This window comes from Anomaloglossus baeobatrachus, chromosome 1, assembly GCF_048569485.1.
Source record: "Anomaloglossus baeobatrachus isolate aAnoBae1 chromosome 1, aAnoBae1.hap1, whole genome shotgun sequence".
Taxonomy (NCBI): Eukaryota; Metazoa; Chordata; class Amphibia; order Anura; family Aromobatidae; genus Anomaloglossus; species Anomaloglossus baeobatrachus.
In genome coordinates, this window is record NC_134353.1 from 240,087,225 (window position 1) to 240,159,313 (window position 72,089).

A 72,089-nucleotide genomic window follows, 5' to 3' on the forward strand; every position below is an offset into this window, starting at 1 on the left:
GGAAACCGAATGCTACCAATAGTCTTCTTGATTGGGAGAGCTACCACCCTAGGAGTCTTAGAGCTGGGATTCCCAAGGGACAGTTATTGAGACTACGTAGAAACTGTTCAACAACTACTGAATTTGATAGACAGGCAGGGAGTTTGAAAGGAAGGTTCAGAGAGCGTGGATATCCGGTGGCTGTAATTGACCGAGCATATCAAAATGCTCTGTATAAAAGTAGAAATGATCTTCTTGTTACAGCCCCAAAACTGAACGAGAGTAACGTCACAAGACTCATAGGGATGTTTAATGATCAAAACGGAAAAATAATGACAATTTTGAGGAGACATTGGGGTATTCTAAAAAGTGATCCTGATATTGGTAATGCCATCTGCGGCCATCCCTCTATTACATATAAAAGAGGCAGAACTTTGAAGGATCAACTTGTCCATAGTTTCTACTCACCCCCTAGTAGGAGTGAAACTTGGCTGGACCGCAGAGAGGTTGGCACCTTTAGATGTGGCTCCTGCACGTATTGCAAATATGTTTTTCCCACTAAGGACTTCAGGAGTTCATGTACTGGACGTGTGTACAAAAATCACAATTTTGCCAGTTGTAAAACTGAGGGTGTGATCTACCTCTGCACATGTAAATGTCCAAAAGACTATGTGGAGAAAACAAAAAGACAACTTAAGATTAGAATAGGTGAACATCTTGGCGATATTAGAAATAAACGCGACACCCCCATAGCCCGCCATGTGAATATATTTCATGATGGAGATTTTAACTCCATCTCGTTTAGGGTCATTGAGGTCATCCCGTTGCCCATTCGTCTGGGTGACTGGGATAGGAATCTGTTGCAGAGGGAGACTCGGTGGATATTTTGGATGGAATCTGTCAGTCCAGGTGGTCTTAATGAGCAGTTGGTTTTTTCTAGTTTCATCTAACCATTTTTTCTTTTCCCTTTCCCTCCCCCCCCTCTCACCTCCCCCCCTGTTTTCCTTGCCCTGGTCCGGGGCTCCCCATTGTGGGTATTGAGCCTTTCATATTTTAGTGAGTAATTCTTCTTGAGTTTAGCCAGCCTTTGCTTGTTACTGGTGTCTACCACGAGCTTTTTTGTTTTGTGATAAAAAATTATCACAAACAATCTTTCTATAGGCAAACACATTGTTTATCTTTGTATTCATGTTTTCAGACAAATCCCCTTTATAGTAATCCTTGTTGGGTTAATAGGACTTTCTGGGTATAAAATCATATATAGATGGGTGATCATTGTTATTGGTGATTTGTTGCGATAGCTCCTTGAGATACACTGGCCTTATATTCTATCAGTTTACTTGCATGCCCAGTTAGAGGTCCCTTTGGATCAAATGTACAAGCGGAACTGATGTTTATTGTCCGCGGTTGTATGGGGTGCCATTTCCAGTCCAGTGCACTACATTTCCCCCTAGTTGCGCACGTTCTGACTGGGGGGGAGTAGTTTCCGGATGTCATGTGATGATCCTTGGAACGCATATTGTGCTCCATAGTGCATGGGACACAGACGTCACGTCAGTGGTGAGCAATCGCATCTAAGCCAGCGATGGTGACGTCAGTTTAGTAACGTCACTTCCGGGAACGCCGTGAATGGGCAGCGTTCGGCGCCATCTTTTGAAATACTAGTCATTTCCCGTAAGTCCAGTTATTATGGTGACTGCAATTTAGTGATCACCTGGCAGATTGCGGCCGGTGGTTTTTTTCCCTATTAGGGTGCCCCTGATGAACCCCGGTGGGACTCTCGATCGGGGGGAAACGCGTCGGGCCTTGTTGTGGGACGTTAATCAGGACGATGGGTCACTGGACCCCTGTTTAGACTTCTAATGGAAGCTAAGTATCACTATGATAATTATGAGTATTTGATAATAACTTAATGTGGTTACGTGGACCATGCCTTTTTGATCCTCATTGGTCGCCCCAATTTCTATTTGCCTTCTGTGAAGTGGATGCATTATATCTTCTGTGAAGCAATTCTTACTACTCTTTTGATACTATATGGGCACATCTCGATGTTAGTCCTTATGATTGTGTGGGGTAACTTATTTACTGCCCACTGCTATGAGTGTCATTGAGAACTGTGGACAATTGGTGATTTATCCCCTATAGTCCCTTATGGGAGGATCCTGTTATTCTGATTGAGGTGTTTTTTGGTGGGATAACGATCCTCTGATTCTTTGTATTAATGAATTGTTAATGCACTTCGTGGATGAAATTGGGAGTACTGTGTGGTATTGAATTCTATACCATATATATCGAATGACACTGTCCTTTGAGGTTTATTGTATAACTACATGGTCCATTCAGAACACCATTTTTTAACTTAATTGTTTTGCCTTAAATTCTGAGTGTCTGTTTGTGTTTGATTATTTTTTCAGTGCAACCCCCCCACACTCTTCCCCCCTCTCCCAGTCCAGCTGCACCTGAGAACAGCGGAGGGAAAGAAGGGTGAGTCTTCGCTGAGCGGGGGCGCTACCGCGGCCAGGTAATGCCAGACTAGGCAACTAATTGACCATACCCTTGTTGCACTGCCAATATTAGTATACACATATATACCTTATCAGACATGTATGAAGGGCTGTGTTAATTGATTATTGGACGATTTTCTGCCTTATTTAGGCCACCGAGACGTTCCTGTTCCCTCCCATTGTTATTTCATTTTGTGGAGGTAGAGGAATCTCTCCCTTAGTGGCCGAGTGATAACTATTGGCGATTATTGTCCTGTTGTGTGTTTTGTTACTGGTGGGGATCCTGTTTTAATAAGTAAATAATAAAATTATGTTTTAGGGGTTTTGCTTTAAGGTTTTTGATTACCTTATGTATGTACCAAATTATATTTGTTGTGTTCAAAAAATTATTGAAAAAAATTAAAAAACTAAGCTTATTAATTTTGTCTAAAAAACAATGTAAATGGCCAAATTATCTTTAGTTTAATTGGTATTGAAACTGCAAAGACTTTTAGATTTTTTTTTATCTGAAACTCTGTGTGCATGTTTGTTGTGTATCTTTGTAAACTGTTATTTAATAAAGAAACATTTATTTATTTTTTGGTTAATTTAAATGTATCACGATTTGTGAAAAAATAAAATAAAAAAACAAAACCCCTGTGCGTAACAAATTTAACGCAACCATGCTAGTTTCTCAGGAATGCATTGAATGATACAAACGTGAACACTCATAGGCCCACGTTAACTATATCAGACTAGAGGTGTGGATTGTCGATTCAATAGATTCCGCAAGATGGCTGACAGAACCAGAGCATCGGTGTGGGGCGAAGGGGAAATCATTTATTTAGTATCTCATTTGGATGCTTATGATTATGAATCTGACAGGGCATATGAGCGCCCAATATCACACAAAAGGGCTGTGCTGAGGCGGATCCGCAGAGGGCTGGCACGGAAATTTGGAGTTTATAGATCCATCTGTCCAATAAGAAAATAATGGGCAGATCTACGCTACAGATCAGAGTAGTAAACATCAGATCGAGGTTCCAAAGAAGAAATGGTAAGTGCATGTTGACAATGAAATCATTCCATTTGTTTAGCAAAAATCATGTCCTTAATTAATATGGTTTATTTTCATCACACTTGTTATGATTGTGAAATGGTTTAGTATGATAGTTTGCAAAAGTTATCTTTAAAAATATCTATAAAATATTTAAAATCCAAAAATAAAAAACTGTAAAAACTATATTAAAAAAAAATAAATAAATAAAAAAAAATATATTACTCTAGTCCACTTTAATTAGTTATAGACAAAGTAAAGGTTTGATAAATTGCTAGAAAAGCAACACAAACAAATGTGTTCTTATAAATGTGGGCTTAAAATTTTGCATTTTTTAAAATCAATAGGACAAGAAGACTGACAAGTGCCAGCAAATCCTCCATCAATACAAGAACCAATGTCACCACAAAATACACCACCTGCATCATTGTCCAGTCCTTCGGCATCAACCACCCCCACAGCCCCTGTATCCCCTCAAGCCTCCCTAACACCATCCAGTGCCCAATCCCCTACACCTGCAACCACACCTCCATTTAATTATTCATCTTCACCGTCTTCTATGATCAGTTGTGCATTTGAGAGGTCGCCATCTTCCTCATGCTCCAGCATACAGCATATTGGTGTTGGCTCACCACATGGTATGTATTTTATTATGGTTATTTTATATCTTTATTTATTAGGAATGAATATACACAACCTTTTTTGTTTTGTTTTTTTTTAAACTTTTTTTTTTTAAGAAACCAAAATTATTTAAATAATTAAAAATTAAAAAAAAATAACAACAAATGTGTTTTTCCATAGCCTTTGGTGCTGCTTCTGGTGGATGGATTGTGAGCTCTTCCTCCAATGATGAAAAAGATCAGGTTCAAGTAATAAATTGTAAGTTGTTTTTTTTTGTTTTTTTTGAATGTTGATATCTTTGAATTGAAATTAACCAAAACAATTGTTTTTCTGTTTTAAATTCTACAGCATACCCAACTATGCAAGATGTCTTGGCCTCTGCAAGTCGGTTGATTGCAGCTGCCAAAGAACATGAAACATTGCTGAAAAATTATCTAGCTAGTGTAAATGAGGCTTAACTTTTTGCAAAAGTTAAAAAAAACATTGTATTTCCATTCTTAAATTTTCATGTTAAAAAATGGTTTATGGTCTAAAGTTCAAAAATCCTGTGCCTTTGTTTGCAAGCACTTTTGTGTTGTTACATTGTATTTGTAATCTATGTAAATTTTAAAAACAGTGTGAATGTTATTTTAGAAAACTCAAACAAATTTTTAACACCAAAATTTTAAATAAAAAAAACAAAAAAGAAAAAAAAATTAATATTCTAATAAATAAGATATGTTTCAAAAAAAATAAAAACAGTATTATGTGTTTATTTGTATGTGTTCCTTCATGTATAGTTGAAAACTTTGACTATAAACCATACATTAATCAACATTGCACAAATCACATGTAATGTGTAATGATACTTAAAGCAACATAAACTGAAAATTGTATGTTTAAGGAGTCCATACAAAAATTGAACCAACATTACCCTAGAAGGTGAACGTTAGTTTATAATTCAGTATACAATATTTGTAGAGATTATTGCAGTAAAGACATACAATTTTTTTCTGTAAAAAAAAAACATGTTTATTTCACAATAATACAATGATAAATTCAAAATATCTTGATTTTTCATCTCTTGATGTTTTTTTCCAAAAATTTAATTTTTCATTTCAAAAAAATTTCATAACAATTATAGACAAAAAATATCATTCCACAAATGAAGTTTGGGAACTTGAACAATGTGGTCTACTTGACCGACGTGCAGGCTTACGTAAAGGCCGGTCATTAGGTTTTTTTTTATTGACTGGCTCTTTAGAAGACTGAGCAACAGCTGGAGACTCAGGTGTGGCCTGTTCCAAAACATCCACATGTTGTGTTGCCCCAAAAAGATAAGCAGGTTTTTTCATTTAATTTTCCGGTATTTGCACCCCTCATCACATCAAGCATTATGCGCTCAGCATGGTACACTTGGTATAGTGTCATAGTTTGTAAATTTTCATGCACCAAAATAATTTTTTGCATGCTTCAAAATATTTTTAGAAATGGCTACCAGCTGAGCCCCTCTTGAGACAGCTGAAGTGTGTCGTCTTCTAGAAAGGTTTAATCGCCGTGTTGTTGTAGAAGGGCCTGCAACCTCATGATCCACCTCTGACTGTGTTGAGATTAATGGAGGGTTTTCTTCATCTATACAGGTTTGTCCTGGGTGTCTTCCAAATCAGTGTTCATTGATGTAGGCTGTTTATAAATATAAAAAGCAAATATGTTTTAAAGTTTTTTACAAACTACAAAAAATTATTATTTTAAAAAACAAATTAATTAATTAAGAAAAAAGGTGTCTCAGGTGATGCTTGGTTAATGACAACAATTGGTTGGCTTAATATTTTTAAAAAAAAAATATTTTTTTTTACAATATATGTTATTGTAAACAAGGTAAATTTTACAATGATGTTACAGTATCATCTAAATTAAATCATCCTTAAAAAAATAACATAGATTAAATTTAATTAAATAACCCCCCCAAAAATGTTACAAAATCAAAAGAAGCAAACATTGGTACATTCCTATTAAATTTTTAAATTTTTGATAAGCCCCCCAAAAAAAACAAAAAAAAAAACAACCTACGTCCTCTATCATGGGCTCGGTGGGAGTGTCAGCATGTTGCTCTGTGAGGGGGGTATCAGGCTGGTTGAGGCACGAGGAAGCTCCTGGTCTCGGGTGAACAATAGCAGATCGTAGTACCACAGCCTTGGAACATACTCCTCCTCTGTGCCGGACCCTGACCTTTTACTCTCCTCTCCTTTGTTCAGTTCTTCTTTGAATACAGCCGCATGGCCTGAAATTTTTTTGTAACCATTTTTTTAGTGACTGATTCATCAGGGTGGTGCCAGGCATATACAGTGATTAATTTGGCATAGGCTTCTTTTTAAAGGGCCTTGTTACTGTAGAATGGTGATTTCACACACCACAGACATGGTTGATTTCTATACTCCTGAATGAACTCTCTTAAGAAATCCTCGATTGATGCAGCCATCTGTGTATTCAAAGGTATGCATGGAAAATAACATTTTTTAAATTAAATTTTAAAAATGAAAACACAAAAAAATAACACAGATTACAAAAAAAATCTTAAAATAAAAACCAAAAGCAAAAAAAAACACAAACCAAAAAAAACATTACATTCTTGAGCAATAAGCCACCACAATATGCAGCCACTAAAAAGAAGTAACTAGAACATCAGATCGATACGATGATTACATGCCATTAATGTTTAAAGCACAAAAACAACATGAGTATCCCAACAAATGTAGCAGAATAATATACACTTGAAAATAAAAAAAAAAAAATCACACATGCGAACAACCAACCTTGACAGAAGCCAAAAGAAGCACACCACAGACACGCATCTGCACAGATTTATGTGTTGGTTGACCAATCATGCAAGTAGCGTGTTGTAAATGATTTTTCAGGAAGCACGAAGGGGCATTGTGGGGGCGTGACAAAAACACGGCAGGAAGTAGGCTAAGCACGGATAATACGCCTCTGTCGATGGTGCGATAGTTCAAATACATGCTGTGTGATGCCAAACACACGACCAACAGTGATATAAAAGAAATCGCTTAACGATGAGACGACATTAGTGTGATCGTTTAGTGTGACCGCTCCGTCACGACCAAGGAGCGATACAAAGATATCGCTAAAGCGATTAGGGTGTGTATTATCGTTAACGATAGCTAACGAGATTGCTAGCAATGTCAAGCGTGTAAAGTACCCCTTAGAGATTCCATGTTTATTACTCCCTCTCAACCCTCCACGATCCTGGTCTTCTGTCTTCTTTCTCCTTCAACCCATGCAGCTCTGCTACATCAGAGAGCACTGCATGGGAGGAAGATGCTGCTCCTCCCCCGTGCAGTCTAATCACTCAGTGAGTGAGCAGAGGCTGCGGGTTGTAAGCGGTGACGTTACCGCTGCAACCATTACTATAGTAACCGGCTGTGGCATCCAGTCCTTGCATGTGGGATGACACTGTAAAGAGCGCTGACATGCAGGGACGGGGAGTTGACCATGTGCCCAAGCATCTCGCCGGTACACGGAGATGCTCAAAGGAGCACTGCGTGCCAGAGAGATCCACTGACAGGACCTAGCATGACGTTTAGCCATGTGGCCAGTCTATAGCCAATGAAATAATAGACACGTGACTGGTCACATGCTATGACGACATCACGGAAGGTCCTATCATCAGTGCTGGTTACCGGGAGGGTGCAGCAATGATCAGAAGGAAAAGCGTTGGGAGACAGAGTGCAGGACGCGTCACGGGGACCTGTAAGTGTAATGGCAATATTTATTAACTGTATGTGTACATGTATAATGTGTTTGTATGTGTTTTTGTTTGCCTGCCATTGTTTTCAATGGGGTACGAAGGTGTTCATCAAATGTTCGTCGAACGTTCGCCAAACTGAGCCGCCGTTCGACGAACCGAACCGAACTCGAACACTAGGGGGGTGGCTCAACACTAGTGAGGATCTGAGGTTACGTGTCGGTAGTTATAGGGAGACTAGGTCACAGATGTAAGGAGGAGACTGGTTGGGATGGCTTTGTAGGTCATGGTTAATGTTTTGGATTGGCAGAGTGGTGAGGCTGGGGAATAGCAAGGGGAGAGGTGGATTTAGCGGGCTGCAGAGTTCAGGATAGATTGGAGGGGTGCAAGAGTGTTGGAAGGGAGGTCAGAGAGTAAGAGGTTGCAGTAGTCAAGGCGAGAGATGAGGAGGGGATGTAGTAATGTTTTTGCTGATTCTTGGATAAGGAAGGCATGACTCCGGGAAATATTTTTGAGATGTTGTCGGCATGAGGTGAAGTGGGCTTGGATGTGCGGCTTGAAGGATAGAGCAAAGTCGCAGGTTACTCCAAGGCAATGAGCCTGTGAGACTGGGGAGAGTGAGCAGCCATCAACTTTGATGGTTAGGCTTGGAGGAGAAGTTGAATGAGGAGGAGGAAAGACAATGAATTCTGTTTTGTCCATGTTAAGCTTTATAAATTTATAAAACAATAAAAGAGGGCGAGCCAGCACTGTTTGAGAATGGCATGACACAAATAAAAAGTGTAAATTCACAAATTATTCCAACTGTACTATAATGCAAAATGAGATTTTTAGCAAACAATTGATCAATTTTTTTAGCCACCCCTGCCACGTCAGGACAAATCTCAATAGGGAGGTCCTACTCTCTATTTTATATTTTCATTGTGCATGCAGCCTCCTAATTACATTTAAAGCAGAACCATATTGAACACATAAACCGGTAACATTTCAGAACCGATTTCATTTTGCAAAAACAGGCTGCTGCAAATAAAGGCAGCCCAGCTCCCAGCATGTGCAGCAGATGCCACACACACCAGGACAATGTCAGAACTGGCCCTCACAGTGCCTGACCAGCATCCATGAATGAAGGCGGAGCAGGCCCAAGTAAATGATGCTTAACCCCATTATGACCGCGTTACGTTTTTAAACGGCACCAAAAAAGGGTACTTATTCCTTTCTGCCGTTTTAAAACGGAGGGCAGAAATGAGTGTATAGCGCCCCCCAGCGTCAGAAAATCTCCGGGGTTTCAGCTACCGGGGGTAGCTGAGACCCTGGAGATCATCATTCGGGCCGGTTTTTCCGGTCCCCAGTCACGTGATGACCGGTATACACCGTATACCGATCATCAAGTTATAGTAAATGACATTGACGGTAAAAAATGATTTATCTCCCATCTGGCATGATCAAACATGTCAGATGGGAGATAAATCTCCTTCCTGGTTCCTTCCAGTCCTCCACTGTCGCCAAAGTGTCCCCCCCGACCCCCAACCCCCTCCCGAAAATCCAAGATAGCCGCGCGCATCGGCGAGCAAAGCAGCGCGCCGGCCGCATTCACCTTTTTCCTCTGGTTTCTGTCATATGTGCCATAACACATGTGACAGAAACCTGCTCCCTAGGCCCTGCCAGGTCACCCCCTATCCCCCCACCGGTGTTCCGCGGTGTCCCCCGTACCTTTTCCAGCCTTCATCCATCGCGATCCCTCCTCCTTCACAGCAGACGTCGGTCAGTGTGGTCACATGTGCAGAGCAGCTGAGCTCAGCTTCCTGTGTTCAGAGAGCTGCGCTAGCTGCTGCTGCTGCTCGCTCACTGCAGCTGTGACCCGGGGAGAGTGGGTGCAGATTATTTTCACCCACTCTCCTCAAATGGAGGGTCTGCACTCCTAGAAAATGGGGGATATGTTCCCTGAACGTGCCCCTCATATTCTAGAAGGTCCAGAGTCGACGTGGGACGTCCAAATGGACTACAGCAGACCAGATTTTTTTTTTCTTTTCAATAAATTGGTGAAAGAGGGAATGTTTTGGGGAGTGGTTTTTTCAAATAAATGTTTTTTTTGTTATCAAATTTTTTTTATTACTGTCAATTAGTTATGTCAGGTATCTGATAGACGCCGTGACATAACTAATTGCTGGGCTTGATGCCAGGTGACATTACACATCTGGTATCAACCCCATATATTACCCCATTTGCCACCGCACCAGGGCAACGGGATGAGTTGGGGCGAAGCGCCAGGATTGGCGTATCTAATGGATGCGCCACTTCTGGGGTGGCTGCAGCCTGCTATTTTTAGGCTGGGAAGAGTCCAATAACCATGGCTCTTCCCACCCTGAGAATACCAGACCCCAGCGCAAAGAACAGCAGCGTGGGTGAAGGCCCGGATAGAGGAGATGTGTCGCCGCCTCCAGCACCAGGTAAGCTTCCTGGTGGAGCACTGGACAGCGGAGATGGGGGAGATAGTGCCTGCCGTGTGGGCCCGTGAAAGGATGACGATGTTGGCAGGGTGGGAAGGCGACCCACGTCCCTATGCCCTTGAGGGGTCGGCCATCGCGGCTGAGGGGCTCGGTCTGCTGTTGCCCACCATACCGCCTCATCCATTGCCCGCAGTGATTGTCGCTGCTCCTCCACCCGTATCTCCACCCCCAACACCGGTGGCGGAGCCTGTCCTGGGCGCTTATGGGAAGCTGCTTGGGGAGGCTGGCCCGGACCTGCTGTGGAACCCGGCTGCGCTGTGCCCGTTGCCCAAGGGGACCCGTTACCGGCCAGTACCCGACCACGAGGCGATGTCAGATGTCCCAAGATTGCCCAGGCCCCAGAAGTTTGCCTGGCCAAGAAGGCTCAGAAGGCAAGGCAAGCCACACCAGGGTTGCGGGCCTCGGCTGAGGTTCTGCGGGGAGACAGCTGCAAGGTAGCAGAGTCGGCCGCGATACAGCGGTGTTCCCCTTGGAGAGTGCCGATCGTGATCGCGCCTGCTGGGCCAGACCCCCACCGCAGTAGACGCCGAGCATGCGAGTGCCCCGTACTGGGAGCGGCAGCCTAGCCAACGGAGCCAGGAGATAGTGGACAGGGAGAAGAGGAGAGAGGAGGTACTTGCCCATACCATTGAGGGGAAGGAGCACCTAAGGAGCGCTGGATATTGGGTGTGGGGCCCTACCTACCAGGGCCAGGTCAGGAGGTGCAACAAGGACAAAGGCTAGGGGTTTCTGTACAACCCTGAATTGGATGGAGAGGTTTTCTTTTCCTGGCGGGATGTGAATGCCCATCTCCCGTTTGGGCACCCAGACCGTGACCTCCTGCCCGGCGAACTGGCGCACTACACCCGACATCGAAGGGAGAGGGGCTGGTTTGCCCTTGATGTCCAGAGCGACAGACAGCCCCCTCCTCCACCGTACAGCCTCGAAGTGGGGGTGGAAGGAGAGTTTCCCGTTGATGAATAAAGAGTAAGCTGGTAGCCCGTTGGCTATAAAAAGGACCCGTCCCCATTGGAACTTGTGTGCAACCCCGTTTTACACCCTGTTGCGTGAGGGACTGCTCAAGGACAAGGCCGTGGACTTGCCAGCCACCCAAAAACTTTTGGGCTTGTAAATATTGCCCTATCTGCCCCCTTTTAACATGCCTTCCCGTTCCGTTAGCCTCCGGAGAGGCAGATTAGAGGAAGGACCCGCAGCAGAGCAGGCTGGGGTCCGGTCACCACCAGGACCAGTGACCATCCTCCGGGGAACCCTTTGACAACAGCCGGGTGCGCTGCACCGTACCCGTTCCTGCCTGGGTGATCTGGCCATGTTCCTGTTTCCGGACTGGGGAAAAGGGGTGCTGCCCATTTTGTTAGGGCAAGTTGGGCTGTAGTGTGTACATCGCCCAGGCCAAAAGCTAATGCTCTACCAGGATACAGCTAAACCCCCACTAATGTGGAAGCGTCACAGGTGCAGGAGAAGCAGATCACACACACACCTCCATGGAATGGAGGGGAGGCGAATGCTAGATAATAAAACTGCACACAAGTGGCTTGCATAGAGCGCTGTTCACATGCAGATGGCACAGTCACAAGCTGTATCCTGGTAGAGCATTAGGCGCCTGCGGTCAACCGAGGGCTCTTCCGGCAGTTCAACGTCAGGGAGTGGGCTACCACTGTCCAGGCAGGGGAGCCGAAAAACCACACAAGAGGTGCAAGGAAAAAGGGGCCACCATCAACCTCTCAGAGGACACAAGCAGCCAGCTGCGGGACCCGACCATACCCGAACTTTGGTTTACCAATGACTCTGAGTGTGAATTTATCGTGAGTACACCAGTGCCATCCAGGCACGACACTGCACCGCAGCACGGCACCCTGCAACTTGACAACAACATCGTCGCCAGCGCTCCCTCACCACCGGGCCCCGGGACACACCGCCCCTACCCATGGAGGGGCTAACATCTAGGCTGCGGCCGCAACAATGATCCTGGACGAGCCCGCCTTCACCCCAGCCGCAGCGCTGGTGCATCGCATCACCACGCCCCGTGGGTGGCATTACGACCCATAGGACGACAGCGCGGCCCACCTGGCTGCACGCCTCGTCCCGCACCACCACCACCCTACTGCCTCCCCCTTAACAGAGCGACGTAGCCCCCGGTCCAGAGGCGCTCGTGCCACCGACAACCCGAGCCCTGACCTCGAGCGGCTCGGCCCGAGCAGCGGAGAAGCGGCCGGGCCCCTCTCAGGGTGGTACACATGCCATTCTCAGGCAGTGCTGGCTCCCCCTCTCTTTGTTGTACCTTGATTTGGTGGCTGACCACCACAATTTTGCACACACTTGGCTTTGGTTTGCATATTCCTTCTGTTTCTATCAAAATTAATTTTGATGGCTATTCACACTCAGCCACCTCACCCTTTTCCACAGGCATTGCTAATTAGGCACCATTTACTTGGGCCTGCTCCGCCATCATTCATGGCTGCTGGTCAGGCACTGTGAAGGCCAGTTCTGACATTGTCCTAGCGTGTGTGACATCAGCTACACATGCTGGGACCTGGGCTGCCTTTTTTCGCAGCTGCCTGTTTTTGCAACATGGAAGCGGTTCTGACAAGTTACAGGTATATGGGTTGCTTCAATATGGTTCTGCTTTTAATGTAATTAGCAGACCGCATAGCACAATGAAAATATAAAATATAGAGTAGGACCTCCCTATTGAGATTTGCCGTGACTTGGCAGGATTGGTTCAAAAAAATTGATCAATTGTTTGCTAAAAATCTCATTTTGCATTATAGTACAGTTGGAATAATTTGTGAATTTACACTTTTTATTTGTGTCATGCCATTCTCATGCAATGCTGGCTCGCCCTCATTTATTGAGATATATATATATATATATATATATATATATATATATATATATATATATATATACACATATATATATATATATATATATATATATATAAATATATATTTTTTTTTTTCTTTCTGTGATTTTTTTTGTAACTAGCATAGTCATAGCAATGGAGGCTGGATCTGTGGGAGGGACCGAGAGGAGTGATCTACAATCAAACTTTTATTTTAAGCATTGCTTGTTATGTTGTAGTTATGTACACCTTTTAATGGCTTGATAAAGGCCCTGTGTTGGCCGAAACATTATGTATTTTCTTTTTTTTTCAGTGTATGCTGGGACTAATAAAGATTTTTTGATAAACAAGAGAAGGAGTGTTACCTTGGATTCTTTGATTTCTACTTGTCCTTACAGTGAGTTAAGCTCGTGTCACACTAAGCGACAGCGACAACGACGTCGCTGTTACGTCACCATTTTCGGTGACGTAACAGCGACCTTGTAAGTCGCTGTTATGATCGCTGCTTAGCTGTCAAACACAGCAGAAGCAGCGATCATAACGTCGCTGTGCTACATGTGCAGAGAGCAGGGAGCCGCGCTTAGCGCTGGCTCCTTGCTCTCCTTGCTACAGTATACATCGGGTTAATTACCCGATGCATACTGCAGCCACATGTCACAGTGCAGGAGCCGGCACTGGCAGCAAGAGCGGAGGCTGGTAACCAGCGTAAACATCGGGTAACCAGGGAAAGGTCTTCCCTTGGTTACCCGATGTTTACGCTGGTTACAGCTTACCGCAGCTGCCAATGCCGGCTCCTGATCGCTTTATTTCGTCGCTCTCTCGCTGTCACACACAGCGATGTGTGTGTCACAGCGGGAGAGTGACGACCAAAAAATGAAGCTGGACATTCAGCAACGACCGGCGACCTCACAGCAGGGGCCAGGTCGTTGCTGGATGTCACACACAGCGACAGCGACGGGACATCGCTGCAACGTCACAGAAAATGGTGACGTAGCAGCGACGTCGTTGTCGTCGTCGTTATGTGTGACACCAGCTTTACCTTGGCTTTCTTATCTTAGATGAAGACAAGAAGATCAAGTGTTTCTATTAACTCTTAAAATAAGTAGCCTCAATCTTTTCCTAGGGGATTGTGTATGTTAAAAAAGTTGAAACAGGATGTGATGTTTTGAGTCTGTGTGAGATCTAAAGGCTGCTTTACACGTATCAATTTCTCGTGTGATCGCATGTGCAATCGCACCCGCCCCCATCATTTGTGCGATACGGGCTATTTGTTACCAGTGTCGCACAAACTCTGTAACCCCCGTCACACTTACTTACCTCCCAAATGACTTCGCTGTGGGCGGCGAACATCCACTTCCTGAAGGGGGAGGGACAATCAGCGTCACAGCGACGTCACACAGCGGCTGGCCAATAGAAGCGGAGGGGCGGAGATGAGCGGGACGTAAACATCCCGCCCACCTCCTTCCTTCCGCATTGCCGGCGGGACGCAGGTAAGCTGCAGTTCATCGTTTCCAGGGTGTCACACAGAGCGATGTGTGCTGCCTCGGGAACAATGAACAACCGGATCACAGAAGGACGTTAGATTTTTTGAAAATGAGCGATGTGTCAACGAGCAACGATAAGGTGAGTATTTTTGCTCGTTCACAGTCTCTCATTTGTGTTACATGCTACGATATGTCAAACGAGGCCAAATGTGCGTCACTAACAACATGACCCCGACGACATATTGTTAGATATATCGCACCGTGTAAAGCAGCCTTTAGTCATGGATAGTTAAGGATCAGTGTAGGGGGTAGCAAGATTTGCACATGTGATCTAGTGGGTCAGATAGCTATGTGAACCTTCTTACTATACATATAGCTCGTCCTTCTCATCCAGTTACCGGGGCATGAGATGTAAATGAGCACTTAAAATTTAGTAAATGTACCCCAAGCATATAACTGTTGCTATACACCGCAATACACCATTACATACGTAAAATACATATTTTAGAAAAATGCATACAATTTCAGATACACAGACATGCATGCATAAGTCATGGATAGCAGACATGCACACATACGCAGATATGCAAATATACAGTACACAGACATGCACAAACATTCAACGTAGATGTGCACAATTATTCAAATACAATTCCCAGACATGCACACACGCAGACATGCTCACATCCACAATCATGCAAATTCTTTATGCAGACATGCACACTTGCATGCACACACATGCACACACATGCACACTTTACATACAATACACAGACATGCTCATACAAGCATACTTGTTCACATACAATATGCAGGCATGCATAGATGCCATGTAGACATGAACACATGCACACTTGTTAATATATAATACACAGACATGTACACACATGCTACATATAAATATATACTTGTTCACCTGCAATACACAGACATGCACACACATGGAACACTGACATGCAGACAAGCTATGCAAATATTCATACCTGTTTACATACAATACATAGACACACAGACATGCCCACACATAGAATGCAGGTGTGATGCCCTGGACTATCAGGTCGTCACAGGGTATTGTGCAATCTGCCCTTCTGTGCAATATCCACCTCCTCCTTGGTTATGAGTCCTCAACTACATGGTGTTGCCGACAACAGCAAGTAAAATTCTAGGTACACTCTGCACCACACCCACTAGACACACCAGTGGACGGCCTGAGTGGAATAGGGTCGCCCACTTGGGGGGTTGGTTAAGGGGAGGTCAGGAGTGTCAGGAGTAGGACAGTAAAGTGTTGGAAGTTAAGGAGAGAGGAGGTCAGGAGCCAGGCTTCTTGGAAGCAACTAGGTAGCAGATGGTGGTCTGGGCCTAGTAGGAGCTGGACCCTGGTCGCCGGGGATCGTGACAAGGGGCACGGAACTGTCGATGAGGACAGCAGGCGGCCTTGTACCATCACCAGGATGGGACCAGGGCACGACGGGGTTCGTGGACGCTGGGTCAGGGAGTAGCTTCAGGTAACCTGACAATTTACCTGATGAGAATGGAGCCTTCAAGATCCACTCTTCACCCGCTCCAGAATCGGGGTACTAGCGCAATGAGCGGGATAGCACTTTTCCACTAAAACAGTCCAAAAAATCCCAAGCGTGAACCCTAAGAGCAAGCTCCCACAGTTAGCCACACTGGGGAGCGGGACCCGATTAGTTCTATACTACCGGGGCCAACAAGCAAGTGAACTTAGTGCCAGGAGGAAGGTCACAGATCACCAGGCAGCATCATCGGGGACGGGACCCAAACTAGCTCCCCTCAGCAGCAGCGGTGTCCAGAACTTTGGTTTACCCAGTTGTCAGTGTCAGCTTTATGAACTGAGTGAGTACGCAAGTGACCCCTTCGCACCCAACGGCACTCGCAAAACACCATCATTGAGTCCCGGGGCATTCCCCCTACCCGTGGAGGGTCCCAACACCTGGCTGCCCTACTCCATCACCCCCGGGTACTCCCAACTGCAGGGGTGGCACTCCACCTTACCACACACCACGGGTGGCGTCACAAACTCTAAACACAATCCCCTGTAAATACCCCCCTTCATTTGAGTGGCCACACAACCCCCGGGGTCCAGACTCCCCTCAAGCCACCGCAGATCCGGATCCGAGCAGCCCGGCTGCTGACACGGGGGTGGCACTCCTCAACTTCCTGGTGTCACGAACAGGATACGAGCAGGGCCCACTTACCTGGGTGGTGTGCACCTTAGAAGTCGAAACCACGAGTCAAGATTCCCATTTCTTGCCAATCCCGCCATCTTTTGGCGCTAAAACGCCGTCTTCTCCACAAAAGTGCATGAAGCCGAAGCCCTGCCCTTTGTCCTGAGAGTGAGCCAGAACTGGAAGTTCCCGGAGGGCCACAGCATCGGAGAGAGTGCGGAGTGAAAACTGAGGGGGCGTGACGGCATGTAGCAGCAGCAGAAGAGAAGCAGGGATGCCAGGACTTTGCCATAACGTTCCTGGACAGTACAGAGGAAAGATGGCAGAGCAGAGTTGGTCACCGGAACGTGCTGTTCCCGGGACCGCGACCTGGATTAAGGAAGAGATGGAGCAGCTTTGCAGGAGCATGCGGACGCAGTTCCTGTTTATACTGGATCACTGGAGGGAAGAGATGAGGAGTCTGGCGATGGCGGTGCGAGCCCGTGAGACTGAGATCCCATGTGAAGAGAAGGTAAGCGGTTACCCAGTCCTTAATGATTACCTTACTTCAACCGATGTGGCAGAGAGATCCAGACTGCCCCCGCTCCTGGTGAGCACTCCACTGCCACCAACCCCGACCTCAGCGAATGCTGAGCTGCCTGCTCTCACCACGGCAGCGGAAGCGTCAGCCCGTGTGTATGACGATACAGCTGCAGAACTCCCGGTTCCGTCCCTCGACTCAGTCACGACAGCGGTCATCCCGACTTCGGCCACACCAGTCCCGGCCGCATCACCGGGACCATCCTTAGAGGCAGAGCACCCGGACTCTGCCACCCCGGCTGCGGAGCCGTCGGTACATCTACCAGATGTGGAGGAGGTGGAGCATGGATAGCTGCCTTTTCCACCACTGCGCGGCATCCCAACAGCTGTTGGGGCCGCAACAGCGTACTTAAAGCCAGAGCCAGCCGGGCAAAGAAGCAGCCAGGCAAAGAGACAGCCGGGAAAGAGACAGCCCTGGAAAGAGACAGCTGGGCAAAAAGACAGACGGCAAAGAGACAGACGGGCAAAGAGACAGAAGGGCAAATAGACAGACGGGCAAAGAGACAGACCTAGGAAGAAACAGACCTAGAAAGAGACAGATGGGCAAAGAGACCGACGGTCAAAGAGACAGTCCTGGGAAGAGACAGACCTGGAAAGAGACAGATGGGGAAAGAGACAGATGGGGAAAGAGACAGATGGGGAAAGAGACAGACGGGAAAGAGACAGCCCTGGAAAGAGACAGCCCTGGAAAGAGACAGCCCTGGAAAGAGACAGATGGGTAAAGAGACAGACAGAGAAAGAGACAAACGGGGAATGAGACAGACGGGGAAAGAGACAGATGGGGAAAGAGACAGCCCTGGAAAGAGACTGACGGGCAAAGAGACAGATGGGCAAAGAGACAGATGGGCAAAGAAACAGACCTGGAAAGAGACAGATGGGCAAAGAGACAGCCTTGGAAAGAGACAGATGGTCAAAGAGACAGACGGGGTAAGAGACAGACGGGGAAAGAGACAGCCCTGGAAAGAGACAGCCCTGGAAAGAGACAGCCAGGCAAAGAGAAAGAAAGGCAAAGAGACAGCCCTGGAAAGAGACAGACGGGCAAAGAGACAGATGGGGAAAGAGAGAGACAGTCAGATACACACATAGAGACAGACACAGAGATGGAGACAGATAGACTGATACAAATACAGAGAGATTGAAACAGACAGACAGAGACATACACACAGACAGACAAGGAAAGAGACAGACAGAGAGACAGACAGACAGCAACACACATAGAGAGACTGGGAGAGAGACAGTTACAATCCCGGGCAACGCCCGGGTACTACAGCTAGTTATAAGATAAGAACATCCTTTCTATTTATCTCTTTATATTCACCAAACAAACACCCTATCAGGTATTTAAAATTATTATACGTTACTAATATCAATTTTTATACTGTCCCTTATTTTCATATGGTTATTTCATGTGATTATATAATTTTCATTCATACTCTTTTAATATCTTATACCATTTTTACCAAGTGATACTCAAATCTTTATCTTATCTAGTTGCTGAAACCAGCACTACATATTATATCTAGGGATTATCGAATACCCTGTTATACGTTTCGCCAAATATCCGGCGAATACCTCGTCGCTATTCGAGTATTCGCGAATATTCGATCCCCAATGTAAGTCTATGGGAAACCAGAATAATTTTACGTCAGACCTGTCGGTGACCTGTGGTGACTGAGGAAAAGGCTGAAATGGATGGGAAAAGGCTGAAACAGTATGGGCACAGCCTGTAGAAGGTGCCTCACTGCATTTCTGGTGTTTTTGAACAACGTGTTCAGAGTAGCACGCGGCGTTTATGTCACCAGAACAGCTCTCAAACCAAAGTAAAAGGGGAAATTGAGAAGAAATAATTTCTAGTGCCTAATCACTGTATTAACATATCAAATCAAGCCCCGACCTGCAAAAAAAACCCACTTTAGCATATGTTCACATATTTCGCATTTTACATTTATTAAACCAAGGAGTTTAATAAATTCAGTCTCCCCAGGGAGAATGGTTCAAACACCATGTAGCACAGCATCACAAGGTACTCCCAAAAGCTCTCAACAGCTTTTTTTTAAAAAAATTGGTAGGATAAGCAACAAGGCATAACATGCCAAGGAGTTTAATAAATTCAGTCTCCCCAGGGAATAATGTTTCAGACACCATGGAGCACAGCCTCAGAAGGTACTCCCAATAGCTCTCAACAGCTTTTTTTTAAAAAAATTGGTAGCATTTGCAACAGAACATAACATGCCAAGGAGCTAAAAAAAAATGCTGATTCCGCAGGGGGCCATGTGTAACACACAGTGGAGAACAGCATAAATAAAGAACACAAATAGAGACTGCCTGACCAATTGTTCTAGACAGTGCAGCCTCGACAGTGGTTGTGCCAGTGCATAATATACAAAGGCTTGAAAAATATTGCCCTGGGTGATTGGGCCAAACAATTACATCACAGCAGCATAACAAGTTAGATTAGTCATGCGGTGTCATTAGGTGATAGAAGACAAAATAATCTTGAATGAGAAACAATGGAACTTATTTGAACTTACCAAATACAAATTTTGGGGCTACACTTTTTTTTGGGTCTTCTTAACAGGCGGCCTGAGATACTCTAGGGCAATCCATCTATGGTTCATTTTGATCATCGTGAAACTGTCTGCAATCTCCGTGGATAGTCGTGTGCGAGTATCTGTTATTATTGACCCCACTTAGCTGAAAACATGCTCAGACAACACACTTGCAGCAGGGCAAGCTAGCACTTTCAAAGCATATTAGGCGAGATCTGGCCAAATGTTGAGCCTGGAAACTCAAAAGTTAAAGTGAACAGTGGACTCTAAAAGCACGCTGATACGGTCACCTACATAGTCCCTCACCATCTTACTTAAGTGTTCCCTCCTTGTCATAGTTCCCACAACCGATATCTGATTCGCAGTTGACGGTTTGTGGAAAATGGACCAGTTTGGCACATTAGTCCACAGTCTGGGAAGACGGCTGCAAAGAGGATTCCATTACCCACTGCTACATTCTTATCCTAAAGCTTACAGATGCAAATAAGCCCCCTAGGCTTCTAGACAAATGTGCATTGCACGTGACCTTATTCACTTATTGTAAACCTAAGGGACCACGAGTCATTATACTCTCCCAATGTAATAGGACAAATTCCAATAATAATTAATTTGCTAGTACGAGCAAGGGCTTGCATTTTGCAACTACCACAACCATTTTATCTTGGGTGGATTTCCTCACTATTTCTATATCAAAAAAACCCCTAAAAAGGAGAGAGAAAAAAATTCCCTCTGTGATATTAGTTCATCTATGATTGGAGTGTGACTTGGTATGAAGAAGGCCCAGCTTGGGCCGAAACGTCCCTTAGTCCCTCCCACCTACTCTGTTCATAAATAAAGACACTTATTTTGCACGATAAAAACGAATCTGTTGACTTTCTTTTACTATTACCTCATGCTGATGAGAGTGCAGTGTTTTGAATTTGTATCACAGACTAATCTACTTACTTTGTTTTACAGGTTCCTACATAAAGGTGAAACACCAAAAGTTGTTCTCTTCTCCTCTTGTCATTTTTACAAATTCTACATTTTTATCCTCAATGTGTTCATAATCACAAGGTAATTAGTATTCAACCCAGATCCTCAATATTCCTAATAACAGTTTACCTGCATTCATTTCTGCCATTTTGTATTCCTAACAGGTCCCAAGTCTCCTCTTCTGCCCCTTAAGCCTGCTTTACACGTTTCAATATGTCGTGCGATCGCACCCGCCCCCATCGCTTGTGCGGCACGGGAAATTTGTTGCCCGTGTCGCACAATGCTGTAACCCCCATCACACGTACTTACCTTCCAAACGACCTCGCTGTGGGCGGCGATCATCCACTTCCTGAAGGGGGAGGGACGTTTGGCGTCACAGCGACGTCGCACAGCAGCCGGCCCATAGATGCGGAGGGGCGGAGAGGGGTGGGACGTAAACATCCCACCCACCAACTTCCTTCAGCATTGCCGGCTGGATGCAGGTACGCTGTGTTCATCATTCCCGGGGTGTCACATGGAGCGATGTGTGCTACCTCGGAACATTGAACAACAGGACGTTCAATTTTTAGAAAATGAGCAACGTGTCAGCGATGAACGAGAAGGTGAGTATTTCTGCTCGTTCATAGCTGTCACACGCTACGATATCACTAACGATGCCGGATGTGTGTCACTTACGACGTGACCCCGCCGACATCTCGTTAGATATATCGTAGCGTGTAAAGCCCGCTTAAGTTCCTCACCAGGACCTTCTCAACAATACCTCCACGCAGAGGTTTTTTGTTTTCCTTTTATCTATAATTTTAAACCTTGTTTTTTATCCTAAATTATGCTACAATAAATCAGTTTACATTTTACTAATTACCTGCTGTGTCTCCATATTTGTAGACCTAAATTTAGGACTACCCATTCACTCCCTTTTCCCACTCATCCAGTTAGAGAGATAGTTTTTCAATTAATTATAAGATGTATTATTATCACAAAAACGAGGCCTTCAGTAGGTTAATGGTTATGATGACAATACATAAGCATTCCACGATTGCATCGGAGGCAATGGGCATCAGAAATTACTATTAACTTCATTCATAATCTACTAAGTGCCACTGTCAAATTTAATCAGAGCTAACATTATTCACAGCCTTTATACAAAAGTGCCCAGCTATATGACACAACCAGAAACCATGTTGTACGATGCAGGCTCAGTTTCTGAGCCAGCTGTATAGTAAGTATGCACATTCGCTGTAAAGCTTCGTAGATATTGTTAAAAGGGTTAAACTTACACATTCAGGAATGTTCTAGTTTATCAATTACTTCTATGCAGAATTTAAATGTTTTTGTGCCTTTTCTAATAGTTGAAGATTTGAATAATTGTATCCTGCTTCTTCGAAAGAACTTGTAATTAGCATGTAATTACAGAAATACTTGTGATCTGCTATGTTAAACATTAAGAGAAGGAATAGTTTCTTTTATTTAGCACTTTTAAATATACACAAATTAGTCATAACATTAAAGTCAAACTGTCTAATATTGTATATGCCCCATCTTTCTATCAGTCCATGGTCAAATTCTTATGCTTATGTGCCCATTAGAGTTACTTTTAGCAATGGCCAGATCACAATCCCACTGGTCTGCAGTCCCACAACCACATTCGTAACAATCTGCAATTCACTGTATGCTGTGCTACCTTTCAATCACTACATTAATTTATAATATAATAGTGTTGATCTATCCTGAGGATTGATAACCTATACCTAGGAACAAATTGGGTCAACCCACAGAACTCCCACTGATCAGCTGTTACACTCTCCAGGAGAATGTAGATGTAAACAGAGTACAGTGGGGAACACCACCGCACCGTAACTGTTCAGTTGCTGCTGCCAGGTTTTGCAGATAAACTCCTATTTAGATAAGCTTTGTGCATCCAGTACCCTATCACCAGTTGTCTTTCTTTGCTTAGGCTTCTTTTGCTCCTTATATATAATAAATTACAAGATCTCATGCGCTTGCTTGTCAAAGTAACTCAGCACTATACAATTGACCATTTTCCTTCTTATAAGACATTGACTTCACACAGAAGCTTACCTATGCGGGAGGGCCCCTCACTCAGAGAGTCCCACCAAGACCATTTGTAGGTTAGTGTAGGGCAGTAGTCGTGGGCGAGGGATTGACTCCAAACACCCTGGCACGCTACATGAAATTACTGGTCCTGGCTTAGTGTGTGGACTTGTGTCATGTGAGGTCTAAACCCATGTAGGCTGCATATTGTCGCTGACATCAGCTGGCCAGAACCAGATTACGACTCGTAGTCACAAGGAGACCAACATTTTTTTTTCAAACACTTGACTCAACGGTTCATTCTCTGCAGCTACATTACACTCCAGATAGTGGTCACATATCTTTCAGCATTTTACTGGCTTGTTCAACATTATCAGACGCAGTTCAAGTTTCCACTGAGTTGGTTGGGATCTAACTGGTCCTGTGAGTTCCAGCACAAGCCAGTCCAGCGTTACCTTACCTTCTAACAGTTCCAAGTCCAGTCTCCTTAAAATTCCCATCATGACCAGCAAGGCTATGTGCTCCCAGACATTTAGAGGGAAACGGCTCTGGTATTGGGCAACATTCACACACCAGTTAAGGTTAACTTAGTATTTTAAAGGTGAAGGGGCCTGGCCACTTGAGTCTCTCTTTTTAATGCTGGACAATGTGCTATCTCGTCTCAATACTGTTCACACTCCTTGTCTCTGTAAACACTCTGGGTTCATGCTACTTCGTCTTGCTTCTCTTCTTCTCTTCCTTTGCTGCCAGAAACCACCCACTTTGTGATCAATATGACAGACCTACTAAACATCCGTCACTTTCACTCATTAGGTCTTCACAGATTCCTCTGAAATAAGCTGTCCCATGACATTTCACTTAACCCCTATCATGATGGGCTAGTCCCAACGTTTAACCACTGTTGACCCTACAGTCTGACAACTTCCTACACAAGTGCTATGCAATACATTACCACATACCATACTTACTATACATTATGCCTTTTATGATTAGTGTCTTCAGTGGTATGAATGTGACAACCATAGTCTACCATTTTTACAAATCCACCACTATTACCTATATGGACATGCACAGCTTGTTAATACGGTTAAACTCTACAGTAGAGCAGGGGGGGAAATGTTCTGTAATTTTGTATTCAGTTCTATAGAAAGTGAAGATGTAAACATGATCTTCTGAGGCTCACTCGGATAATTTACTCCTAACTTCCCCTCAACTTACCTGAAATCCAAGTAAGGGCTTTCAGAATTTATAGTAAATCATCTTCTCGTCAGCAGTTGTAACCCCTTCACCCAAGCCTATTTTCACTTTCATAACTGGTCCCAGTAATTCTGAGATTGTTTTTTCATAATAGTGGTAATTTTAGTTCAATGTTGTTTGCGCTTATTTGTGATAATATCTTAAATTTGTTGAAAATTTTTCAATTTTCAAACTTTAAATTGTTTGTGCCCTTAAACAAGAGAGTTATGTCACCAAAAATAATTAATATATAACATTTCACACATGTTTAATTTACATCAGCACAATTTTGAAAAAATGATTTTTTTTAGGAAGTTAGAATGGTACAAACTTTAATCAGACATTTTTCATTTTTCCAACAACATTTTTAAAAAACATTTTATGAGCTACCATATCACATTTGAAGTGACTTTGAAAGGCAGAAAATACCAAAGTGACACTATTCTAAAAACTACACCCCTCAAACTGCTCAAAACCACATTCAAGAAGTTTATTAACCCTTTAGGTGCTTCACAGAAACTAAAGCATTGTGGAAGGAAAATATTAAAGTTTTACTTTTTCCTACAAAAATGTTACTTTAGCCAAAAATATAGCTTTTTCACAAGGGTAACAAGAAAAAATATACTGTACAATGTGTTGTGCAAATTCTTGTGTGTATGCCAAAATGAACTTTTGATTTTTTCCCACAAAAATATTACTTTAGCCATAAATTTTGCATTTTTACAAGGGTGAAAAGCGAAATGCACCATTCAATTTGTTGTGTAAATTCCCTTGAATATGCCAATACCCCATATTTGGTGGAAAACTATTGTTAAGGCACTGCAGGACTTGGAAGGGAAGTAGCACCATTTTACTTCTTGAATGCAAATTTGGCATGTTTTTCTTGGGTACTCCAACTACCATGGGTGAGTGATCACTGCTCTATAGAGGTGCCGGTCATAAGCTTTGTTACTTGTTGTTAATGTCATTTAGTGGGATGTTTCTCCCTGTAATTCTCCATGTAGCTGAATTAGTATATCTCAGCAGGAGTTATCGGGAGTATACTATTGATTTATGGAAGCTTTGACCCACACCTGTTTGTGGAACAAGACTGTTACTTTATTATGGTCTCGCATGTCGATAACCTACTTGCAATTATATTGTATTTATAAATTATAGAGTAAGTGTTTCTTGATGAATTTTTTAATACCTGTTCATCTCATCACCATGTGTGTTGTGTTGGCCCTTGTGATCTGACCTCAGGGACACCCTGTAAAAGCCTGATTCTTGTAAACTGATTTTGTTTTATAAACTTTTATGTCACTTATTGCCTTGATTACTATTTAATAAATGTTTTACATTTTTGCAAGGAGCTGTTTGATTGACTTATTGATAATTATCGGTCAATCAATGACCAAGACTACGGTTTCCCTTAGTTCTCTTTTTGTAAAAATGATCTTCCTTAAGGTGTAGTCTATTTATATCTATTTGATATGGTGCCATTTTTTGTCCCAAATACTGTTATTAATTCACTATGAGGCATCAGAGTTACTTTGGATTCTATTCAGCCTCTGTTCCATGGTGTTCGCCTTTTCCAAGGTGAACAAAACTGTTGCTTTTTGCACAGCTAAATAGTCGAGTAAAAATATGGACACCCCCAAACCACAAGCCAGATCACATTAAGGCCTCTTTCACATGCCTCCGGTACGTGTTTGGCAGTTTTATCACGTACCGGAGACACGTACACACGTAGACCTATGGATTCCTATGGTTTTGGACACACGTAAGTATTTTCGCATGGAACGTGTGTCCGTTCCGTACTTACATGTGTCCGTGTGTTTCTCACGTCAACATGTCAGTTTTCTTTCCAGCATCACGGGTGTCACACGTAATGCAAATGGACCGCACGGAGAAAAGACGTGTCTGTGAGGAAAAAAAAAAAAACTTTACTCACCTTCTCCAGCTCTCCTGTCTCTGCCGCTGCTGTCACTTGCTGCCGACCGCTGCTCATTATGCTCATTAAATATTCACTTCACTTCGGAAGCAGCAGCAGTGGGGAGTCGGAAGGACCGGAGACCGAAGATCAGCACCACGGACAGCGACGCCAAGGACAGGTAAGTAGAAAGTTTCCATTCTCCGTATGTTACCACGGATAACACATGGAGAACACATGTAGCACAAAAACACGGCTGACGGAGGGCAAAATGCACCTCTGACATGTCCATGAAAAACGTGCGTGTTTTTCACGAACGTGTGAAAGAGGCCTAAAGTGAATTTTCCATTGGGGATTTTGTCTGAATCACGTTTTTCAGAGAATTACACAGTCTCCAGTATAGGCACTCAGCATAGAGAAGAGACTAAATGTGAGCCGAGCCTTACTGTGATCTTAAGGTCCAGTCACACTAAGCAACTTACCAGCGATCCCAACAACGATAGGGATCGCTGGTAAGTTGCTAGGAGGTTGCTGGTGAGCTGTCACACTGCGACGCTCCAGCGATCCCACCAGCAACCTGACCTGGCAGGGATCGCTGGAGCGTGGCTACACGAGTTGCTGGTGAGCTCACCAGCAACCAGTGACCAGCCCCCAGTCTCCTAGTTACAGCACACATCAGGTTAATTAACCCGATGTGTGCTGCAGCTAAATGTGCACAGAGCAGGGAGCAGCGCACACTGCTTAGTGCTGGCTCCTTGCTCTCCTAGTTACAGCACACATCGGGTTAATTGCCTGATGTGTCCTGCAGCTACATGTGCACAGAGCAGGAGCCGGCACTGACAGTGAGAGCGGAGGAGGCTGGTATCAAAGGTAAATATCGGGTAACCAAGGACAGGGCTTCTTGGTTACCCGATGTTTACATTAGTTACCAGCCTCCGCAGAAGCCGGCTCCCTGCTCACTGCACATTAGTTGTTGCTGTCTCGCTGTCACACACAGCGATCTGTGCTTCACAGCGGGACAGCAACAACTAAAAAATGGCCCAGGACATTCAGCAACAACCAACGACCTCACAGCAGGGGCCAGGTTGTTGCTGGATGTCACACACAGCAACATCGCTAGCAACGTCACAAAAGTTGTTCGTTACCAGCGATGTTGCTAGCGATGTTGCTTAGTGTGACGGGGCCTTTAGGGAGGCAGAATGAACAAATTAACAGCAATTGAAGAATTTGATTTATTTATCTTTTACACTGTCCACCGTGCGATATAACTGATTAGGGGGCTTTATTCCTCAGGTCAGTATGTTTACAGAGATATCAGATTTATATAGCTTTTTAGGTTTTGCTACTATCACACTAAAAATGTTTTTTTAAAAAAATAAAGGCTTTTTGCATGACCAAAATTTGAAATCTATAGGTTTGTTTTAGGCCTGAAACACACATCCGTGAAACACGTGCGTGTTTGGTCCGTTTCCGTGTATACTGGAGACACGGCCAAACGTGCACCAATGTTATTGTATGATAAAAGCTCCACGTGCATTTTTGATGCATGTCCGTTTGTCCGTGTCCGTGATCCGTACCTCTGTGCGTTTTGCACGGCAGTATGTCAGTTTTCTGCACGCAACACGCAGCACGGACCCAATGAAAGTCAATGGGTCTGTGCGCACGTCCGAGTGACACGGACGCATCTCTGTTTGCTCCCTGTACGTTTTGTGCTTTTTTCATGTGATGTCGGTCTTTTTTCTTTTTCTGTTTCGTTCTCTCCCTCAGTCCGTCGGTCGGTCTCTAAGTCTGTCGGTCGGTCTCTCTGTCTTATCTGTCCCTCTAGCTGTCTGTCGGTCAGTCCCCCCCCCCCTCTCTCATACTTACCGTTCCCCGATCTCCGGCGCGGCGCTGCACTGCTGTTATAAAAACTTCGGCGGCTTTTACTATTTTGAAAAAGCCGGCCGCCCATTAATCAATCTCATATTCCCTGCTATACCCGCCCACCGGCGCCTGTGATTGGTTGCAGTCACACACGCCCACCACGCTGAGTGACAGCTGTCTCACTGCACCCAATCACAGCAGCCGGTGGGCGTGTCTATACTGTGCAGTGAAATAAATAAATAAATAATTAAAAAAACGGCGTGTGGTCCCCCCCCATTTTAATACCAGCCAGATAAAGCCATACGGCTGAAGGCTGGTATTCTCAGGATGGGGAGCTCCACGTTATGGGGAGCCCCCCAGCCTAACAATATCAGTCAGCAGCCGCCCAGAATTGCCGCATACATTATATGCGACAGTTCTGGGACTGTACCCGGCTTTTCCCGATTTGCCCTGGTGCGTTGGCAAATCGGGGTAATAACGAGTTATTGGCAACCCATAGCTGCCAATAAGTCCTAGATTAATCATGTCAGGCGTCTCCCCGAGATACCTTCCATGATTAATCTGTAAATTACAGTAAATAAACACACACACCCGAAAAAATCATTTATTAGAAATAAAAAACACAAACAAATTCACTCATTACCAATTTATTAACCCCGACAAAGCCCTCCATGTCCGGCGTAATCCACGGACCTCTAGCGTCGCATCCAGCTCTGCTGCATGCAGGTGACAGGAGCTGCAGAATACACCGCCGCTCCTGTCACCTCCCCGCAGCTAATGAGGTGAGTAGCGCGATCAGCTGCTGTCAGTCAGGTAACTCGCGGCCACCGCTGGATCCAGCGGTGGCCGCGGGTAACCTCAGTTACGGCTCTCGGAAGAAAAGGAGCAAAAAAACAAAAACGCAAAAACAGAAAGTGCCCGGGGGCTGAAAAGGTTAAACTAGAAGAAGAGGGGATGGGAGAAAAAACAGCAGACAAGAACATGCAGCAGAAGGACAAACTAATCAAGGATACTAGATGTCGTAAAGAGGACCCAAGACAGGGTACTAAGAAGGAAGCTAAGAAAAGGGGAGCAAAACTTCTTTCCTGCATGCTGACCAATGCAAGAAGCCGGACCAATAAGATGGAAGAACTGGAGCTGGTAATGTATGAGGAAAAATACAACATAGTAGGAATAACTGAGACATGGTTAGATGATAGTTATGACTGGGCGGCTAACCTGCAAGGATATGAATTGTTTAGGAGGGATCGTAAAAAAAGGAAAGGGGGTGGAGTCTGTCTATATATAAAGTCCAGTTTAAAGCCCAGACTAAGAGAAGCTATTCAAGAGGGAAATGAAGAGGTGGAGTCTCTATGGGTGGAGATACAAGGAGGGAAAACTAATAAAATCCTCATAGGGGTTTGTTATAAGCCACCAAATATAACAGAAACTACTGAAAATGTATTATTGAAAGAAATAGACAAAGCAGCAAATCACAATGAGGTGATTATTATGGGGGACTTCAACTACCCCGATATAGACTGGGAAACTGAAACCTGCGTATCTCAGAAAGGAAACTGGCTTCTGTCAGTAACTAAGGATAATTATCTGTCCCAACTTGTGCCAGGCCCAACTAGAGGGGCAGCCCTTCTGGACTTAATTTTAAGCAGCAGGCCAGATAGAATAACAGATGTACGAGTGGATGGGCACCTAGGGAATAGTGACCACAATATAATACAATTCCACTTGTCCTTCAGTAAGGTGCCTTGGAGGGGGGTTACAAAAACGCTGAATTTCAGGAAAGCAAAGTTTGATCAGCTTAGAGAAGACCTTCGGCAAATTGATTGGGACAATGTCCTCAAAAATGGGAGCACAGAAAATAAGTGGGAAATTTTTAAATCGGTGTTAAACACCCACTGCGAGCTAGCCATACCGTACGGAAATAAAAGGGCTAGGAACAGGAGAAAACCAATGTGGCTAAATAAGGATGTAAAAGGGGCAATGAAGAATAGGAAAAAGGCATTTAAAAAGCTAAAACAAGAAGGCAGCAAAGAAGCATTAAAAATATAAAGAGAAAAAAACAAAATGTGTAAAAAAACAAATACATTTAGCAAAAGTAGAAACTGAGAGACTCATTGCTAAGGAAAGCAAAACAAATCCCAAACTATTCTTTAATTATATAAACAGAAAAAAGATTAAAATTGATGGTGTTGGCCCTTTAAAGAACAATGAGGGTAAAATCATAGAAAGCGATGTGGGAAAAGCAAATGTTTTAAATACTTTTTTCTCAACTGTGTTCACACAGGAAATGCCACGGGAAATGCAGAGTGATAATGTAAACGCTTCATTAAGTATGACCTGCCTAACCCAGGAAGAAGTGCAGAACCGACTTAGTAACATTAAAATTGACAAATCACCAGGCCCTGATGGCATTCAGCCTCGGGTATTAAGGGAGTTAAGTAATGTGATAGACAGGCCTCTATTCCTTATATTTAAAGACTCTATAGAAACTGGGTCTGTTCCACTGGATTGGCGGCTAGCAAATGTGGTACCAATATTCAAAAAAGGGTGTAAAAGGGAACCTGGAAACTATAGGCCGGTAAGCTTAACATCTGTTGTGGTTAAAATGTTTGAAGGGTTTTTAAGGGATACTATTATGGAATGTCTCAATGTTAATAATTGTTTAACTCCATATCAACATGGATTTATGAAGGATCGCTCCTGTCAAACTAACCTGATCAGCTTCTATGAGGATGTAAGCTCTCACATGGACCGAGGAGAATCATTGGATGTCATTTATCTTGACTTTGGTAAAGCATTTGACACTGTCCCACATAAAAGACTGCTAAGTAAAATGAGAAAGCTTGGGCTCGGGGAAAATGTGTGTGGATGGGTAGGTAGCTGGCTTAGTGGTAGAAAACAAAGAGTGGTTATTAATGGCACATACTCAGATTGGGCCAGGGTTACTAGTGGGGTGCCACAGGGGTCTGTATTGGGCCCCCTACTATTTAATATATTTATTAATGATCTGGTGGATGGTTTACAGAGTAAAATATCAGGATTTGCAGATGATACAAAACTATGTAAGGTTGTTAACACAAAGGAGGACAGTTTGCAACTACAGATGGATTTGAGTAAATTGGAGAATTGGGCTGAAAAATGGCAAATGAGGTTTAACACAGATAAGTGTAAGGTTATGCACATGGGAAGGAGAAACAGATGCTACGATTACTTACTAAATGGGAAACTGCTGGGGAAATCAGACATGGAAAAAGACTTAGGCGGGCTTTGCACACTACGACATCGCAGGTGCGATGTCGGTGGGGTGAAATTGAAAATGCTACTAAATGTACTTCCGGCATCGCATGCGACATCGTAGTGTGTAAAGGCTCGATGATACGAATAACAAGCGCAAAAGCGTCGTAATCGTATCATCGGTGCAGCGTCGGCGTAATCCATAATTACGCTGACACGACGGTCCAATGTTGTTCCTCGTTCCTGCGGCAGCACGCATCGCTGTTTGTGAAGTCGCAGGAGCGAGGAACATCTCCTACCGGCGTCACCGTGGCTTCCGTAGGATATTCGGAAGGAAGGAGGTGGGCGGGATGTTTACATCCCGCTCATCTCCGCCCCTCCGCTCCGATTGGCCGCCTGCCGTGTGACGTCGCAGTGACGCCGCACGACCCGCCCCCTTAATAAGGAGGCGGGTTGCCGGCCAGAGCGACGGTCGCAGGACAGGTGAGTCCATGTGAAGCTGCCGTAGCGATAATGTTCGCTACGGCAGCTATCACAAGGGTATCGCTGCTACGACGGGGGCGGGGACTATCGCGTGCGACATCGCAGCATTGGCTTGCTATGTCGCAACGTGCAAAGCCCGCCTTAGGCATCTTAGTCAATAAGAAGCTAAATTGGAGTGCCCAGTGTCAGGCAGCAGCCACCAAAGCAAATAGGGTGATGGGATGCATTAGAAGAGGTCTGGGGGCACGAGATGAAAACATCATTCTCCCTCTGTGCAAATCACTCGTCAGACCACACTTGGAGTATTGTGTGCAATTTTGGGCGCCGGTGCTCAAGAAAGACATTACTGAACTTGAAAGGGTTCAGAGGCGGGCTACTAAAATAATAAATGGAGTGGGTGCATTACAATACACGGAAAGGTTATCAAAATTAGGTCTATTTACTCTAGAAAAGAGAAGACTTAGGGGAGACCTAATAAACATGTACAAATATATCAGAAGGCCATATAGAGATCTCTCCCATGATCTGTTTGTACCAAGGACTATGACAAGAACAAGGGGGCATTCTCTTCGATTGGAGGAAAGAAAATTCCTACATCAGCATAAAAGAGGGTTCTTCATGGTAAGAGCAGTGAGGCTCTGAAACTCTCTTCCTGAGGAAGTGGTGATGGCCAACTCACTGAATGAATTTAAGAGAGGAATGGATGCTTTTCTTGATAGCAAAAGTATAGAAGGTTATAAATAGCATAATCTTACAGGTAGATAGAAGAGCGACCAAGATTATTAGAGGAATGGGTGGGCTGCAACACCAAGACAGGTTATTAAACTTGGGGTTATTTAGTTTGGAAAAACAAAGGCTTAGGGGGAATCTAATCACAATGTATAAACATATGAGGGGACAGTACAGAGACCTTTCCAAAGATCTCTTTACACCTAGGCCTGCGACTGGAACACGGGAGCATCCGCTACGTCTTGAGGAAAGAAGGTTTAATCATAACCACAGACGAGGATTCTTTACTGTACGAGCAGTGAGTCTATGGAACTCTCTGCCGCATGATGTTGTAATGAGTGATTCACTACTACCATTTAAGCAGAGCCTGGATGTTTTTCTTGAAAAATATAATATTACCAGTTATGTATATTAGATTTTATGACAGGGTGTTGATCCAGGGAACTAGTCTGATTGCTGTATGTGGAGTCAGGAAGGAATTTTTTTCCCCATTGGAGCTTATTTGACACATTGGGGTTTTTTTTGCCTTCCTCTGAATCAACATGTTAGGCTACGGGTTGAACTAGATGGACTTAGAGTCTCCCTTCAACCTTAAAAACTATGAAACTATGCTGACAGAAATATATGGTGGCTTGTGTTTTGTGGCACAAGATGCCATTTTTAGTGGTAACATTATTATTTCTATATGACTTTTTGATTGCCTTTTATTCCACTTTTTTGTCTGATCTATGATGAAAAGGCATCGTTTTTTCTTTTTTTTTCTTTTTTTACGGTTTTCACTGAAAGGGCTAACTAATGTGAGAGTTTTATGGATCAGGTTGTTACATACGTGATGATATCAAATATGTGTACTCTTTTTGTGTTTTTTTTTACATAAATATACATATTAATTGGTATGATATTTTTTCATTTTATTTGTTCTTCTTTTTCTCAATTTTCTTTATATTTCAATAATTTTTTAACTTTTCTAACTTATTCCCTATTTAGGACATACCTTTTACTGCCCCGATCGCAACGAAGGTGACGAAGGTGATGCCAAAACATGCGCTTCGGGGTTTGGCGTCACATGTGCCCGCAAGTCATTTCTGTCTAGGTCCTCTCTGTCCTGGTATTTATCTTTTCCTCTTATGATCTGACTGTGTATCCTCCATTTCAGTACACTGACTACATGTTGTCACTTGGTGCATTGCTCACCATGGTATGCTAAAGCCATGAGTGCTTGATTTCTTTGGCTTACCATTGTTCTGTGCATGCTCCATGTTGTGCTCTCTCTATTGCTCTGACAGCATTCCTCTGATACCTTGGATACCCCAATCCAGTAATTTTCATTATAATGCTAAATATGTACCATGTGATATGCTTATTGTTACACCTCACGGATTGGAGCAGGGTGGCCAATTAGTCTAATTCATCTGCTCATGTGTTTTATATTGCTGAGTACGTGTTCTGCTACTATGCCCTTTACATCACATGTGATGCCCTCCTTTTTTCTTTTTCTGGTCTAAACTGCCGGTTGTGGTGGTCATTATTTTAAATTTTAAATAAATATCATTGCTTTTGACCTCATCTGTTCTCAGTAGATTTTTTTCTACATTTCTGAGTCCTTACTATAATTTCCATAGGTCCTTTAAATCCTTTAAGCCCATACATTTTGCTATAAGCACTTGCTATATATTTTTATATATATATATATATATATATATATATATATTTATCTTGGTGTTATGCATGGTTGTTTCTTTTGATCTACTTTGGTATTCTACAGATTCATAGGCAGGCTAGCAGGAGTTGATATCTGCTTGTCTGCTTGCTAATCTCCTTTAATCGCATGCTGTTGGAGAGCTAATAACATCTGCTCCCCTCATATATGCTGGTTAGATCTTTCCTTCTATGTCAGCTAATTTTTATCTAAGCTGGTCTGATGAAGTGTTGTGATCCAGACTAATTGGTGGTTGCAGTACTTGTTGCTGTGTGTGTTTTGTGAGATTAACCCTTGTTGTCATTTATTTTTTTTGCTCCCTTCCTGCTCTTGGTTCTCTCCTGAGTCTCTCATTGTATGTTCCTATGAGATGGCAGTGTGCCCGAGTCACACATGCTATCTGTGTCCTAATATTGGTGATAAATAAATAAAACATTTGGCATAGGGTACCCCCGTATTGATATCAGCATAGATAAAGCCCATGGCTGCAGGTTGCAACCCTCAGCTGTGCACTTATCTTGGCTGTGTATCAAAACAAGAGGAATCTTATGTAGCCTTTTTTTTAATTATTTAAATAAATAATTTAAAAAAACAGCTTTTGGATCCCCCTAATTTTGATACCCAGCCAAGATGAAGCCCAACAGCGGGGGACATGTATTCTCAGGCTGGGGAGACCCATGCATACTTAGAGCCTCCCAGCCTAAAAGTATCAGCATGCAGCTGCCCAGAATTGCTGCATATAGTAGATGTGACAATCCCAGTACTTTACCTGGCTCTTCCCCATTGCCCTAGTGCGATGGCAAACAGGGTAATAAGGGCAGCCCACAGGTGCCACTAAGCCTTAGATTAGTAATGGGATGCATCTATGATACATCCCCCATTACTAATCTGTAAGTGAAAAAAACAAAGACAAACACCAAAAAAATCCTTTATTTGTGATAAAAGACAACCCCCCCCCCTTTTTCACCATTTTATTAACCTCAAAAACACCCAGGTCCGACATAATCCTCATGAGGTCCCATGACAATTCCAGCTCTGCTACATTACTGAAGGCTCAGCATGCGATCATGGAACATGACAGACCGCTGAAAGGTTCAGGCAGAAATTGACCTGCATCTATGAGTGGTGAGGTCACTCAGGTTAGGTGTGGTCACAGCTGGAGGTTCCCACAGACCTCCAACTGTAATTGCAGGTAACCTGACTGCAGGTGACCTCAACGAACTCTCACTGAGTTCACAGACCTCCATCTCCTTGCAGAAAACTGTGGGTTATTTGCCAAGACATGCAGATGTAATCCTAAAAACTTTTCACCATATTCCTGAATCCAATCTATACCTCCTTGCAAAAACTGTATCCCTACCACATGTGGTATGATGCGGTAGTGATGCGATTTTTGTTTTTTTTTTGCCAGTATGTCTAGATTGAGTGCAGGAATATGGTGTAAAAATGTCAGCACCAAATCTTCAACAAAATGCACAAAAACGATTTTGACACCTTTTTGGTGCAGTTTTCTTCCAGGAAGTGCATGTGCATATTAGGTGTTGAAATGTTTGCACAAAACTTCAGCACCCAGTTTGTACCTCAAGGAAGAAAACTGCACCAAAACAGCATCAAAACCATTTTTGTATATTTGTTTCCTGAGAGAACAGATTTGGTGCTGAAATTTTTACACCATATTCCTGCACCCAATCTACACTTCCTGGCAAAAAATTGCATCACACTGCATGAGGTAGTGATGTGATTTTTTTGCCAGGAGGTGCAGATTGGGTGCATGAATATGATGTAAAAACCTTGAAAGAAGAGAAAAGAGTATACCCTTAAGGGATCACCAAGAGATTATAAAACGAAAATTTCTTTATTACAAATAGGAATACATATGGACTCCACACTGGGAGTGAACACACAAGGGACAATTAAAAACATTTAAAACATATACATATCCCCTAAGCCAAAGCACATAACAAATTGGTATTAAGTGGATCAATAATATATACCACCCCTTAAATAGGTACAACCAGCAATAATACGACCTGTTATAGAATATACACAATGATATTTACAATAATAATATGCATTATGCCAGCATCACAATAATAAAGGCAAGAACAAAAGGGAAAACCCTCAGAAAAACATTGGTAAGGTCACAGATATATAAGGCACTCCCATAGCATCTATAATGGAAATAGAGCCAGAATGGTGTAGGTCAGGCTCAGGTTTGGCCTATAATAAGCACACAGGGTATAACCCTGAACAACAGAGCCTAAACCACAGGAAATAATTGATAGAACTTCTGAGAAAGGCTTGGCTAAATTCAATAAAGTGTATAAGTAAGATTAAGCATGACATCCATTCAACAGTTGGATAAGCCAAATGCGATATATTTAGCCAGTGCAAAATTTATCTATAAAGATCAGTCCCTGTGCAGACAATCAATTCTGGAGATTAGTGTACCTGGTTGGGGCACACCAGCAGCAAAATAAGATATAAGACAAATCTTGCACATAAAGAGATAGCACAATTAGTACGTGCTGTTGCTATGTATGCCAGCCGAATAATAAGACCGAACACCTATTCAGTAGCCCAGGTGTTACAGAAAAGCCCATACTCACTATCCTTAATTACCAGGGAGCACAGACATAAACCAGGTTGTAAGAGGGGGTGGAATGCTTTGGCATGATGTAAAAACCTTAGCACCAAATCTGCGTCTCTTGGCAATAAAACCCAACAGTTTTCTGCCAGGATTTGCTAGTCTGTAAACTCAGAGAGAGTTGATTGAGGTCAGGTTACCTGCAGTCACAGGTAGAGGGTCATGGCAACCTCCGCTTTTACTGCAAATAACTTTAGTGACATCACTGGTGATCGTGCGGCTCAGTCTCTCTCTGAAGCTCATAGCGGGCAGTCATGCTCTATGACGCTCACTATGAATTCAGATGTAGCAGAGCTTGAAGCGTTATAGGATCTTGTGGTTTGGATTATGTAGGATCTGGGTGTTTTGGGAGTTAATAAACTGGTGAAAGAGGGTGCTTTTTTATATTTTTTTAAATAAAGAATTATTTAAATCCAGGGAAATCAGGGTAAAATGCCGGTATCATCACATCTAATGGATGCCATAATCTAGGGTGACTGCAGGCTGCTATTTTTAGGCTGATGAACTCCCAATAAGCATGGGTCTCCCCAGCCTGAAAATGCCAGCCTCAGCTTGGATTTATAATGGCTTGGTATCAAAATTGGGGGACCATAAATCATTTTTTTAAATGATATATTTATTTAAATAATTTTAAAAAGCCGCTTGGGGTCCCTTTTTTATACATAACCAAGATAAGTGCACAGCTGTGGGCTGTAGCCTGTAGCCAAGGGCTTTATCTGTGCTGGTATCAATATAGTGAAGGGCCCTAAAACAATTGTTTTATTTTTTTACTAGCAGTACTACCCGGCTTTGCCCGGGTTAATAACTGCTGTTAACAAAATAGAATGTATTAACAAAAATGTATTCTGCACACAAAAACCACAAAACAAATAGATAGAAATGTGATGTAATTCACGGTGGGAACCAGGCATGTAGAGTCCATCCGTTCACCTTTTCTGCGTCACACAAAGACACAGTGGTTGGATCCAAAGAACTCAAATTTGGACTCATCAGACCAAAGCACAGATTTCCACTGGTCTAATGTCCATTCCTTGTGTTCTTTAGCCCAAACAAGTCTCTTCTGCTTGTTGCCTGTCCTTAGCAGTGGTTTCCTAGCAGTAATTTTACCATGAAGGCCTGCTGCACAAATTCTCCTCTTAAAAGTTGTTCTAGAGATGTGTCTGCTGCTAGAACGCTGTGTAGCATTGACCTGGTCTCTAATCTGAGCTGCGGTTAATCTGCGATTTCTGAGGCTGGTGACTTGGATAAACTTATCCTCCGCAGCAGAGGTGACTCTTGGTCTTCCTTTCCTGGGGTGGTCCTCATGTGAGCCAGTTTCTTTGTAGCGTTTGATGGGTTTTGGCACTGCACTTGGAGACACTTTCAAAGTTTTCCCAATTTTTCGGACTGACTGACCTTCATTTCTTAAAGTAATGATGGCCACTCATTTTTCTTTACTTAACTGCTTTTTTCTTGCCATAATACAAATTCTAACAGTCTATTCAGTAGGACTATCAGCTGTGTATCCACTAGACTTCTGCACAACACAACTGATGGTCCCAACCCCATTTATAACGCAAAAAATCCCACTTATTAAACCTGACAGAGCACACCTGTGAAGTGAAAACCATTTCCGGTGACTACCTCTTGAAGCTCATCAAGAGAATGCCAAGAGTGTGCAAATTGTCTCTCGAGGACAGGAGACAAACTCTAGCGCATCGCCACCTATTGGAAGTAGTGATCCTAAAAGTTAAATGTGGATTTTTAACAATCCTTTACATATAACTTAGGATATATATGCCAGATCAGAATCCCAATTTGCAGACACGGTGTTTCGGGGTGCTTGCCCCTCGTCAGTGCAAAGCAGTAATCAAAGCAAAGGGTGGCTACTTTGAAGAACTTAGAATATGAGACATATTTTCAGTTATTTCACACTTTTTTGTTAAGTACCGTATTTTTCGGACTATAAGACGCACTTTTTCCCCCCAAATGTTGGGGGAAAGTGGGAGGTGCGTCTTATAGTCTGAATGTAGGGCTGCGGGCCATGAGGGTGCTGTGGTGGAGCGGGTCACCGGTGGCACGAGCAGGCTGTAGCAGCGCCTGCCGTGACCACGTGGACCCGCTCATTTAATATGCCCGCCCATCATCCCGACCATCATCTCTCAGCGCTGAAGCCAGCGCTGACAGGTGGGCGGGGTGATGGGCGGGGAATGTGCACATATTAATCAGCCTGCCCGCATGATCACCCCTGGCAACTACAGCCTGGAGTGATCATGTGCGGCTATATTCACTACTAGCCGCTCATCATCATCAGTGCGGGGTGCAGTGAATCAGTATAACTCACCGGCCATGATCCCTGCAGCACTGCGATGTCCTCCTGTCTGTGCCTGCGGTGGCTGTGTGGAGACTAGCGGCACGCACATCGATGACATCATCGCTGTGGGCACATGTCTACACGCAGCCGCCGGCACAGACAGGAGGACATTGCGGTGCTGCTGACACAGACGGAGGAGGAGCGATGCTGCAGGGAGGGAGGTAAGGTGAGTATGAACCTTTATTTTTTTTATGTGCCACAGGATGCGGGCCGTATACCAGGATGGGGGTATATAGCAGAATGAGGGCATATAGCAGGATGGGGGTATATTATGAGCAGGATGGGGGTATATTATGAGCAGTATGGGGGTATAAAGCAGGATGGGGGTATATTATGAGCAGGATGGGGGTATATAAGCAGGATGGGGGTATATAGCAGGATGGGGGTATATTATGAGCAGGATGGGGGTATATTTTGAGCAGGATGGGAGTATATGAGCAGGATGGGGATATATAGCAGGATGGGGGTATATAGCAGGATGGGATATATAGCAGAATCGGGGTATATGAGCAGGATGGGGGTATATGAGCAGGATGGAGGTATATTATCAGCAGGATGGGGGTATATGAGCAGGATGGGGGTATATGAGCAGGATGGTGGTATATTGCAAAATTGGGGTATATAGCAGAATGAGGGTATATGAGCAGGATGAGGGTATATAGCAGGATGGGGGTATATAGCAAAATGGGGATATATAGCAGGATGGGGGTATATGAGCAGGATGGAGGTATATGAGCAGGATGGGGGTATATGAGCAGGATGGGGGTATATTATGAGCAGGATGGGGGTATATTATGAGCAGGATGGGGGTATATTATGAGCAGGATGTTGGTAGATTATGAGCAGGATGGGGGTATATGAGCAGGATGGGAGTATATGAGCAGGATGGGGGTATATGAGCAGGATGGGGGTATATGAGCAGGGATGGGGGTATATGAGCAGGATGGGGGTATATGAGGAGGATGGGGGTATATGAGCAGGATGGGGGTATATGAGCAGGATGGGGGTATATAGCAGGATGGGGGTATATAGCAGGATGGAGGTATATAGCAGGATGGGGCCATATGCCAGGATGACGGTATATAGCAGGATGAGGGCTATACCAGGATGAGAGACATATACTGTATATACAAGACACAAGGATCATTACCAGGCTGGGGTACCTTAGTAGAGAATTTGGACATTACCCCCATAACAGTGTCAGCAGCAGATCTTCGCCCCATAATAATATGTCATGACCACATTTTTTCCCTAAAATTTTATATTCCTATTTTCCTCTTCTAAAACCAGGGTGTGTCTTATGGTCCGGTGCGTCTTATAGTCTGAAAAATATGGTATTTCATTCCACATGTGTTAATTCATAGTTTTGATGCCTTCAATGTGAATCTACAATTTTCAGAGTCATGAAAATAAAGAAGAAAACTCTTTGGATGAGAAGGTGTGTCCCAAACATTTGGTCTGTACTGTATATACTGTATACATATATATTAACTAGTATCTGACCATGAACACCCAATGTATAACAAATATGTAACCAAATCTAATGGTAAATGTTTATTTAATATATAAAATTGCCTAGAAGGCAAGTTGAATATAAATTAATAAAGCAGTCTGACAAATATGTCATTGCTGGATATTGGGAGTCACTGCTTTTTCAGTTCACATCTACAAATCTACCTTATTCTTAGAGAAATGCAGCACTTGGCCTCTGGTGCAATCGAGTGAAAGTTTTGGACAGAAAAGAACGGGTTTCTCTGACATTGTAATTTTAATATTATATCTCATAACATATCCTCTTATTTTGCAAAACCTTTCGGAAAATTCAATCCTTTGTGCATTATTATCATGTTTCTTGTGATTTCAATGCCGTATTGAATTCTCTGCTAACCCAGAAGCTGGTAATGTCCACAGTCTTTATAAGCCTGCTTCAATCTGCAGCTGTATTATTATTCTCATATATCAGATAATATCAAAAGGGATGACTCCTTATTTGTTCCAAATGCGCCTGGAGTTAATGGCACAGTTAAGTAATTTTCTAGCAGCCTATAATTTTACAAATGATAAAAGATTTTCTTTGACAGCTCTGCAATGCCTTCATTATGCTGTCAATGTAACTTGTATATGAGTGCATGCAAGTCTGTCTCTGGAAGCAGAGAATAAGGAATGTTATTGATAAAAGAAAAAGATAAGGGCAATGAGAAGATACTTAAGAAAACAATGGTGTTAACATTTGAAATTAATAAGTTACACGTCTTTTCTCTTTCTCTGTCTAGAAATCTATGAGCTGACTCTCCGTCATTCATAAGGTCTGGCTTTGAAGTTGAAATTATTACATCCTATTATGTTAACCTTTAATCTGAAAGTTAAAACCATAGAAAAATGAGCAAAGAATCGACCAATAGAAGTCTTTGTACAAAGATGTTACAACATTTTCCATTTACATGACCGTATTTTTGGTCCAAGTGCTGTCCATAAATAAAGCTAACCTCTCGAGGTCATCACTCGGACCCATGGAATTCATTTGGGCCGATCAGATGCAAGATTTTTTATTTTAACCAAATGTTCATGTGAAAAAATCTCACTGTGCAATAGTTTCATCCATATTTCAGATGAGACTCGCCTACTCACGTCTATGGGTGATGAAAAGAAATCAAATTTAATATGAATTAACCAAATTGCCTCTAATTTTTACATATACATTGCAATTATTAGCATTGTAAATTATATCTATATTTGATATTATATTATATTTGATCTTGTAAATGTTAATAACTTCAAAGGTCTAAAAATGAATGCCATACTGATGTAAAAATCGACATATGGATGTCAAAACAGATGAAAAATCTTTTTTTTTTTCTGGATGACAATAGGATGATTCAAATTATATGCTTGTTTATTTTATTTGTTATACTCACTTATTTAGTGTCATTACTTCCACTTCACTTTACAGACATCATCATCACTGTCCCCATTGGGGCTCACAAGCTCAATTCCCTGTCCATATGTATGTGGAGAAAACTGGAGAACCTGGAGGAAACCCACGCAAACACGTAGAGAATATACAATGTCCTTGTAGATATTGTCCTTGGTGGGATTTGAACCGAGTACCCCAATGATGCAAGTCAGCAGTGCTAACCACTGAACCACAAACCTGTTTAAACTTAGCTTTTATAGCGTATTAATCCAAATGATTAAAAGTGTTCTCTAATCCCCACAATTCATTGACATACAGTATGCATGCTACATGGTCACATCATACAAGCTCGCGCCACACATGCTCACCCCACACATGCTCAGGCCTCACATGCTCGTGCCACACATGCTCACCCCACACATGCTCGCGCCACACATGCTCAGGCCACACACACTCAGGCCTCACATGCTCATGCCACACATGCTCACACTCAAGTGTAAAGTCTGGCACACCTGTCACCTCACTGCATTGCAGTGGCTGCTTAGAGAGCTGAAGAGGTAGTATTAATAGTGGGTTTTTATAACAGGGAGCAAACAGGAATACCTCTGAGTCTAAAAATTTGATTGAGTACGTAGAGCAAATTGCAAAGTTTGAGCATCTAGTAGGCTTGCTGCAAAAACTATATGTGGTGTTCCAAAAAAATTTTTTTTTGCAACATTGTCTGTGGAACATAGCATTACAACAGTTTTTCTACCTTGTATTACAAGCATAATATATTTGATGTAGGAGTTGTAAGTAGACATGTCCTTAAAAAACAGACCATAGGAGCCAATTCAGATGATCTACGCATACACAGAACGTGGTAAATCCTCCTCATAAAGGTGGCCGCAGCCCAGGTGCACGAGGCTGATGATACAGCCACTCAATCCTCCAAATTAGAGGGGAGGGGTGGCTGCTTAGCATAGGACATGCACACTAATAAGGCTTGCATTAGAATCCTGTCATATAGATAATTGAGATGCACAGTGTCTGAACTGTAACCTATAGATGACACCAGAAACCTAGGTCAGGCGAGCTTATCAAAACTACATGAGTGCATCTCACACGGATACGTGAGATGCACAGTGTCTGAATTATGGCCTATAAATGACACACAATGTACCACCCCGCGCTCGGCTGCAGCCGAGCCACTCGGATCTGGGCTCGTTGGTGGGTGGCTCGAGCATCTCCAGACCCGGAGTCACTTCACTCTGAAAGGATGTTGACGCTACATAGGGGGTTAGGTTTACGGCCGGGGCCGTGGTTTTTAGCTAAGTTCGTGACACCACTCACAGGCTGTGGTGAATGTGGACACCACCGCTGCTGTTTACTAGGCACCCGGGGGAGATGTTGCACAGCAAAGGAGTTAATGCCTCCGTGGGTAGGGGTGATGGCCCCGGGACCCGATTGGGATGGTATGTCGGTACTTGGCGGTGCAGGGCGGTGCGCGGCCCGAGGGCACAGTTGTACTCACTATGATTGATGCACAAGAGTCTCTGGTAAACCAAGATGATGGTGGTCGGTGCCCGCAGCCGGCTGCATCTGGTCCCCCACCCAGTTCGGTGGTCTTTGCCTTTCTCCTCACCGTGTAGTGTGTATGTAGACTGCCTTCGCTTCAGCGACGGGAGTTCGCTCCCCGGCGGTATGTGTGTCGGGAAAGCCCGTTTGCTCGCAGACGCTGGCCCGTGGGATCTCTCTGCCTGTGCGGTGGCTTTCTATCCCCTCGGTGGGCTGTTGTCTTCAGTCAGGACTTGGGTGGGAAAGGACCTTTAGTCCAGACCTCAATCAGTGAATTAACTCAGTCCAGTGGCTTCTGGACCTCGTTTCAGGGTCTGAGTACACCCCGTGTGCTCCGGTTTTCAGTCGGTTCCCTAGTTCGGTACCGGCGGGCCACTACCCTGTCCCGGTCCCTTACGGTTCCATCTGGCCATCTTCCCAGCTCCTGCAGGCTAAGACCACCATCTGCCTCCTAGCCAGAGGTGACTGGGCTCTGACCCAGACACCTGTTGTCAGTCTGCGGCAGACCTGGGCACAGGTCTGCTGCACTTGAACTCTCCAACTCCATTCCTCTAAACAGCCTGAACTTGACTGTTTGTTTCCTGCCTCAGGTCCTCTGGACTCCTTGGTGGGCGTGCCAACCACCTGGCTCTGCCTCCCTGGTGTGTCCATCAAACCCTGAGGGAGGTGACTAGGGTGTATGTGTTTGGCTGGTGTTACCTGTGTGGGACTGGTGTTATGCAAGGGCCTACTTGTGACTACCTGGCTAGTCCAGGGCGTCACACACAACACTAGGTCTGGCGTGCTTTATTTATTGGCCATAATTCAGACACTGTGCATCTTGTGTATCCGTGTGAGATGCACTTATATAGTGCTGATAAGCCTGCCTGACCTAGGTCTCTGGTGTCATCTATAGATTACAGATCAGACACTGTGCATCTCAGTTATCTATATGATGGGCTCCTAATGCAAGCCTTATTAGTGTGCATGTCTTATGCTAAACAGCCGCCCCTCCCCTCTAGTTTGGAAAATTGAGTGGCTGTATCATCAGCATCATGCACCTGGGCTGCGGCCACCTTTATGAGGAGGGTTTTCCACATCCTGTGTGTGCGTACATCATCTGAATTGGCTCCTATGGTCTGTTTTTTTTATTTAGTTCTATGTGGTTTTTCCAAATAATTGACTGTAGGGACTCGCAAGTGTGAAAATCGTAGACATGTCCTTACCAACTACCCGGGGTTAGTTTTAGGCAAAATGAAAATTATAATAGTCTTAAGAAGAGCTGGTAAAGGAGCTCTTGATATTGCATTGCATCTTCACAGAAAGCCTGAATTGAACACACCACATCTTCCAAATTCTGTATTCACAGAACATTACTGAACACAGCTGAGAAGTCATCAGCTGAACTCGACAGATCCTGACCTATCTGCAGCCTCTGTCAGCGAGCTTCGAGAGCTCTCTATTCTTACAAGCAGTACAACTACAGGTAGTCATTAAGATGCTAGAGCATCAAGCGATATGCCAGTCCTGAGACAGCACACTCCCGACCAGCACATACTTTTTATTTACTTTTTATCTGACGAAATACAAGAAGTAAAATCTCTCAGACAAAGGAAATAAAACAGAAGCTGAATATTTATGTGCAATGAACCATTTAAAAGGTACACTACACAAAAAAGGGGGTCCATTACGCAAACAAAATATATTCTATAACATTGTGGTGATATGTACTGTCTAATATAGATAATTTCACTTTTGCATTTGAAAATCATTCAACTTTGTTGATATCAGAAGTGTTGACAAATTCCTAATAGGCCTGGGGTGCTTGTGTATGTATAGCTTATGATATAGTATTTGTTTTAAACTGTCATTTTTATTAAAGTTCAAAAAAGTGTACAAGCAACAATTGAAAATACCCAATTAACTGTAAACGCAATGCAGTAAAATATACCTGTAGAAATCGAGAGACAGAACCCCCTCTATTGAACTCTCTCTGCCACATGATGTTGCAATGGTTGGCTCATTATAAAAATTTCAGGAGAGGCCTGGAATCCTTTTTTCAACAATATAATTGTACCGCCCCGCGCTCGGCTGCAGCGAAGCCGCTAGGGTCCGGGCATGTTTGGTGGGTGGCTCGAGCGCCTCCGGACCCAGGGGTCACGTCGCTCTGCAAGGGGTTGCATGGGGGTGGTTAGGTAGGTGTACGGCCGGAGCCGTATTTGAGTTCGTGACGCCACCCCTGGGACGTGATGGAGTTGAAGACACCACTGCTGCAGTTACGGGGGCACCCTGGGGAGATGGTAGTGCAGCAAGATGTTAACCCCTTTGTTGGCAGGGATGGTGGCCCCGGGACCCGCTTGGGGAGATTGGCAATTGGGCGGTGCAGGGCGGTGCGTGGCCGGATGGCACTGTTGTACTCACGATTACTGACACACACAAGTCTCTGATGAACAAAGTTGATGGTGGTCGGTGCCCGCAGCCGGCTGTGTCTTGTCCCCACACCCGGGTTGGTGGTCCTGGCCTTCTTCCTGCACCTTGTTATGTTTGTGTAGATTGCCTGTGCCTTAGCAGTGGGAGTCTGCTCCCAGGATGTGTATGTACCGGTGGAGTCCGTTTGCCCACAGGCGCTGGCTCGTGGGATCTCTCTGCCTGTGCGGTGGCTTTCTATCCCCCTCGGTGGGCTGTTGCCTTCTTTTGGGTCTTGGGATGGGAAAGGACCTAAGGTCCAGACCTCAATCAGTGAATTTGATGGGGTGCAGTGGCTTCTGGGCCTCGTTCTAGGTCTGAGTACCCCCCTTGTGCTCCGGTTTCCAGTCGGTTCCCCGGTTTGGTACTGGCGGGCCACTACCCTGTCCCGATCCCTTACGGTTCCACCTGGCCATCTTCCTGTCTCCTGTAGGCCAGGCCACCGCCTGCCTCCTAGCCAAGGTACTAGGGCTATGACCCAGGCACCTGTCAGTTTCCGCTGCAGACCTGTCACCACAGGCCTGCTGCACACTCCTCCACTTTACTACTCATTGACAACTAACAACTGAACTGACTAAACTGAACTCACTGCTTCTCCTGCCTCAGGCCCTCTGGCTTCCTTGGTGGGTGTAGCTAACCACTTGCCTCCGCCCCCTGGTGTGACCATCAAGCTCTGAGGGAGGTGACTAGGGTTTAATGTGGTTGGCTGCTGTTACTTTTTTAGGGGGACGGGTGTTATGCAAAGTCCTACCTGTGACTACCTGGCTAGTCCAGGGCGTCACATAATATTACATGTTATGGGTACTAAATTCTATGATTGGGTAATTGATCCAGAGAACTAGTCTGGTTGCCGTATGCAGAGTCAGGAAGGAATTTTTCCCCTATTGTGGAGCTTACTGTCTGCCCCATTGGATATTTCTCTTCCTTTGGATCAACATGTTAGGCTATAGGTTGAACTTGATGGACATAAGTTTATCTTTAGCCTTAAAAAATTATGAAACTTTGAAGCATCTGTCAACTGCTAAGAAATGGAAAAGTAGTTTAGAGGAGTTTTTGCCCATATCCTTAAGAGAGATGTTTAGAAGCTAAATATATGGGTCTTAAAATCTGTAAGTCTCAATAAATAATGATTTCCCTTAATGGAGCTAAATTAGGACATAACCAGAAAATATGTGGTAAAATACCAATTGAGGGCCTACAGCGCCAACAGACATCTGGAATCTCGGGCGCTCATTTTGTTTAGTAGTTCTGAGGTATAACACCAAAACATTACAATCATATATTGATTTTTTTATACTGGGTACAAATCGAGGTTTTAGCTGATTTAGACAAAATAGTCTGCCAGAGATGACATGCTAGTTCTTTACTCTATCCAGAAAAGTCTCCCATTTAGTCATATAAGAGTGTTTGGTAACAAATTAATCCCAAAGGTGAAATTATTTATCCTATATCGTGTTTCCCCCAAAATAAGCCCTAGCCGTAACTGGCGAAATTGCTTTTTTGGAGTGTGCTTTAAATATAAGCCCTACTCCAAAAATAAGCCCTAGTTGCGGTTTAATAATAAAGTGTCCGTGCAGCTAAAAAAGTTATAGAATACAGCAGGACACTCCATTAAAGAAAGCAGACAGCTCTCCCTCCCCCCCAAAAAAAATTGGACTGACCAAGCCCCAGACAACTACAGATGGCAAGTGTTGCCAGTGGCTGGACTCTACCACAGTAAGCTGTGTTGCTGTTAGGGCCGCTGCCATTCCGCTCACACAAACACATCGTGTCCCTATTCTCTCACACAAACACACACAGATCTGGTTCAGTATCCCAGTATATCATTGGACTTTGGAAACTAATTACCGTAGATTCAATTTTCTTCTAAACCTCCGGAGAATAGACCATCATAAAGAAAAATCCTATATTTTTTTTTATAAAACGTTTTCTGAAGAACGTCTGTCACACATGAACACAGAACATGTTTAATTCCTTTTTAATGGGTGACCCTATTCCAAAAATTTTGCCACACTTTTATTTATTCTTAATTCCTAAACTTGATAGGGATCCTTTTTGCTGTTCAACTAAACTTTAAAGATATTTTCATTTCTTCCGGGCAAACAGACTTAATTACTGGCTCCCCCAATTGATTATATTGTTTAATATATTTATATATGTTTTAACTTTATGTTAGTTATGGTCTTTGTCTTCCCTGTATCGTATTGTGTCTCCACTCCCTCTACTGATAAAGGCCGACAAAAAGTGAGTCTACTTGCTATGTAGGAAAAAGTATTCTAATAAGATAGGCTATATAAGAAAAAATTAAAGGCAACCACAAAAAATATTATTTCCAAGGAGAAACTCAAGTAATAATGTTACTGTATTCAAGTCATTCACTAATTGTTTACCAGCATCAATACGCAAGTGGACAAAGAAAGATACACTCCATGCCACAAATCCTGTGTTTGGAGGTGTGGAGGTATTGAACTCTGTACAGAGGCTGAAGGACATTATACTATTTTGGGGGTACTGTGGGGGTTTTATAGTGTATATAGAGAACGTGTGTGCATTATCGTGGGAGGGCACTGTACTCTGTTGGTTGGCTTTAGGGGCATTATATTGATGCTCTTAGGGCATCATACTTTAGGAGGTTTTAGGGACATCATTTGTTAGTGTTTGTGGGAGAATCACAAAATGTGTGAGGCTGTGGGGACATCATACTGTGTTGGGAGCTGTGATGGCATTATACTATGTGATGGGCTCTGGCAGCAACATACTGTGTAGTGGTTGTGTTGGCACCATACTTGCGGAGTACAACTATGTTGGGGTTACTGGGAAATTATACTATATAAGGAATGTGGGGCCATCATACTGTGTGTGGGGCCTCTATACTGAGTGGGGGTGCTGTGGGGATTTATACTGTGTGGAGGGTTGTAAGGCATCAAACTGAATTGGCCATTGGGGGACTGTTTGGGCATTGTACTGTTTGTGATGGCCACTATGGGCTTTATACTGTGTGAAAGGGCATCATACTGTGTAGTTGACCTTGATGGTTATTACTCTGTGTATGGTGTGCACAGGGTGGGGGTTATTAATTGGGTATCGCACAGTGTGGGGACTGTAATTTTCAATGGAAACTATTTTTTTGTGTGGACACAAACAATTTAAGGAATTGATTAGGTGTAAAATCAAAAATTTCCACAGTTTTTTTTTTTTCATAAATAGTGCCACTAAGGTTGTCTGGTACTGTAGGTGAATCCTATTCCCTTGAATGGGGATATGCTCAAATACAAAACTTCCCAAGGACACGTTTGGTAATGTTACTGTGAAATAAGCAGATTTTCTTTCTAATCTTGGGCAATCCTATAATAGCATTTTATTAATATAAATAACAGTGATAACAATCATCTCCTTAGATATATTTTCCCTCAGTTCCTTGCTTTCTAATCTCATGCAGTTCATCAGAGGGAATACTGTATTGAGTATAAAGTATGTTCTGTTTGTATCTCTTCAAATCCAGAGCAAAAGTGTTGTATATCCATCAACTGAAAAGTAAAAAAATGGTGCTACTTACGCAAATTCCAATATTACCCTGGTATTCACCCTTTCATCCCTGTACAGAGGACCTTTGTTGCAGAGGCCCCAGGTCCATAGAGTAGATGCTGCTGGTGGAGTAAGTGTTGGAATGGGATATGGGAAATTCATAAGCCAAGTCAGAACTAGTGAGGTGGTGATATTGACAAAATCGGATTCTAAAAGCAAAGTCAGATAGTCAGGTTTAAGCCCAAAAGGCATGCCAAAGATGTAAGACGAAAAGAAGTCAGGTAGCCCAGGAGTCAAATCTTGAAGAACATAAAAGGATTAAGCTGTAAAGAAAATTTGACAAGATAGAAAATGGTCACTCTAAAGGGCACTTTACACACAGTGACATCGCTAGTGATGTCGCTGGTGAAAGCACCCGCCCCCGTCGGTTGTGCGTCACGGGCAAATCGCTGCCCGTGGCGCACAACATCGCTAAGAATGGTCACGCGTACTTACCTGCCTAGCGACATCGCTGTGTCCGACGAACTGCCTCCTATCTAAGGGGGCAGTTCGTGTGGCGCCACAGCATCACTAAGCAGCCGCCCAATAGAAGCGGAGGGGCGGAGATGAGCGAGCGGAACATCCCACCCACCTCCTTCCTTCCTCATTGCCGGCAGCCGCAGGTACAGTGATGATCCTCGTTCCTGCGGTGTCACACATAGCAATGTGTACTGCCGCAGGAATGACGAACAACCTGCATCCTGCAACAGCAACGAAAATTGAGATTAGAACGACGTGTCAACGATCAACGATAAGGTAAGTAATTTTGATCGTTAACGGTCGTTCATGCGTTTCACGCACAATGACATCGCTAACGAGGCCGGATGTGCGTCACGAATTCTGTGACCCCCAACGACATCTCATTAGTGATGTCGTTGCGTGTAAAGCGGCCTTAACATGATGACACCAACAGCTGCATACAATGCAATAATTGGCAAGCGTGTGGATACAAATAGGCTGTGATTTTCCCCAGTGGCTGAGGTAAGTATCCTATTATTGATCCACTAATTGGCCCTAGTGGTTGTTTTCCCAACAGTGCATACCACACCGCCTCACACAGCTGTCAAAGCCAGAAGTCAGGACTTTCATTAATTTGTATTTTGTGAGTTTACAGCACTCTTTAAAGAAGTTGGGCGATTGAGAAGAGCTGTACTCTGTTACAAAGAATATTTATGGGCCAGTACAAAAAATATGTGCAAACTTTATTATGAGGCAATCCAATAGGTAGAGTGGTAAAGATCCAGCTCCAAAATATAGACTTTTGTCAGACACGGATTACTGCAGAGTACAAAGAAGCAAGGCTAGTACTAGTGAAATGTAGCCGTGGTCGTAATATGTTGAGTGCTCAACATATCGCGACTACAGTTGAAATTCACTAGAGTAATGCCGTATTTTACTAGCTAGCCTTGCCTCTTATCTGTATGTTACAGCAATTTGCGTCTGACAAAGATCCCTTTTGTAGAACCAAAACGTTGTCATTGTACGTTTTCGGTTTCCTTATAATAACGTTTGCCCTTTATTAATATCTGTTTGAATGTTTATATGTATTTCAACATTCACACCACAGTGGAATCAGAGGCAGTGTGCTGTGGGGTGAGTCCACAGTCCACATCACTTCCACTGCTGACAATGCTGCCCACAGGAATAAAGTTCAAATTTGGAGAGAAAAGGGTTAATAAACCACGTTGCAGTAGAAAGTATTAGCCATGTGTAGAAGGAATTATTTTATTTGTCAACGCATTTGAAAGCCTTATGGCTTCTTCCTCAGGAAAAAGCCAATGATTTGTCCTGAGGAAGAAGCCATAAGGCTTTGAAACGCGGAGACAAATAAAATCATTCCTTCTACATGGATCCTCCTTTTCACGGCAGTGTTGTTTATTAACCCCTTCACGACCGGCCGATTTTTCGCTTTCCGTTTTTTTTTCGCCATTCTTTTTCTGAGAGACGTAACTTTTTTATTTTTCAGTCAATATGGTCATGTGAGGGCTCATTTTTTGCGGCACGAGCTGTACTTTTAAATGAAACCATCAGTTTTACCATATAGTGTACAGGAAAACGGCAAAAAAATTCCAAATGCAGAAAAATTGCAAAAAAAAGTGCCATAGCACTATGGTTTTTGAGATATTTTATTCACTGTGTTCACTATATGGTAAAACTGATGTGTGGGTGTGATGCCTCAGGTCAGTGCAAGTTCGTAGACACCAAACATGTATAGGTTTACTTTTATATAAGGGGTTAAAAAAAATCGGACGTTTGTCCGAAAAAAGTGGCGCACGTTTTACGCCATATTCCGCGACCCGTAGCGTTCTCATTTTTCGGGATCTATGGCTCAGTGATGGCTTATTTTTTTGCGTCTCGAGCTGACATTTTTAACGGTACCATTATTGGGCAGATGCTACATTTTGATTGCCTCTTATTGCATTTTGCGCAAAAGTTGTGGCGACAAAAAACGTCATTTTGGCGTTTGGAACTTTTTTGCCGCTACGCCGTATACTGATCAGATTAATTGATTTTATATTTTGATAGATCGGGCGTTTCTGAACGCGGCGATACCAAATGTGTATATATTTTTTATTTTTTTAACCCTTTAATTTTCAATGGGGCGAATGGGGGGTGATTTGAACTTTTAGGTTTTTTTGTTTTTTTTCTATTTTTTTAACTTTTTTTTTTATTTTACTAGTCCCCCTAGGGGGCTATTGCGATCAGCAATCCGATCGCTCTGCAGTATCTGCTGATCACAGCTACAAGGCTGTAAACAGCAGATACGCTCTCTTTCTCTTTTGCTGTGCCGCTGGCACAGCGAAAGTGAAAGCAAGTCAGGTGTAGTACAGGAGTCATCACATGACCCTGTGCTACCATGACAACTATCGGAAGTCACGTGATCGCGTCACGTGACTTCCGGTATCGGGCGGTAAGTAAAAGTTTACCGCGATTGCGCTTATAATGGCGCTGTCACATATTGACAGCGCCATATAAGGGGATAAACGGCACGAGCAGATAACGATTCTGCTCGTGCCTAGCAGGCACACATCTCAGCTGTGAAAATCAGCTGAGATGTGTGCCGATCGCAGCACAATGCTGCCGGCAGACCGCGGGCAGTAACGTTATGACCGCTAGGACGTAATTTTACGGCCCGTGGTCGTTAAGGGGTTAACCTTTTTCTCTCCAAATTTCAACTGTATCTCCACGTGGGTTCTGCTGCAGCCGTATTTATGCCATTAGAGTGGTTGTGACTCTCAGGACCAGGTGAGTCTACCCTTACAGCACCTTTACTAACAGTGTTTTAGGATAAGACCCTATTTGCGCTTACTGTGTCTTCCAGCACTTTTAACCACAGGGATAAAGTAGCAACACCCAAAAATGAAGGCAGATGGCAAGGGGGAGCTGAGACATATAAAAGCCTGTTATAAAAGCTACAGTATATGTGACATGCTTGACCTAATCCATGAAAAGTAAAATTCAGAGGCTAGATCATCATGATGTAATTAATTCATTTTTTAACAAGAAAGAAAAACGGTTTCAAGTTTTAATTTTTGTAGAATGCTCAACAAATCCAATTGTAATGGTTACAGAAAGTGGTGACAATTTATAGAAATTCATATTGTCAGGAATAAGAAGAAAAACAATTCTGTTTCTACAGAAAGCTCGGGTCATCCATGAATAAAGGTGAAAAGTTAGATTTTCATTGTCTGCTGGATAAAGGCAGAAATTAGTTGTTAAACCCAAGTAATTTCCCTTCACTGATGATTTCATTGCCTTTTCATTATTTTCCTTCTTCCGGTGAATAATTTTGTTTTCATGAACCAAGTGGCTTATTTGTAATAAAAAAAACACACTTTGATTAGTTCTTATGGCACGTTAACACTTTCTAAGCACCTTCCAAGTATAGAAATGCTGAAGTTCATGGAGCGGCTGTGGAATAAACAATAAGAGGATTTCCGTTTGCTTTTCAGCAATCAATCGCTGGATACAGCTATGTGGGATTTGCAGACAAGTGGGTAGACAGACACTCTATTATATGATTGCATTGCTGGTAAATATATATAATCAGCGCAGACGTTTATATCACAGATTTTTTTGCTGTTGGTATTGTCAAGCACTTTAGTAAAATAAGTCTACGATTCACAATAGTAATTGTTAAGTAGCTGCCCTTCTCAACAGTTATTCTACATTTGGAATATAAAAAGAAAGGCAGTGAATTTTCTGTGAATTTGGAGCTCTGTGGGACCCCAGATAAAACCTGGCGTACGTGGTCTTTTTAGCTTGAATAAAAGCTGAAATAAATGTATCACTGAGATATCTGATATTAATAATAGGAACATTATATCGCACTTAGGATTTTCTTATTATTCACAGTCTGACTGCACATGAACCTGTCCTAAATGTTCAGGAAAAGCAAAGGCTAAACCTATCTGACATTTGGAGTGAAGACTGTCTTGCAGCTATGTAGATTGTGTTAACGGTATATAATTAGGTCAAGAAACATTCATGTTGCAAACAATACACACAAACAGACAGAGAATGCTTTCTCTACACATCTAAAAATGGCATGCAGCAGAGTGTTAGGACATTTATAATACGTGTCGATTTGTGGGGGGTTTTTACAGTACACGCTGCATGTAAGTGAAGGCAACTAGAGATGAGGGAATAGATTTTAAATTAATCACGTTGTTTAAAATTTATATTTTCCTGAAGCAATACATTTCTAGACATTTCACTTTGCCCTTTTTTCTGGATTCTAAATGGGTGAGAATGTGTTAAAAATAACAAACAAAAAAAATGACCCTTAAGTGGTCCCAGCAAACCACTTCACCCTTTTCCACTTCAGGCTAATCTTCAGATCTCCTCTCTTGCCATGTTCAGAGATTTTTGACCCATCTGTGTTGACTAGCCTGAAAGTCATCATAATTAGTGATGAGCATACTGGTTACTCAGTCGAGTATTAGGGGTGCTCGAGCATTATGCTCAAGCCCCCACCCAACCACGTGTTACGAGGCTGATTTTTCAACCACTAAAGATACAAGGATGCCTGCCAATCATGGTCATGCTGTATCCATTTTGGCTACTAGCATTTCTGTGATTGGCTGGGTGTTATACGAAATCTGGACATGCAATGCTCGACATATTACAGTTCTGGGAGAGTTGATGAAGGAGGAACAGCTTAGATTAGAGCAGAGTTATACACTTGTTTTCTGGCTGGTTTAATTTAAGAAAGAAGGAAAGAAAGAAAGAAAGAAAGAAAGAAAGAAAGAAAGAAAGAAAGAAAGAAAGAAAGAAAGAAATGAATAAATCATTTAAAAAAAACAGCATTGGATCCTCCCTACTTTTAATAATCAGCCAAGGTAAAGCTCGCAGCTGTCTGCTTTACCTTGGCTGGTTACTAAAAATAAGGAGTATCCCAAGCACTTTTTAATTATTTATTTATAAATAAATAAATAAATAATAAAAAACAGCATGGGTTCCCCCCATTTGTTTTATTAACAGCCAAGGTAAAGCAGACAGCTGTGGACTGGTTTTATCAGGCTCAGAGGGTTATGGTTATTGGACCCTTCCCTGTCAGCGCCAGATCCAGAACGTCTCACACAAGGTGACTTCATGGAGTTACTGACATCACCACGAGTGAGAAACTGCGGATCTCGCGCTGACCTAGAGTGACTCCAGAGGTCCCTTGGGGTAAGCACCCAAGCAAGAATTTCTCACACTCGGTGATATGTTGCCGTGTGTGAGAATTTATTGGTTTGGTGCCGACCAGGAGTGACCTTCCAGTCAGTGCCTGACCCGTAATTTCTCACATGTCGTCATTAAGTTGCTGACGTCTGGCATTGACTTGGAGTGACTTATGAAGCCTTGTTCTCTGAGCAAAGCTTCATAGGTTGAAGTAAAGAAGTACAATTTCTGGGAATGTTGTGGGACCACTACACAATGGATTACGTAGGAGCTTCCTATGTTGTGGGGTTATTTAAATAAATTGGTGAATGAGTGATAGTTTGGGGGAGTCTTTGTTCAAGTAAACTATTTCTGTCCTGTGAGTGTGTGTTTTTTAACTTTAGACTTACTGGGCTAGTAATGGGGGAGACTGATAGACCCCTCTCTATTATTAACCCCTGGGCTTGATGACAACTGATAATTCACAGCTGGCATCAACATAAAAACCTGCTACCTCAATTGCTACCACACCAGCGCAATTGGGAAGAGTCAGGTAAAGTGCCAGAATTGTGAATCTAATGTGATGCAACTATTCTGGGGCAGCTGCGGGCTAGTATTTTTAGTCTGGGAAGGAACCAATAACCATGGACTTTCCGATCCTGATAATAACAGCCCGCAGTGGTCTGCTTTACCTTGGCTGGTTATAGAAAATGGGGGTAACCCTTTGCCATATTTTACATTATTTATTTATTTATAAATACATTTTAAAAATGTTCTGAGGTCCGCTCTATTTTTGATAACCACTCAAGATAAAGCAAACAGGTCTGCTTTACCTTGGCGGGTTATTAAAAATGGGGGAAGATGACCCCATGCTTTTCTTTTAATTTGTTTTTTTTTTTTACTTCCCAGTTGCAACCTTGGAGTCAGAGATGCATCCAGGCATCTTGCCGATGAATTTTTCTGCCCTCCCCTGCCCTTTAGCGGAGTCTGCAGGAAAAATGCTCAAGTTCCCCTTTGATTTCCAAAATACCTGTTACTTGAATCATGCGTTGGACCAGCTTGATTTGAGTAATGAGCACTCAAGCATTTTAGTGCTCTCTTAATACTAGTCATGATGTCACCAAGCAACATTATAGCATGGATAAAGATCATATGTGCATAGCCTTGATGTTACAACATCATATGACATTGCAGTGCGATTGCACAATATTTTGTGACCCAGTCAGTGCAGAGGGCTGAAGATTTTGGGGCATGGTGAAAAATGGCACCTGAAAACCAGTCAGTAATAAATAGGGGCTCCACAGCTGAACAGGTGAGGTCATGTATGCTATTATTAGTATAATTAGTATTTTATTCAACGTTTATTATATCTGGTGTCCGGAGATACGTCAGAGCATAGTAAGGCCTATTTGATTCACAGGAAATAAATTCATTGGAAATCAAATTTCCTGACAAAAGTTAAGTAGATCCCCCAAATTGAAATTCAGCAAATTCGGTCATCACCAGGGGTGGAACATTGCAGTCGCAGGGATCATGACCACGACCGGGCTCAGGAGTGCAGGGGGCTGTCGGGCCTCAGGGCCCGAGAGCGCACATCCAGTTGAAATGTATTGTGGTGCAGAGACCTTTCAGTTCCTTGTGCTGCGATACATGCTGCTGGTTAAACAGAAGGATGGTGACATACAAACAAGGAGGGGAACAGTATATACGAGGAGGGGGACATTAATCAGGAGGGGGATAGTATATACCAGGAGGGGGACAGTAGATACCAGAAGGAGGACAATAAAAATCAGGAGGGGGACAGTAGATACTAGGAGGGGCCCAGGATGGGGACATATATACCAGGATGGAGACATATATATTAAGATGGGGACATTTTTACCAGAATTGGAGACATACTTACCAGGAAGGGCCACATATATACCAGAATTGGGGACATATTTACCAGTAAGAAACCCAGGATGGGGTACATTGGAACAGCATGGAGGATATTACTACATAATGGGGGGAGAATAACTTGTATGTCTTTATAGGATTTAAAATGCTAAATGTATACATACATATACATACATCTGACCAACATGTGGAGGGGTGGGGGAAGGGAGTAGGTCCAAATTTTGCACCAGAACCCATTGAACTCTAGTTACATCAGTGCACATCACTATAGACAAAAAATTGAGTGTATGTTGAAGTACATTGTAGATCATGTTTTCTAATATATGACATGAAGCATTGTAATATTGAACAGAATTAACATAAAAAGCTGGACATAGCAATAAAGCTAAGGTGGTAGTCACTGTCCTGTATCAGTGTATTTCTCAGATGTTTGGCTCCATCACTGCCAATCTACAGAATCTATTTCCAGGCCATATGTACTCTTCCCAAAGATGTCTTACTGATGATTTATTACAGTGGAATATAAGAATCTTTGAAATGTATAATTTTAAAGATATATGCTTTTTTTCCTCCAATTTTGAACCACTTTGAGCCTTTTGATAAATGATCTCAGATTTTACGGCTAAAATTTTTCTTGGTCAAAAATAAAAAAAGACTACCACCCTAGCCCATCTCTTCAACCTATCACTAACAACTGGTGTACTTCATTCATGCTTTAAATATGAAATATGCCTGCATCACACTCATCCTCAAAAAACCCTTCCTTGACCCTTCCTTTATATTGAGGTATTGCTCCATATCACTTCTCCCCTATGCCTCAAAACTACTGGAACAGCATGTCTATCTTGAACTATCCTCACTAGAGTTGGGCAAATACCTAACTATTCGTACTCAGTATACTCATAAGACCTGTTTCAGATGTCAGTGATTCTGGTACGTATGTGCTAGTTTTTATACATACCAGAATCTCTGACATACGCAGACCCATTATAATCAATGAGTCTGCTCACACATTAGTGATTTTTCACTGACCGCGTGTTCGTGCGGCACACACTCGTGTCCGTGATTGCCGCACGTAGACATTTCCATTGTTTTCTGGCATCACTGATGTCCCATGGACCACATTATGGTGTGCTCCGTGAAACACATATCAGAAAAAACGTACAGTGAAAATAAAAAACATTTTTAACTCACCTTTTCCAGTAACACTGTGTTCTGAACTATTCACTACTCGCACAAATAGTACGGCATTCAGGTTACTCGTTAGTTTGTGAGCTTTTCCCCTTTGACTGGCATTCCACACGCTATTAGGAATGAATACACGAGTATTAGACATTACTCGCTATGAGTATAGTAAGTACAAATAGTTAGGCACTCGCTCAACTCTAATCCCCACACCTCTCCACCTGCTCTCTCTTTGACCAGCTACAATCTGGCTTCCGACAGGATCATGCCTCTGAAACTGCAATAATATCACTAATGACCTACTAACCACCAAAACCAAGCAACACTACTCTGTCCTGCTCCTCCTGGACCTGTCCTTTGCCTTCGACACAGTGGAACATTCCCTCTTGTTACAGATTATCTCATCTCTTGGTATCTTAGCCCTATCTTGGATCTCCTCATACCTAACCTACTGAACTTTCAGAACCTTCCACTCTCACACCACTTCCTAATCTCATCCCCTATCTGTCAATGTCCCCCAAGTCAATTCTTGGATAACTGATGATCTCCATCTACACCTTTGGCTTGTGACAGCTCATAGAGGCTGATGACTTTTAGTATCATCTCTATGCTGATGATACGCATATCTACCTCTCTGGATCTGGCATCACCTTCTTACTAACCAGAATCCCACAATGTCTGTCCACTATTTCATCCTTTTTCTCTGCTCAATTTCTATAACTTAACATGGAGAAATTATTTTTCCTCCTACTCACTCAACTCCCCAACAGATCTATCCATCAAAGTCAATGGCTGCTTACTCTCTCCAGTCCCACACAGTCACTGCCTTGGGTAACCCTTGACTCTGCTCTTTCCTTCAAGTCACACATGCAAGCCCACTTCACCTCACACAGCTGCGGTGCTGTCAGTGTTACCCTGATCCTTCAGTGATTGGTTACGTTTTCTAATGTAACAGTGCAGTGCGTGCTCAGATATAGCAAAGCCGGGATCATCATGGAACATTGTGTCTGTGGATTATTTTGGACCTGCAGAGGTGTTTGGTGGGTTAATAATTTGGATAAATTTGATGTTTTGTTTTTTTAAATAAGGGATTTTTTCTGTGTGAATTGTACTTATTTGTTTTGACTTACAGAGTTCGTAATGGCAGTAGAGGGTAGACCCCTCTCCATTACTAACATTGAGTTTGATGACAGCTGTGATTTTTTGACAAATCATAGTTGTGATTAACCCCTTATATTACTCCGATTGCTACTGATCCAGGGCAATCAGGATGAGCCTGGTAAAGTGCTGCAATTGGCATATATAATGGATGCACCAATTTCTGGGGCAGCTGCTGGCTGCTATTTTTAGGCTGGTGAGTGCACAGTAACCAGGCACATTCCTAGCCTGAAAATACCATTTATTTAATTTTACACTCGTCTTCCTGACCCAGACAACTAGTGTGAGGGTAACCAATCACCAACGCCGGTACAGGGGTTGCGCGGGGAATTTAGTAAGTATTATTCTCCTGCTTTAATCCCCATAATAATCTGAGAACATTTTTCCCAGAAACCAGTTGTGAATCAGAAATGCATCCAGGTCTTTTCCCCATGCGGTTCCAAATCAGTTTCAGCAGTTTTCTATCCATTGCAGCATTTTTACAGCCCTCGAAGACCTAATTTCAAGTTCCTTCAGCAAGTTGTTCAAGTGTCCTGTTGAATTGTATTCAGTTCATTATTCGGTACAAATACACAAATAGTAGAAGTTATTTGGCACAAACAATCCGGACCTGAATATTAGACTATTTTCTTATCTCTAATAGTAATTTCAGTTAATACTCATTAAATACCCATACATTAAATCCAACAGTCATAAAGTATTTTATGTTTTAAAGTATAAATTTAATACAGTATTGTGAGCCTGATGATGACAACCAAAGCATTGACCACAAAGAAGAACTAGTTGTTATGTTATTTTTATTTTTTTCCCAATTCAAAACGTCAACAGTTTTGATTATTTTAAATCCACAATATACCATTTATGCTGTTTATTAACTGCAGAGTATGGCTCCCCGTGATAATTCTTTAAGATCACTTTATTCTCTTCTGTACTGGTGGTGAGCTTTTTTCTTCTGTACCTTGACATGAAAAGACTCTGCCTTATCCTCATTGTGACCCTACCCTCTAGCTAAAATTTTATTAGAAAATGTATTTGCAGCCACAGTTTCTAACATACATCATCTATGAGTTAGAGTACACTAGGGATTACTGCAAGGACCAATTTTGCTCTGATTGTTACTGAGAACATTATCCATAGGTTTAGTTATTATTGGCACTTGTGCTCTCATTCGTCCACTTGTTTATCCTTATTGCTAACACTTCTACACTTGTTTGAGAAATTTTACGATCTATTCCAACAAACATAGATGATCATATCGGCGGAAATTCGGATTCGGCAAATCTCAGGAATTTATCATGAAGGAACTGCAAATTGAATTGAACATTTTTAGACCCTAGAGCATAATTTCAGGATGGAAAAAAAAGAATATTCACCTGACAGCTCATCAGTCACTTCATCCCCACAGCTGTTGTCCAATACTCAGTGCCCCTTCTTTTTGCTTTGCTTTTGTTTATCTTTTTACCTTTCCCGATCACGTGCATCTTCTTTGGAATGCATCATTCTGGGTCATTGTTTCCAGAGTGTCTAGGCCTTTAACGTCCGTTTGCACTTCTAATATGCATGCACAGAGATATCATAGGCCTTGTCGCAACAAAAGCTATGGCCCAGGGTTAAGTAGGCCCAAGAAGATGCTTGCCCAAAGAAAAGGGACTAAGAAAAAGTGTAGAGGACCAAATGGTATGATGTGGGGCTGCTGGACAATTTAGAGCAGAAGTGGGTATTATTTTTTTTACGTTTTACTGTCCATTTACAGTTTTACAAAATGGCGGCCAAGTGCCAAATTTACTGAAAAAAATGTATTCTGTAGATTACAAATTTTTTTGTAAGTGACGAGGAGAATTTAATTCCACTCAAATATGTTTGTGCTTTCTACCCACCTCAAATCTGGTACCTTATGGCAATATTCAACTTACTAAGTGACTTAGGTGTACTTTGTACGTTGCGACATCGCTACTGTGATCTCGTCGGGGTCAAATCGAAAGTGACGCACATTCGGCGCCGGTAACGACGTAGCAACATGTAAGCCTAGAAGCACCGATAAACGATCGCAAAAGCGTTGAAAATCGGTGATCTGTGTAGTGTCAGTCATTTCCATAATTTCTTTAGATAAAGAGAAAAAAATTGAAACCAGCGTCACCATATTATGCTGTGCAACACTCTGATGTTTTTTAATTAAAAAAACGTGGATATATGCTGCGGCGTTACAGGGAAGGAAAACAGAAGGTCAGCACATAAAGACGGCAGCTGTTTCGCCCCTAGGGGTGGGGCTTCTACAGGTTGAGGGAAACAGAAGGTCAGCACATAAAGACGACAGCTGTTTCGCCCCTAGGGGTGGGGCTTCTACAGGTTGAAGACCTGTAGAAGCCCCACCCCTAGGGGCGAAACAGCTGTCGTCTTTATGTGCTGACCTTCTGTTTTCCCTCCCTGTAACGCCGCAGCATGTATCCACGTTTTTTTAAATAAAAAACATCAGAGTGTTGCACAGCATAATATGGTGAGTGCTGGTTTCAATTTTTTTCTCTTTATCTAAAGTCTTATGTGTTGAACTTTAGAAATAAGCACCCCAAAGCTGCAACTCTGTCTTTATCCTTCCTGAGGTTCCCACATAGTCGCAGTTATTGAAAGCGTATGTAACGCTGACTGCGACCGACTTCTGTGAGCAACGTGGCAGGTTATCTTGTTGCAGTAGTGCCCTGTTGTTTCCTTCTAACATTTACTAATTTCCATAATTTCGCTGCAGTGACAGGTACGATGTTGTTCCTCGTTCCTGCGGCAGCACACATCGCTGTGTATAAAACCGCAGGAGCGAGGAACATCTCCTTACCTGCGTCCCGCCTGCAATGAGGAAGGGAGGAAGGAAGTGGGCGGGATATTTACGTCCTGCTCATCTCCGCCCCTCCGCTTCTATTGGCCGCCTGCCATGTGATGTCGCTGTGATGCCGCACGACCCGCCACCTTAGGAAAGAGGCGGGTCGCCGGCCAGAGCGACGTCACAGGGCAGGTAAGTGCATGTGAAGCTGCCGTAGTGATAATGTTCGCTACGGCAGCTATCACAATAGATTGCATCTGCGACGGGGCGGGGACTATCGCGCTTGGCATCGCTACAATCGGCTAGCGATGTCGCAGCGTGCAAAGTACCCCTTAAGGGTGCTTTACACGAGACGATCTATCGTGCGATAGATCATCGGGGTCACGGTTTTTGTGATGCACATCCGGCATTGCTTGCAACGTCGAGCTGTGTGACACCTCAGAGCGACGCAGTATCGCTCACAAATCGTGAGTCGTGTACTCGTCACTTGGTTTCATAATCTCATTTAATAAAAATGGTGCCGGTTGCTCATCGTTCCCGGGGGTAGCACACGCCGCTCCGTGTGACACCCCGGGAACGATGAACAGCAGCTTACCTCCATCCCACAGCACCCGCCGTCAATGCGGAAGGAAGGAGGTGGGCGGGATGTTTACGTCCCACTTATCTCCGCCCCTATGCTTCTATTGGGCGGCTGCTGTGTGACGTCGCTGTGATGCAGAACGTCCATCCCCCTTCAGGAAGAGGATGTTCGCCGCCCACAGCGACGTTGCATAGCAGGTAAGTGCATGTGACGGGGGTTAACGACTTTGTGCACCACGGGCAACTAATTGCCCGTGACGCACAAATGACGGGGGCGGGTACGATCGATCGTGAAATTGCACGATAGATCGTACCATGTAAAGCAGGCTTTACTCTTTGGTAACATTTGACTTATTAATTGACAAAGCTATTTTTTAAAAAAAAGACACTATAAAGTGTAAGTGTAAAGTAGTATACTTATTTTAATATCTCAGATGTTAAATATATCTATAGATATATCTAAATAAACAATAAAAGCAAATTTAGATACATTTTCAATACTGACAAAGTTGTTCCTGTTCAATGCTGGGTATGACAGTAACAAAAATGTACAAAACCAAGTAAATAATAGTATGGGGGCAGCGTGACTCTGCCATAGGCACTTTATACTTATTCAATTGCTAGTTGGAAGCTAAGAAATTTCTTTATGACCTTTAGGCGGGCTTTGCACACTACATCATCGCAGGTGCGATGTCGGTGGGGTCAAATTGAAAGTGACGCACATCCGGCATCGCATGCGACATCGTAGTGTGTAAAGCCTAGATGATACGATTAACGAGCGCAAAATCGTCGTAATCGTATCATCGGTGCAGCGTCGGCATAATCCATAATTACGCTGACGCGATGGTCCGATATTGTTCCTCGCTCCTGCGGCAGCACACATCGCTGTGTGTGAAGTCGCAGGAGAGAGGAACATCTCCTACCGGCGTCACCGCGGCTTCCGTAGGATATGCGGAAGGAAGGAGGTGGGCGGGATGTTTACATCCTGCTCATCTCCGCCCCTCCGCCGCTATTGGCCATCTGCCGTGTGACGTCGCTATGATGCCGCACGACCCGCCCCCTTAGGAAGGAGGTGGGTTGCCGGCCAGAGCGACGGTCGCAGGGCAGGTGAGTGCATGTGAAGCTGGCGTAGCGATAATATTCGCTACGCCAGCTATCACACGATATTGTACCTGCGACGGGGCGGGGACTATCGCGTGCGACATCGCAGCATCGGCTTGCGATGTCGCAACGTGCAAAGCCGCCCTTGGAGGAAACATTTAGAAATGCAAAAAATTTTGTGAGGTTTCACACATTTAGTGAAAGTTATTATTGCACCGATAGCTGCTGTTTCTGTTGTACGGTATTGCTGGTTACTTTTTTTCCCTTTATTTCTCTGGCTAAAGAAGTCTAAGGGGTACTTTGCAAACTGCGACATCGCTAGCCGATGCTAGCGATGCCGAGTGCGATAGTACCTGCCCCCGTTGCACATACAATATCTTGTGGTAGCTGCCGTAGCAAACATTATCGCTACGGCAGCTTCACATGGACTTACTTGCCCTGCGACGTCGCTCAGGCCGGCAACCCGCCTCCTTCCTAAGGGGGCGGGTCGTGTGGCGTCACAGCGACGTCACACGGCAGGCGGCCAATAGAAGCAAAGGGGCAGAGATGAGCGGGACGTAAACATCCCGCCCTCCTCCTTCCTTCCACAATGGCGGTGGAGGCAGGTAAGGAGATGTTCCTCGCTCCTGCGGCTTCACACACAGCGATGTGTGCTGCCGCAGGAACGAGGAACAACATCGTATCTCCTATTGGTGCGACATTATGGAAATGTCCGACACTACACAGATCACCGATTTACGATGCTTTTGCGATCGTTTATCGGCGCATCTAGGCTTTACATGTTGCGACATCGTTACTGGCGCCGGATGTGCGTCACTTTCGATTTGACCCCGACAATATCGCAGTAGCGATGTCACAGCGTGAAAAGTACCCCTAAATGCCCCACTCAGAGATAAATCTTTGGCAGATCTGTGGTTGCAGTGAAATCATGGACATATTGTTCCATTTGTACACAGCCACAAACCTGGAACTGATTGTCCCCAATTTCACTGCAACCACAGATCTGCCACAGATCTGCCACAGATCTGCCACAGATTTATCTCTATATGTGACAGGGCCTTAAGGGGTGCAATTAACAATCTAGCCTGTGTCTAGCTGTATAAGGAATATATTTTCTTTTTTTTCTTATGGTTATTAAAAAAAACATTAACCCAGGTCTGGCATCAGCACTCGGCACACCAGGGCAAATACCGGGGCCCTGGACAGTCAATGGGGCCCACTGGCTGTCAACAGGAGCAGGTTGGTCACTATCTTTCCTGCGGCTCCTGGGCAAATTTCTAGTGACCGCAGACAGTGCTCCAGCAGGCAGCCACACTTTGCTGGTTGCTGGCCCTATAATTAAGGTGAACACACACCCGCAGCATTCACTACTAAACCCTGTGTGCACATGCATTGCAGGCTGGGGTTCATCTGTGGCCATAGCTAGAGTGCAATACACTCCTATCCCACAGATGAAAAGGAGCAGCTCCTGGCCCCCAGAGTCCTCCAGTGCTGCCTGCATGTGCCCCCAGCATCCCACAGTATGTGTATGCCCCCCCAGGCCCCAGTGTCCCCCAGAATATGTGTGCGTCCAATGCCCCAGCGTCATCCAGTATATGTATTTTCCCCAGGACCCAGCATCCCCTATTATGTTTATGCCCCCAGGCCCCAACATCCCCCAATAAGTGTATAATCCCTAGGCCCCAGTGTCCTCCTGTAGGTGATTGCCCCCCAGGCTCCAGTATGTGTATGTCTTCCAGTGTCCTTCAGTATTGTGTATGTCCCCCAGTAAACCCAGTAATGTGTATGTCCCCCAGGTCACAATAATATGTATGTCCCCCGGGCCACAGTTATGTGTATTCCTTCTACTGGCCCCAGTAATGTGCATGGCCCTCAGCAGCACCAGTAATGCGTATGCCCAACACTGGTCTCAGTAATGTGTATGACCCCCACTCGCCCCAGTAATGTTTATGCTCCCAACTGGCCCCAGGAATGTGTATGCCCTCCACTGGCCTCAGTAATGTGTATGCACTCCTCAGTGGCCCCAGTATTGTGTATCTCCTACTAGCGCCAGTATGTCTATGCCCTCTACTAGGTTCAGTATGTGTATGCCCCCACTATCCCCAGTAATCAGTAAGCCCCCCCAGCAACCCAAGAAATATGTATGCCCCCCACTGACCCTAGCATGTGTATGTCTCCACTGGCCCCAATATGTGTATGCCCTCCACTTACTCCAGTAACTTGTATGACCCACAGTAACATGTATGCACCCCAGTTATGTATATACCCCCAAGTAATGAGTATGCCTCACCAGTGACTCCAGTAATGTGGATACCACCAATGATGTCTATGCCCCCAGCCTCCCCTGTGATGTATCTGTTTCCTGTCTCTTCTGTAATGTACATACAGCAGTCTCAGTGTGCACTATGTGACTGTGTCTGCTAGCAATGACACTGCCAGGCCGGCACACAAACAGAATTAAAAGAACAGTGCTGTACTGGCAGAGTTACTGCATAGTGCACTGTGTGAGGCCATGTCTGTTAAGGTGATGACCGTCATGCACCGAGTCGTGCACAGCTACATGCCCAGGAGGAGCTGGCCAAAAACAAGCCGGGGATATGAGCAAGGCTGCTGCAGGCTTCCCCATATTAAAAATGTCTTGAATGTGCCTCTGTGTGCATCTGGGCTGGCTCCAGGTTTCTGTGTGCCCTTGGAGAAAAACTCTCAGTGGGCCCCATGCACACACAGAAACACACAAACAGTTATGTAAATGTGGCGCCCCTGACCTAGTCAGGCACCACTGAATACTGCACCCATGCTGGGACAGTGCTTCCAGGTAATTACAAAGGCCAGAGGTGTGTACGCACAGACACATAGCAACCAGTTCTCCAACCCCATTAAATAGGACCCTTGGGTAGCCTCTAGAGGAGACTAGCCTTCAATTCTTGTCAAGGGGTGTAGTGCAGGGGCTGGAAGCTAAGTTGCAGAGGCTGTAAGGAAAGAGGTGGAGCGAGCAAGTCTGGTAGAGTGAACGCAGTTGCTAGGAGATGCAGACGCACACACACGCTAGTCAGACCCTGCACGTGAAGTAGCTGTTAGCGGGGGAGAACGGTTACCAGTGAGTCAGTCAGAAAGGCTGAGAGAGAACGGTCGAGTATGGGGACTGCTGGTGACTAGGCACGCACGGGGAACAGGTCCCTAGAGTAGATGTCCATTTATTGATCTACTAAACCTGCCGGTGAGGGGACTAGAGGTACCTCACCATCCATACAGAATCCGAGCCTCAGCAGCAACGCAGGGACCCATAAGGAGACAGAGCTTGAAGCCATCTCACCTGGTCCACTCTGCCGGCAAACGGGCCAAGAAGAGAGAAAAGGCAGTAGCGACTCATTGGATAGATCCCACGGTACTTCTTTGTTTGGATAACCCCTGACTTGAAGTGCTAGGAAGGCGAGCTAATGGTTACCCTCAGATCGGCATGAAGGAGTTCCTGGTTCCACCTGGTTTGTCTCAGCATCGCCCGGGTTACCTCACGATAACAGCAAAAATGAGTAAAAACAAGTTGAAAAACTTTCCAGACTGAGCCTGAGTTATTCTGGAATCTGTTGTTCTACACACCCGAGCCCCTGGGGCCAGCCTCACTCACGGGAGGCCACACCAGCCGACTGCAGACTTCATCAGCCCCAGTTATTCTGGAATCTGTTGTTCTACACACCCGAGCCCCTGGGGCCAGCCTCACTCACGGGAGGCCACACCATCCAACTGCAGACTCCATCAGCCCCAGACGCAGTGGCAGTCACCCATATCCCTGACCGCAAACAGTGAGTGGCGTCAGGACTCATATATATAAAACTGACATACCTGTTGCCATATATACCCAAAAGAAGACCCTGTGGCGTCCCTGAAGGTGGAATGATGTCCCTCGGGCAACTACTGCAGATGGGCTTCACATACACATACAGTCATACATATATACAGTGTAACCGTGGGAGTGTGCTTGTAAACCAAGCTACTCCCATAGGAAATCATTGGAATGCAGACAATTCGTTTCATGAGTTGTTCAATGTCCCATTCCACACATGCACAAACACACACAAACACATACAAACACACACGCACACAGATATTATGCTCACCTTACCTTCCGTTCCATCGCCGGCCTCCTGGTTCTTGCAGTTCGCTGGTACAGGATTTGTATCGGGTAACCATCGGGACCGATAGCGGAACTTCCGCTGCCAGAGCGCTGACGTCAAAGGCAGGAGCCGCTTGCCTCTGATTGGTCAGCGCGCTGCCTTTGAGTAGCGGCTGACAGCGGAAGTTCCTCCATCATCGCGATGGTTACCCGATACACATCCTGTAGCGGCGAACTACAAGAACCGGGAGGCCGGTGAGGGAACGGAAGGTAAGGTGAGCATATGTGTTTGTGCTTGTGTTTTTGTGTGTTTGTGTGTGTTTGCGTGTGTTTGCGTGTGTTTGTTCGTGTTTGTGCACGCTGTTAGAGCACGGTGGAAATATGCAACCGGAAGTGTGTGCGGTGAGAATTTGCTCGTATGGCAAAGCTTGCTCATAAACTGAGTTACAAAGTTACAGCAAGCTTTGCTCGTATAGCAAAATACTTGCTAACTGGGTTACTCGTTAACCGAGGTTCCACTGTATACATATTTAAATTAAAAAAATCCCTAGAATACAAAGAAACAGACAAAAATATACACAGTCATATACACTGACATATATATATATATATATATATATATATATACTGTATATCTATATATATATATACATATATATATATATATATATATATATAAACTACATACTATACATACTATATACAAATTATACATGCACACAACAAAGACATATTAGAGATATTATTAATATGGGGAAGCCTGCAGCAGCCTCACTCACCTCCCGCTTGTCTCCATCCAGCTCCTCCCGGGCATGTGGCTATGCAGGCCGTGCTGCGTGGTGGCCATCACTTTAACAGACCTACCGTGTTTTGTCCGAAAATAAGGCACTGTCTTATACTTATAGTTGCCTTATACTATAACTCATTATGTAGTTGAAAACGACTTTGAGGCACATTGTCAAAGCTCAGAAGGGAAGGAGCACCATATTGAAGTGCTTGAATGGTTTTAGGGTATCATGTCACATTAGCAAAGCCCATAACCTGACAGAAAGGCAGGCCCCTAATAAGTGACCCCAGTTTACAAGCTACATCCCTCAATGAATTCATCTAGGGGTGAAGTGAGAATGTTGACACCACAGGTATTCCACAGAATTTTATACCATACGGCAGTAAAGATAAAAGAGTTAAATTTTTACCACAAAAAATTTGTTTTAGCCCAAGTTGTCACACAATTTCTGCAGAAGTAGAAAATACCCCATATTTGGCTGTACAGTACTCCTTTGCCACGCGGCGAGACTCACAATGGAAGGAGCACTTTTTAACTATTGGAGAACAGTTTTTCATATAATAGTTTGTGGACTCCATATACAGTGCCCCTCAAGTGACCACATTTTGAAAAATACACACCTCTGGTAATGTATCTACAGGTGTTGTGACTATTTTGAATCACAAACACACATTGGAAGGTGCTAAGTGAAAATTGCAAATCTGCCCTTGTAGTGCCTGTACATTGCAGTGCCTGGACATTGTGGCCAGCTAATGTTTTAGGAGTCATGGACCCTGTAAATTAAGTGGGCTCTTATCGCTACAGTACTGACAAATATGTGGATGCTAACTGTAGTTTAGGTATGCTGTGGGGCTCAGAAGGGAGGGGGACATTTGGATTTGAGAGCGCAGAATTCTGTGGATTTCTTTTTGGGGTTGAGTCATTTTCAGAACTTTTGTGCTAGCAGTAATGTTGAAAGCCCATATATTTCCATTGACAGATGACAGACCTGACTGAGGAATTGCTTTTTTGTGTATTGAGTTGAAGTTCTTATTGGCAACATTTTACATAAAATTTTGGACCCCATTTATCCTCTGCTCTACGCTTTGCACTTACATTGGCATTTCCATCTAAATCCCATTGTGTAAAAGAACAGAGTCCTCAGTGGTTGATACCTTTTAATGGCTAACTGAAAAGATGGTAATAATAGCAAGCTTTCGAGACTACTCAGGTCTCTTCTTCAGGCTCAATATAACACAAAATCTGAAGACTCACATATTTATACACAGTAGTACATAAAATAGAGCAGTAAGACACTGAGCCTGATGAAGAGACCTGAGTAGTCTTGAAAGCTTGCTATTATTATCATCTTTTTAGTTAGCCATTAAAAGGTATCCACTAAGGACTCTCAAGTCTTTTAAACATATTTTTTTTATCTCTACTGGCTAACATGGTACAAAGATATATTTTACCTGCATCTACATCTCATAATCAGATGAATATCAAGGGATCCATCTGATCTACTTATTTCATGCAGTGGGTTCTCCCAACTGGAGATTACTGCAACAGCTTTAATTTTTCGATTCCTCAGTTGTGGAGTATGCACCCCCAAAAGGTGAGCATTTCCCATATTTTTCACCTATTCATCTTTGCTTCTCAGATAAGACCCTATTGTACTTGATGTCGCCCCTTTTCTCTCCAGAATAGCTGCCAGGACAGACAGATATTATTACAGGATAGAGGACACTACTACAAGATAAAAGCCGAGATGGATTATATTTTTACAATATTATTACAGGGAGGGGGTCTGGATGGGGAACAGAATTACTGTAGGGAGCTAAAATGAGGGACATACATTTTTAATTTATAGTGGCAAGAGGGAAGCATCATTAATGTATAGGGCCAATTGGGGGACATTACAACTGTATGAGCCCAATTAGGGTATATTATTGTATGGGGGCTAGAATCAGGGACATAATATCTCCACAATAGAGAACATTAAAAATATTGGTCAATATGGCTCATACATTATTAAAGAGAATTTGTCAGCAGAATTGTACTATGTAATCTGAAGACAGATGAAGGAAGGGGTTAAAACACTAAACACTGAAATGTGTCACTTATCAGGCTATGTGCTGGGGTTTACTTATAATGATGGCTTTTTCACCAGGACATCATTATCATTGCCCTAAGTTGCCTACTATATTGAACATGCCCCTCCTTTGACAAGCAGATCCCTCTCAATAGCGAATGAAAACACATAGCTGTGGCGTGGGTGGGATTAGCTATTTGCGCTTTGCTACATGCTACATCTAAGAACTCTGATTCTGCTACAACTGCTGAACCTAGTATACTTAGCGATTATTGATGGGGGGACTTTCAGATAATAGAGTCAGGTGGGTCCCTGTTATCTTGTTTTTATAATCTGGTTCAAATTCCGGTTACCATATAAGCCTATGGGGACCAGAATCCGGCTATTAAAACTGTTAGTAGAGGGGATAGGGGGATTGGAGCGCGCACGCGCTTTACTTACCAATTATCTGTCATGGCGGTACACTGCATCCAGGCCATGCATTCACTTTCGGGGCCAATAATTAACCCTTATTGAATAGTCACTGTTTTCCTCGCCCACTGGAGCCTGTGATTGGTTGAAGTCAGAAGCGCCCCTGCCCTGAGTGGCAATGTGTCAGCTGACTGCTTCCAATCACAGCCGCTGTTTCATACCAAGCCAAGATAAAGCTCGACAGCTTGGGGCTGGTATTCTCAGAATGGGGAGGCCTATAGTTTTTAAGCAGCCCCCGGCCTAAACATAGCAGCCTGCAGCTGCCCAGGATTGTTTCATTCATTCATTAGGTGCAACAAGCCTAGCACTTTACCTGGCTCTTCCAGATTGCCCTGGTGCCGTGGCAATCGTGGTAATAGCAGGAGTTAATAACAGCCCACAGCTGCAACTAAGCCCTAAATTAGTAATGGAGATGGTCTATGAGACACCCTCATCCCTAATCTGTAAGTAAAAGTAAATAAACACAAACACTAAAAAATCCTTTATTTGGAATAGAATACAAAAACACCCTTTTAGGGGTAGACTAATAACCATGGACCTCCCCAGTGTGAGATTACCAGCTCCCAAGTCTCAGACTTTA